Here is a 69,628-nt window from a genome sequence, read left to right as displayed (position 1 = left end):
CGTTGGGGGAGTTAATCATATCTGGGTGTTTTTTCAAGTTTCACTTTTGAATTTCTTTCTCGCTTATATCTAGAACACTGTCAAAAACTTTGATATAGAAGAAAGAATATAAACTGTGAAATCAGCGTTATCCTGTCTCACTAGCTCTATGATCTTATGCACATTGTTAGTTTCCTCATCTCTAAAACAGGATAGTAATGTATATGTGATAGGGATGTTGTGTGGACTGAAAGAGATAAGCGAAAAAGGGCCCCATCAGAATACCTGGCAGTTAGCAACTGCTCAGTGTTGACTTCTTTCTGGCTTTCTCCTTTGTTCTCAGCTTCCTTGGATGCCATGGAAACAAGGTCCTCTCTGTTTTGTTTTGTATCTTACTCTGAAGTGGGCCCTCTCCACCACTCCCACCCAAAGACTGCTCTCTGAACTAGCCTCTCAATCCCAAGCTGCCTCCACAGTTGCTCATCATTCTTTCCTGCACTCCATTTTTTTTCTCCTGGCCAAATCATTGGCTAAATCACAATGGGACTCTGCAGGATCTATTTGAGAGGCCAAAGCTAGTGGTGGAAGATCATGATACGGGGGCTCAGCTTGAGGGGCAGGAGATGGACTCAAGAACAGCAAATCAGTGGTTTGGGTTACTGTGGTTGGAATGAGGTCCATAACAGGATACAGAATTTTAAGGGGAAGTCTAAGCACAGATTCATGGCCAGTCTCAACACCAGGTCATTGATCAGACCCTAGGGAACTGGGGACCACAAAATAAGTTTCTTAGGGAAGGCAGTGGGTGCAACCAGAACCCCGATACAGGAACCCTAGGGGACTGGGCAGTGCTGCTCTTTCTCAAATCAAAAACCGTGGATCTAGAAGAACAACCATCATTCTCCTTCCCATCAAAGAGCACTTCGATTCACTCTGATAGGGACGAGGACTTCCTGGCCATTTGTAATGATCACTCTGTTAGTAACTTTCAGCTTTTATTTCTTGGGGTTACTTAAAGTTAAAATTATACCAAAAAAAAAACCAAACAGAAAAAAAACTTAGAAAACCGGGAAAGCTGCTTTTTTTTAAGAAAGTGAGAGAAAGAGAGAAGCAACAAATGAGGAAACTCTAAAACTCTCTCCTTTTTTGCAGTAACTCTGGCTGAAAAATACAGACTTAGACGGAAGAACAGGTAATAGCTATTTTCAGAAGAACTCTCAGTGTCTCTAAACACTGCCTTTATGGGAAGCCAGTCCCGATATAAACATTGCAGGTACAGAAAAGGAGGATGTATTTATCGATTGACCCATTCTCATACCTCAGGAATTACAATAGCAACAGCCTCTTGGAGGGCGGACAGTTGCAGCTGATACAGGATCACTTTAGAAACACTCTTTTTTCAAATGAACACCTGAAAACAATTCTTATCCCTGGAGAATCTCTTTTCTTCTCCAACCTCAAATCAAACATTAGCTTAACTGACAAGATTTGCAAGGTCCCCATTTGGCAAACACATGTGAGAAATATTTTGTATAAATATTTACTTATTATATAAGAACCCCCAAATACATGAAATTTGGCAAGGATGATTGGTTCCTCTGACTTGCACAAGGAGCTATTCTTATCTCGGCCACCGTAGGTTGAGGCGACAGGCCTGGTCCTCAGGGAGGGCAGTCAGTCTACTGGCAAGGGGGGTCCGTGGGGCAGGGTGTGAGGGAGGACGGTGGTTGATGGCCCCCTGAGAAAACGTGGCACAGCAGGAAGGTGCGGACTTAGGAACAAATGATTTAGGCCAAGTTAATACACCTTTATGAGGCTCTGTTTTCTTTTCTATTAAGTGGGTGAAACAATCTAATGACCAGGAATTGGATATGTTGAGAATCATGAGATGATGTATGCACAGTGGCAAAACAGGGCCTAGAATGTGATAAATGCCTAGTGTATGTTAGCTCTCACCATCTCCCTACATGGCCAAAATGATGACATCGCCTATTCATGAGGTGACCACTCATCCCAATTTTCCTTGGAAAGTGCCTCAGCACCTGGCAAACCAGAGAGAGCTGGTTACCCTATGGTTAGCATACCTTGATGATGTAGGTGTCTAAATCTCAGCTCTTGGACCTTCAGCAGGGCTGGGGCAGGGCTAGTGAGCCTCCTATTGGAGTCTGTGCTGGGGTCCCTGGATGAATACAAATGCCAAGAGGTGGTGTAACCATCATCTATGCTTATTTAAACTGCGTCCCAGGCACTGGGAGGATTAAGGCTATAAAGAACAAGACACAATCCCTACCTCAAAAGGGAGGTGTAGGAGACATGTATACATAAGGGGGCAAAATTAAGAAGGAAGGAAGTACTTAAGTGTAAACTGAAAATGGAAGGTCAGTCTGTTTGTTCATTGGGAGAGTCCTCCAAGGCTGATGAGCAGAAGAGCCTTGACAGGCCATGCTAATTCAGTGCAAGACAGTGCTGCTGGAGTCTGGAGACAGGAGAGTGGTTGAATGGAGAGGACCCTGTACAGTTAGCTCAGCAGGGTCCCTTGGAAGGGGTGTGTCTGTGTGTCAGGGGATAAAAGGACAGTTAGAAAAGTCTTTATAGTGGAGGTAACAAGTTGGTTTTAGAGACTCTGTAGGATTTACTGATGGGAGAAAGAGGACATTCTGGGCAGAACAAACAGCACGTACCAAATCCCAGTGGCAGTAAGCAACGTGGGAGAATCTGAGAAGGCCCCTTTTTACTCTGAGTTGAGCACAGAGTTCAAGTAAGGGTGAATGAAAGGCATAATCTTGCAGAGGGAAAAAGGCTATGCAGAGGTCTTGTAGACCTTGCAAAGGACTTTAAACTTTAAGGGTAATAAGCAACATGATCAGATAGACTTATTTTCTAAAGAATCTCTCTGGCAATGTGGGGAATAGATTAATCAGGTGGAAATGAGACAGTGGATAGACTCGGTAGAAGACAGTCATGACAGTGCAGCCTGATGGGGGCGCTGGCAGGAAAGAAGTGACAGAGGAAGGCTGAACAGGAGTGATGGGTGAACAGGGAGGGACTATACAGCAAGGGGCAGAAATTCGGGCAGATCACTAGCCTCTGGTTCAAATCACTGGAAGAATAATGATGCATTAATAGTCCTGGCTCTGCTACCACTTAGGTTATGATGAAATTCTTACTGAATATCTCTGAGCCTCAATTTCCTCATCTGTGAAGGGTAGTGACTACCTCATGGAATTATTGTAAGGACTTAAAACTGTGAAGGTTCTCATAAGTGTCTGGCACATTAGCGAGTTCTGTATGAGTGCTTCTTACATAAAGAGAGAAGTCACAGAGGGAATCTGTGAGACATTGCCATCAGGCACCTGAAAAAGACTTGGAACTTTGGAGCAAGGCCTGAACAGAGACAGATGTTATGGATCAGAGTTGCCTCCAGAGGAATGGGTAGAATTGCTTAAAGACGTGTGCAAAATAAGGAGAAGGGGACCAAAGAAGCTAACACAGGGAAAGCAACATCTGGTGGAAGGCCGAGGCTGGCTTTTGAGGAGTCGACCAGGAGGGGCTGTCTGGAAAGTAGGAGGGTGAAGTGGCTTCACAGGACCAGGGGAAGCACAGGAGGTGCTGCAGGGGTCACAGGAGATGAGGCCTCTGCACTGTAACAGTAAAGCTCATGTTTCAAAAGTTGAAGTGCAGGCAAGTAAGGAGAGAACCTAGAGATGGGAGGGTGGGCACAAAAATATCTACAGATTCAAGAAGTCATGAATAACATGCTCACCAGGCGACTCCAAAGAAAGACCCCTTGTGGCAGTCCTATCGACAAGTGTCTCAGAGCCAGCCTTTTCTGCTAGCCTTGTTGGAGTTTCACTCACACCTGCCAGTCAGCCAGATGGCTCTCATTTAGTCAACAAAGTATCAGATTTCCACTCCTGCAAAGCTCCGGGCCTCTCTGTGTCTCCTTATCTACGATGCTGCCTCCCCATCCCAAACCACTTCCCTTACTTGCTGGGTCCAAGGGCAGCAACTGCTTTCTAAATGATCACTCCAGGGCTGGGAATATAAGACAGAAAACTGTACTTGAACAAGAATTAAATACAAATACAAATACAAATAAATTATCACTCCATCCATTCCTGATAGCCTACAAGCCTATAATTCTCTCTGCTGCAGTTTCTTCAAAGCATGTGTTTGCTAGCTGCCCACCAGCTCACAGTATTGGGATTCTAATGTACTAGCTCCTGGAGACAGATTGCTGGGTTCAGTTCTCCCCCCGAGTACTAACTGGCTATTGTGACTTTGGACAACTGACCTCTCGAACCTCTCTCTGTGCCTCACTGCCTCATTCGTTAAATGGAGATAAGTAAGACCTAACCTCACAGAGCTATGAGGATAAAATGAGTTTACGACTTCTTTCTTTCTTCATTCTTTCTCTCTTTCTCTTTCTTTTAGTACAGTGCTTGGAATAGTAAATACTCAATAAATGTGAGCTATTGTTAATGTCCTTGGGATAAAAAATCAAGTCCTTATCATGGCTCATCCAACTTTCTGGCCTTTTCTGAAAGCACCCTTTCATTCTTGCAGCTTCAGCACCACCTGCATTCAGGCAGTTTACCTTCACAGATCTCAGTTTAAAATTAAAAAATAAACAAACAAATAAGCCTGCAGTTGCTTAATGTTGCCTGTTTCCTCACTCCCAGCATACAAATTATGGGGCAGCAAGCTGTCCATTTGGGACTGGAGAGCAGCTAGTGGGAATCTGGAAAACAGCTTGAACCAAGGTTATCCAGGGAAGGGGAAAGATGGAAAGATGGAAAGATGTGAAATCATAAAAAAAATCAGATCATTTCCCTTCTACCATTCCCACATCTCCATCCCAGCACCCAGGGAGACCTCCCTCAAGTTTATTTTGGGCAGGTCCAAAAGAATCTCAGGTCCTTGTCCTGGGAACCAATCATGCTGGTCCCTCAGGGAAGCAGGGCTTTCCAATAAGGATAGTCCCGAGCAGACCTAAGAGCAAAGTTTGCAGAGCTGGGACTGGGGTCCACACAGTGGGGTTTAAGAAAGTTGAATAGTCTGGGAAGACAAAGTCATGCCTTTATCTTGAAAGTCAATACAACCACTGGCACCATAATTGGACTGTTGATAGAACAAGCTTCTATCTTCATCCGTACAGCTTGACATAGCAGAGCTTGCTGAAAAATAAAAAGCAGACTTCCAGCCAAGATGAAGGTGTAGGTAGATACACTTTGCACAAGCAAAAGAAGAGCAAGAACAAATTTAAAAACAAAAACCAACCAGAACTGCCAGAAAATCAAACTATGTGGAAGTCCAACAACCAAGGAGTTAGAGAAGGAATATCATCCACAGTGGTAGGAAAGGTGGAGACAGGCAGTTGGGGCAGAGACAGTGAGTGGCAAGGCAGTGGCTGGAGGTCCCACATTCGTGTGTGGATAAATGATGAGGAATAATTGGGAAGTGAGACAGACCATACAACCCAAGGTTCCAATGTGGGAAAATAAAGCCTCAAAACCTCTGGCTATAAAAATCTGTAGGGGTTGCAGAGGTGAGAGAAACTCTCAGCCTAACAGGAGAGTTTGTTGGAGAGACCCACAGGGTCATAGAATGTACACAAACCCACGCACCTGGGAATCAGCACCAAAAAGGTCCAATTTTCTTGTGGGTAGCAGGGGAAGGGACTGAATGGTGGTGGAGAGCTGATCAAGCAGTATTGTTCCCTCTCTGATTGCTTCTCCACATAGAGTGCCCCAATGCAGTGATGTGGGTTGCCCTGTTCTGGTGAATACCTGGCTCTACTCCTTACAATGAAACAAGTGTGCCCAGACAAAGAAATATGTCCCAAATGAAATAATAGATCAAAACTCTAGAAAAAATACAACTAAGTAGCAGATAGCCAACCTATCAGATGCAGAGTTCAAAACACTGGTCATCAGAACATTGTCATTTCTGCTCACAGAAATGGTTGAGTATGGTCACAAAATAGAGAAAAAAAAAGTGAAGGCTATCCAAGGTGAAATAAAGAAAAATACAGAGGAGACCAACAGTGTTGGGAAGGAAACTGAGACTCAAATCAACAGTTTGGAAGAGAAGGAAGAAGTAAATATTCAACTAGAAGACAATGAAGAAATAAGAATTCAAAAAACTGAGGAGAGACTTAGGAACCTCTGAGACAACTTTGAATAATCCAACACCCAAATTATAGGGGTGCCAGAAGAAGAAGAGCAAGGTATTGAAAACTTCTTGGAATAAATAATGAAGAACTTCCTCAATTTGTCAAAGGAAATAGACTTCCAGAAAGTCCAGGAAGCTCAGAGAATCCCAAAGAAGTTGGACCCAAGGAAGTACACATCAAGGCACATCATCATTACATCACCCAATATCAAAGATAAGGAGAGAATCTTAAAAGCACAAGAGAAAAGGAGACAGTTACCTACAAAGGAGTTCCCATAAGACTACCTATCAGCTGATTTCTAAAAAGAAACCTTACAGGCAAGAAGGGGCTGGAAAGAAGTATTCCAAGTCATGAAAGGCAAGGACCTACATCCAAGATTGCTCTATCCAATAAAGCTATCATTTAGAATGGAAGGGTAGATGAAGTGCTTCCCAGATAAGGTCAAGTTAAAAGAGTTCATTGTCACCAAACCCTTATTATATGAAATGTTAAAGGTACTTATGTAAGAAAAAGATTAAAAATATGAACAGGAAAATGACAACAAACTCACAACGATCAGCAACCAAATCTAAAAACAAAAACAAAAACTAAGCAAACAAGTACAAGAGGAACAGAATCACAGAAATGGAGATCACATGGAGGGTTATCAGCAGGGGAGGTAGAGGGGAAGAAAAGGGAAAGGGTACAGGGAATAAGTAACATAAGTGGTAATTAGAAAATAGGCAGGGGAAGGTTAAGGATAATATAGGAGATGTAGAGGCCAAAGAACTTATATACAGGACCCATGGACATGAACTAAAGGTGGGGAGAAGGTGAGTGGGAGGGGGCAGTGCAAAACGGAGGGCAATAAAGGGGGGGGTGAATAATGGGAAAAATTGTAATAAAATAATCAATAAAATATATTTAAAAACAAAAGAAAAAAGAAGCATGATTTGTAGGTACAAAATAGTCAGGGAGAGCTTTAGAGTAGTAGAGGAAATGGAGAAGCCAAAGACTTGTATGTACAACCTATGGACATGAGCTAAGGGGAGCTGAATGCTGGTGGGAGGTGGGGTGCAGGGCAGAGTGGGGATAAAAGGGAGAAAAAAATGAGATTAATTGTAATAGTACAATCAATAAAATATACTTTAAATAAAAGAAAAAGCAGTCAAGGGAATTCAATAAAATATTTGACTGAATAAATACTCCATATGGAAACATTCAAGACAAGCAATTGGCATGTGGAAGAGAAAAAAAAAGCAGAGGCATTGGAACACGATTTCAAGAGCTTGGAAGAGCATGGAGGGAAATACCCACAGCGTTAGCTGTGTTGGAGATCAGTTACTGTGGAAGGCAGTAGTCCCAACCAAGACAGCACTCAATTTGACTCCTGAAACTATTACAATGTCAGAAGGGGATGGGACAGCGTAGAGCTGGGAGTTGGACTAAAGGAGAAAGTTAAATCAAAGGACCAACTGGCTCAAACAAACCCTCAGGGAAGAGGGCAGGAACTTTCCCAAAAGGTTCATGGCCAGGAAATCCACTTACTGTGTACGCTGCCTAGTAACAGGGCAGGGTGGGAGGTTTAATGCATGTCCAGGGTTACTCTCCCAGTCTCAGCCAGTTCTGCAGCCAAGCGGATGAGGCAGGCCTCCTTCTCTTACAGCACTTAGGGTTATTTTCAAGTTGGTTATAGAAAACTCAGGTACAACATCACAAACACACCTTTATTTTTCCTGATTTAATTTTTATTGAATTTTCCCCATTACTGTTTAACCTTCTTATATCCCCTTCCCTCAGCAACAACCACTCTTTCCATATCTGAATCCTTTTTCTTTTGTTCAATCCCTCTACCCCCTCACCTCCCCATAACCCCAGTCCTCAACCTCCTCTCCTAGTCTGTCCCCTTTTCCGTTATTCATTAGATTCCACATGAGTGAAATAGTATTCATCTTTCTGACTGCCTTATTTCATTTAGCATAATGTTCTCCAGGTTATTCATGCTGTTGCAAAGGGTAAAATTTTATTTTCTTAACAGCCAACTAGTATTCATTGTGTAAATGTCCCATAGTTGTTTTATCCACTCATCTACTGATGGGCATTTGGGCTACTTCTGTATCTTGGCAATTGTAAACAATGGTGCAATGAACATAGGGGTATTTATGTTCTTTTGAATTAATGTTTTGAGCTCCTTCAGATATATTCCCAGTAATGGGATAGCTGGATTGAAAGGCAGATGTTTTTAATTTTTTGAGCTATCTCCATTGCTTTCCACAGTGGCTGAACCAATCTGCCTTCCCATCAGCAGTGCAAAATGGTTCCCATCTCCACATCCTTGCCAGCACTTGAGAAACATACCTTTTGATAGTTGAAATTTTTTACTTTCCCAAACTAAAGTTAAAAACCCTGGCTGGGTAGATAGGTTAGTTAGTGTTGTCCTTATACACCAAGGTTAGGTTTGAACTCTGGTCAGGGCACATACAATAAGCAACCAAACTTGCTTTTCTCTTAAGATTAAAAAGAAACACTAACACAAAACCAAAAATGGCTCTGTAACTAGCCTCCTCCTCCAACTGATCCAACTTAAACCCGATGCCTGGCAGCCCTGTGAACAATGTCCACACTGTCCTCTACAGCCCTGATCAGTTCCTATATACTCAGGCCTATGGCTTCCTTCATGGGAGTCAACCCATCTCATACTTGATCTTTTCCTGCTGCCTTTTCCCCCAAAGAACCTTGCTTGTCATGATGTGCCTGTAGTCCCAGACATGCATCTTAAACTTTAACCTCAACATTTATTCCTAGGACTTTGATTCCTATCCCACTAATGAAACACAACTCTACCTAGTACCTCTAGTTTTCAAAATCTTTGCTACCACTTGAGCACCAGAACTCCGAAGGGAATCGAGGTTACTCAGAGTTCTATATTTGAGTTGGACAAAATGCCCAAGCATTTCTTCCCCTTAACCGGGGTTGAGTCTTCTCAATCCTGGCTGCATTATCACCATTTCCTGAGCTTTTGAAAATTGTTGCCCAGGCTTCAATTTGCTCAGAACTCATTTAACCATTGAATCCAGAAATAACTTTTTAGTTCTCCAGAATTCTAGTTATGTAATGAGGGTTGAAGAATCACTGCTTTCAGAGTCTTCACTACCATCTCCACCACACTCCACCCTGTATCTTGTTTCTTTCATAATAAACCATTTACTTTACATTCCCAATTCACAGCCGTAATTTCAGAATTCAGATTTCCTACTATGGCCCATTATATACTAGGCTAAACATCTTTTTGTCTGTAGAACCCAATTCCAACAACCACGTCCCAGCTCCCTAAACTATATGGCCCTTCTTCCCTTGGAGGAAGACAAGGGTTTAGATTTATGGAGTGTTTTGATTTGAACTCGAGGATTACTGTTAATGTTCTGAGTGGCATACTAATAAACTATGCAGGGCTCTATCAGTCTACAATTGGAAACCAAAGCAACCAATTACGAAAGCAGGCACAACTGCCTTCCCAACCCAGATGCCCAATGTCTAAAGTACCTGCTATTTGGCTACCTCCCATCTTTACCTTCTGTATGTATATTCAGGAGTCAATCCACACACCCATTCAGCATGGTGGAAAATCTGAGCCTTCCCCAGGTCTTGAGCTCAAAGATTGTGATCAAAAGATATGTGTGCCAGGCTTGCTTTTCTTCATCTAAACCACAGCAAATCATGAACCTAAGTTATTTTGAAGGACTCACTTTACAAGGAGCAGATATATTTACTTTTACATCAACAGCCTATGTGTTTGTATTAAAAATTAAGACAATCCAGCCCTGGCTGGTATAGCTCAGTGGACTGACCACAGGCCTGTGAAGCAGAGGGTCGCTGGTTTGATTCCCAGTCAGGGAATATGCCTGGGTTGCAGGCCAGGTCCCTGGTTGCGGACACATGAAAGGCAACTACACATTGATGTTTCTTTCCCATGCTTTCTCCTTCCCTTCCCCTCGCTCTAAAAATAAATAAATAAAATATTTTTTTAAAATTAAGGCAATCCAACTACAGGATGGCTCTGCCTTTTTCTCCCCTCAAAAATTTCAAACAGTTCCACCATGTTTTTTTAAAAGCACCACAAAAACAAATGTTAAGGTAACTCAAAACTTGAATAATACTTTCTTTATTTACAAGTTAGAATCAACAGACAATCCTGGGGGCCAAATGGGGAGATGACAGAAACCCCCAGGGGCCCCAAATTGAGAAAAAGGAAAAACAGAGTAGAAAAATGTCAACGTAAAAAATGAGCTCCACCTTCTTCCCTCTCCATAGAGGCCGAGAATGATCAAGTCTCCACAACCCTCAGCCTTACCTAGCTTAAAATAAATTAGTATCAACCAACCTCAAAACTGGGCCTTTACAAATGAACAGGGCAGTGATGGCCTCAGGTTACCCCTCATCAGGGTCTGCCCACTAATACCATCCACCTGCCTTGTCCCAGACATTTTGAATGGGTTTTATGCCCAAGAGGTCACTCTCTATGGGGCTGGGAACTCAATCTTGTTTTGTCCATTATGTCCCTCCTTCAATAAATGACCCTACATCCCTCCCCCGCACAGAGCCAGCTCTCCTACAGTGGGGGGAGGGGTGAGATGAGGAAGCCTCCTACAATGGGGAGAGGGGGTGAGATGAGGAAGTGGCACAGCAAAGGGAGAAGGGGTGGGGCAGGGTGGTCTAAGGGTCCGGTCCTGCGGAGCCTCCTGCCCGATCTGGCCTGGCCGCTTAGCCCGCTTAGCCCGAGTCTGAATCACTGGTGTCTGAAGAGGAGGAAGATGAAGAGGAGGAGCTGGAGTCTGAACTGGAGCTGGAAGCGCTGAGTCGTGATACTGCAACTTGTTGAGCAGACAAGGACTCCGTTTTTTCACTAGCTGCAGAACAGAGTTAAAGGTTAAAGGTGTAGAGTGTGATCTCTACTTAACACAAGGCAGTCAGCAAATGCAGTGAACTCGCAGTGGTATACATGATACTCACCTTTCTTGGGGGGCTTTTTGGTGGAATTGAGCTGCCCACTAACATCTTGTAACCGCTTTTCTAGTTCACGCTTCTTCTCCAAAGCAAGTTCCTCCTTTGTCTTTCCCACAGGTTTTTTAATGGCTAAAGAAAAGAATTGTAACAGGACTAAGATTCCTGTAAATGTCATAGTTTTATTACACCTGGGTCTTGCCAAGTTCCTTTCTTGAACTTGAATGCCACCCTGGAAGCTGACAGTCACATGAGCACTGCATACCCTACTATCCCCTTTCTAAATTGTCCTCAGAATCTCACAAAGATCGGTGGACCTCATTTATACTCACTGTAGGGCTTCCGAGGTTTCTTTCGAAGACAGGAAAGGACGTAGCGCTCAAGCTCTCTAAGTGTGGATGGCTTCAGAGTTTCAAAATCAATCTCAATCTCTTCTGGGTTTGAGTCACGTAAAGAGGGCTCTCTGGCTTGGATTATGTGCACAACTCGACCTAGCTTCTCCCCAGGTAATTTGTTGATGTCCAGGCTCAATTGCCGCTTCTCATCGTAACTCATGGGCCTACTTTCTTCCTCCTCCTCTGAATCATAGCCTGTAGGCAGGGTAGGGGGGGCCATCTTTGTGGTCTTTTTGGGCAATCTATGGACAAAAAAAACCTCTCAATTAAAGAAGCATCCTTAACCTCTCCCAACATGTTCCCACTGTTCAATAATTTGGATTTCCTGCTGGGCGTGCAGTTTGTTTTCCATTAAGAAAAATTAGTGAGCCAGAGCCAGGATACTACAGTAGGGGATGCCAAACATTTAACTTTATTTTGGGCTTTGAGAACTGGATATAGACATGAGTACATCTTTTTGTTCCCCAAAGCACTGTTAACCCACCCCACCATGGAAAACAGGAAAAAACAAGTATGTACTCTTTGGTTTATAAAAGGGGGTGATCCAACTATGGTCCTTGGGCCAAAATCTGACCTGCCACTTGTTTTTATAAATGTAGTTTTATTGGAATGCGTATTCATGCTCACATCTTTATTGCCCAGAGCTACTTTCTGAACTGTACTGTCAAAGTTGAGTAGCTTAGAGACCCTTGTGGTCTTCAGACTCAGTGTCTGTCACCTGGCCACTTAAAACATTTGCTGACTCTTGAGCTTAAGAGAAAGTGTTGCAAGGAATGAGAGAAACCATCCTCCCACTACAACTCACTTGGTGCCACTCCCTCCAGAAGGTCCAAAGCCAGGGGGTGCTAATGTGGCGCCACTGCCACCTCCGCTGCCACTTGCTTTCTTGGACTTCTTGGGCTGAGGGAGGCGGGGTGCCCTAGGACACTTGTCATCTTCATCTGCTCCAGCTCGGCCTCGATGCTTCTCAGCCTTCCGTTTTTTCTTTTTCTCTTTTTTTTCTCTCTTCCGCTTGGGCTTGGATATTGGGCCTTGGGACAGGGCAGCCAGTTGCTCATGTACAGCCCGAAGCTGGGGAGGAAAAAGAACCAAGATGTGAAATGGGAAAAACACGTAAAATAGAATAATTTAAAATGACTGAGGAGCCCTGGCTGGGGTAGCTCAGTGGATTGAGCGCGGGTCTGCGAACCAGATGATTGCAGTTCGATTCCCAGTCAGGGCACATGCCTGGGTTGCAGGCCAGTTCCCAGCAGGGGACTCACGAGAGGCAACCATACATTGATATTTCTCTCCTTCTCTCCTTCCCTTCCCCTCTAAAGATAAATAAATAAAATATTTTTTAAAAAATGACTGAGGAAAAAGGGGGGGCAGGTAAGGACAGGGCATGAATGTCTTAGTAAACTAAATTGTGACAAGTACCTGTTCCTGTAGTTCAGCCAAACGATGAGCCCTCTCTTCCTCAGAGTCAGAGCTTTCACTCTCCTCTTCTTCATCTTCTTCATCTTCCTCTTCCTCCGAAGAGCTCTCACTGCTACTTTCCTCACTAGAAGACTCTGAAGACGATTTGGCTAAGCCAGCAGGCAAGGCAGTAGAGACTGGTAGCGGCCCTGGTTCCAGTGGTTCATCTGGCATCTTGGCATAACGAAACTCAAATACATCCTAGAAAGAAAGGCAGACTCAAAACCATGCTGGGGGGGGTGGGGGGTGGGTGGGTAATGCCCTGATTACACCCAGCCACCTGGTAATATGACTCCATTTTACAACTATAAAGATCAAGAGATCCTCATGTTGAAATAATGCAGTGCAGGTGACAAAAATCTCCCCAGATACTTCTTTTCCAAACTCCAACCATGATACTCACCTGTAGCTTTCGTGCCATGGCCACAACATCGTGGTCTGGGGGATTGTATTTGTAGCAGTTGGAGAACATAAGCCGCACATCAGCAGCAAACTCCTGGGCATCCCGGTAATCACGATTCTCCATCTTCCGCTGCAGAAGGAGGCAGCATCAGAAGCTATGTAGGTACGGAGACTCACCATTCCCTGCCAACCCCAGACAGAGCAAGTGCAGCCCTCTCAAAAGCACAGTGGGGATGACTTTAAGGATCTGTGCCCCGAGGTTCAAGTTTGAAGTCAAAGGAATTTGGGTGGGTTGAAGAAAAATCTATGTCTAGAAAAAAAAAATTATTTCTAAGTGATGAGAGGGTCAGCAGCCTCTGTCCTTCACCTCTTAACTCCCTTAACTGAACATTCCCAAACTACATGTAAGTGGTGTTGCTCTGAATACAAAACCCACCATATAGTTTCAAACTCCAGAAATTAGCTGTTAACAAATAGTTGCTCAATTGCCACATTACTATTTTGTAAAAAGAAAATACTAAGAACCAAAGATTGCTGTGTGCCCCTAAGGAGAAGTGACTGATAGCTTTTTTATTGACCCTAAGCTCCAAAACTACCTGAGCACCCCACACACCCCATGCAGTGGATACCTTGACAGTGCTGAGGTCCATGGGGTGCTTAATGATGTCATGATAATCATGCAGGCCAAGAGCAGAAGCATCCACTGGTTTATAGAATGGCCAGGCATAGGCAGCATGCTTCTTAGAAAGTAACTCCTTCAAAATGCCATTGCAATGTTTCAACTGTTCAGATAACTTTCCTTTCTTGGAGCTCTGGTGTTGTTGCTGAGAGTCAGGCAAGTCTTTGCGTGGGGGCTTAATGGGTCGACCACTTTCTCTACGAATAGGGGGAAGCCGTGCTGCCTTAGGCTCAAGGCCCCCAGGGGGGCTAGCTGGGGAACCAGGAGCCAGGATGGCTGTAGGTGTAGGGGTGGTAGTATCTGCTTTCCGCTTTACCCCCTTTTTCTGCAAGACAAGACAGAAAAACCTTTTACCTCAGGTCTACTTCATTCAAGCTTGTCCTCCCCACTGTCCAAAAGAAATCCACAGATCTATACCTTGGCAAGGGGCTGGGCTGGGGGAGCTGCAGAGACAGCAAGGAGCGGGGGTCCGGCAGAATGTAAGGACTTCAGAAGGGGAGAAGAGATGACCGATGGGTGGGGAATGTTGAGAACGGTGGTAGGTATCTCAGGAGGTGGAGTATACAGGGCTGTGTGAGATACAGAAGAGACAGCAGGCACCTGATGGGCACTGGTGATACTGCCTTGGAGTGCTAAAAGAGAAAAAAAAGGTCAGTTTGTCATCTTTTCGTGTCTTTTGGTCTCTATTAGCAAAACTCCCAGTCTTCCTACCTGCCAATTTGGCCCCCTTCTTGTGGCTGTTCTTAGGGACAGTCACCACAAGCTCTTGTTCTTCTTGTGGCATTGATGCCACTTTTTGTAAGAATATCTTTTCCAGAGTTTGTGCCATCAGGACGATATCATCAGTGGGCTACAAAGAAAAAGGTTCAAACACCAGCAAAGGATAAATGATTGTTCTCAAAGGAATTCCTAGCAGGCATCATCACCACTCCCTTAGATGTTTGTCATTGAGTACTAAAAATTACCCTCACTGGGATACTAATTCCCACTTTTCTTTCCCAATTTTATCCCTCAAAATACAACGAAGAAAAAAAATTCAGAAATAGGGGGAGAGAGCTGACAAGGAAAATAGATCCTGCCCTATTCAGATCTCTGGAAATTTCTGACAAACAGGGCCACCATCCTCAAGTATGAAAAGTACTCTACTTAAAATATCTTTAACTCTGGGTTTCTGAAGCCGCTTCATTGAGTATAGTGGTACCCCTTGGAACTCAGATTTTGTAGATCCTAAGTACTGAGAACATCTCCTATAGCAAAAGACTTGGACTTCGTGTAGCCAAAACACATCTTGCAATAAAAGCAGTCTCTCCCCATCTAATGAACAGAGGAAAAACTCACTTTGTTGTAGATGTAACAGTTGGTAAACATGGTATTAAAATCCTGCATGCACTCTGAAGCAGCCCAATAGTAGTTATTTTCAAGTCTCCTCTTAATAGTACCCATGTCCATAGGCTGCTTTATGATTTTGTGATAATCCTAAAAACAAACAAAGCTAAGTCAGAGCCATTGAAATATGCATGCCTGTTTTCCTAGACAATTACTGACCCCAACACACACGCACATATACACCCTGTATTAAAGGGATACGTAAGCCCCCTAAACTGCGGCCCCAGTTAAACTACAGGACAGAAAAAATGGAATAGGATTCTTAACACCCAGCAGGTGGGTGTTTGTCTTTCTCTAACCACCCAACTCCCACCCCACTCTGGAAGGTTTCCCATCCTGTAACATTACCTCTGGGGCTGGCTATCCATAGGCTGCATGAGGGAGAGGAAGAAGCTAAGAATTTTGGCCACCGTGGTCCTCTCCCAACCTGGGGTGGGAATCTGTAAAATGGAGCCAGGGCACAAAAGTTAAGGAAGGACACATGGAGGGCACAACGAGAGATGCCAAGATAGCAAAAGGATGGATCAATCATAAAGGACCATGAATCCAGAAATCTGGTGGTTATCTGCCCTATGGAGAAGGGAGATGGGAAATCCCTAGGGGCCGCAGCACCTATACTAAACAGCCTACCCCCACTCACACACATTCTTGTTTATTCCCACACCTCCCCACTCCAACTTCTCAACTCACCGGCAGACCCAGTTTGACGGCATCCACAGGCTGCCGGAAGGGCCATGCAAACTGATGTTTCCACAGAGCCTTCATCACTACCTTGTGCAGGTATTGCAGCTGGTTGGTAACCCGTCCTGGTTTTTTGGGATTGGATACCTCCGGGGGTGGCGGGTTGGCAGGAGTCAGTTGTAAGGCTGGCACTGAAGCCATCGTAGGACTTTCGAATCCCTCATACAACAAGGACGGCTTTCGAATCCTTTTCCCAGGCGCTGCAGCCTCTGGACCTAGCCCCAGTAACCCTGCATTCCCCTCCCCAGGGAGTCTGTGAAAATAGGGAACAAAATTAAATGTGGGTAACCTTACAAAAAAATAGGGAGAGCACAATTTACACTATACACCCAATAAATCCAGGATTGGGACCTAATCACCAGAGATTTTGTTTTTGTCCCCACTCCCACATTTTAGCACAATTTTCAGAGTCTGAGGGGCTCTGTCATCTTTTTTTTACGTAAGGGGGAAAAAAGCCCCCAAATGGTTTTGTCCCCACTCCCACATTTTTTGTTTCCTTATTTTTACAAAATAGTTTAGACCTATTTAGGTCTCATCCTCTAAAATGTCTGATGGACTCTATTATCTTATCTTTTTATATAGGAAAAAACAGGACATACACTGGTTTTCTTACAGGACATATACTGATGGTTTCTTACAGGACATGTACTGAGAACAGACTTATGAGTACAAGACTTAAGCAAAATGGGGTGGAGCTTAGAAACTCAAGCCCCAAGCTTTTGGAGGACCGCATTTACTAGGGGTTTGGTGATTGCCCATGGTGGTTGGGCCTGAAGAAGAGGAAGCAAAATAGGGAGAATTTCATAAAGTGCTGATGAGACAGCTAGAAATCTATTCGGGCAGAAAAGATCAGCATCCTCCACAAGCTCTGCACAGTTAACTTCAAAGCAGAAAGTGAAATGAAAGTGTAACACACCACCACACCAACTCAAAAATAAAAATAAAATAATTTGACAACCAGCGTTTTTGTGGGACTTCACAGCCTGGAATAACCCAGTTGTCAGCTCCCATACATTTTTTGCCAATCCAGTCGTCTTCCTCCAAGGGACTCAAAAAATAGTTGCTCAGTCAAGGTCATCAAGTTCCCTCCCTAAGAAAAAACTGACACCCCGCCCCTTGCCAAAAAACAACATTCCAACAATAATTGCCCCTGTAGCATCAACTCTGAAGATCAGAGGCCACCAGTGGTTTACATTCTCTACCGCGCTCCTCAGGACCAGGTGTTTCCCAGGTCCGAAAATTAAAATCACTACCCTGATTATCTCATTGTTTACACCTGAAGACAAACAGACTCGAGAATCCTTAGTTCCACTCTCCTGCCTTGCAAGAAACTCGAGGCTCTTAAAAAACGTACCCCCCCCCCCAAACAAAACGCACACCCTGACACAAAACCATTCCAATCACTGACAGAAAGCAGGCGTTTAATGACCTACACACCAGGAACCCACAGGCTAAAACAATAATCCCTCTATCCTACCCTGGGAATTCCCATTGCCAGTCCCTGAAACTGTCACCATGGTGACCCGGTGAGACACTAGATGTGGCCACGAACACCCCAACAAACCGTCGCTCAACACCAGACCCCCTACCGGCAAGACCTGCTGCCCAATCAATGTCGCCTGCCACAGTACATCCTGCCAACCTAGGCCCGACCGACTAGGTGAAGAGTGGGCCGCCGAGGGGAAAATAACGGAGACACTGACCACCCCGTACTCCTTGCTTCCGCAGCATCTGGGAGAGTACCACGATTCCCAAACCGTCGCTCTATCCCCTCCGCCCCACGCCAGAAGTCAACAGCCCAGTACTGAATAGCAACGGCCCAGTGGGTTCTGAATTCCCTCCGAACCCGACGTCCTACACCCCCGTGCCGCAGACCAGCAACGTTCCCTTCCCGCTAGCAGCGACGTACTTGCTGTGGGAAGTCACGTTTTGCAGCATCTTGACGGCGGGGGAACCGGCGCTGCACTCAGCCGCGTAAAGTCCGGGTGGCCTCGGTTCCCCTTATCTCCCCGTCCAGCATAACCCGAGTAATAGGGGGGGCCGCTGCCCTGCCTTCCAGGCGACAACCCCCCCTTCCCACAGGACAGGCACGAAAGCAGTCTCCTCTGCTGCTTCACGGAGAACTCCCGGCAGCTTGGCGCGCTCCACGAGAAGCGGACAGCGAGAAAATGGCGGCGGCCCCAGCAAAGGTGGGCGAGCGAGACGGACTCTTCAAACCCTAGGAAGGACCCCGATCCCAGACACCGTCGACAATATCGCCCGATGTTGGTCTGCAAGGATCCCCTCTTCCTGTGGGGACCATCCGGGGTGGACGAGGTCCCGTTTCGATCTCGATGGAGGCGGATGAACACGGAAAAGTGGTTTAGGGAGCCGCCGCCTCCATCTTTGAAATCCTCTTGAGGGCGGAGTAGAGGGGGTGGACAGATTCCGAGGACTGGGCGGGGCCCGAAAAAGGGGAGCTTCAGGGACTTCTATGGGGTCTGTACTGTCCCCCAGGACCAGTCATAGGCCGAGAGGAAGGCCATTTCCAAGAGGATGGACGTGGATTGTAATGGCGGTCCCGACGACTTGCGAGCTGTCTGTCGGTAAGCAGAATCCTCTCACTCGTCCTAGAGCTTGCTCCACTCCAGCGCGAAATGGCGCCGCCGAGCCCCGCGCTGGTCCTTTATATATTGGCAGGGGGGGAGGAGCTTCGCCGCTCATGCGCTCCACCTTGCTCGAGATTTCCCCCACCCCCTCCATGCGTAAGCTCCCTCGCTCACGCGCTTGAAGTCCAGAGGCAGCAGAGGGAACGCCTCTCCGCGGGAGCATTTTCTATTGGTCGGTTGAAGCCATTATGTCATAAACTTCATTTCCAAAGCGTCAGTCACCAGGCAGAAGAGTGCCGCATTGACCCATAGGGAAGCGACAATCCGCCATTATCACTGAGCCAATTGGCTGCGCTGTGGTTCGGCGACTCCAAGGAAAGAGGGAGGTTGGCAGGTTGCAACACCTTCTCTCCATCTTCCTTTGCAACATAGTCTTCCCAGGCGTGCAGGCCTGGTGCCACTGGCGACTGCCAAATTCGGACAGGTCATGCCATTCGTAGCTCTTCTGCAGGTCAGACTAGCAGGACGGGTGGGGACCGCGTGGGAGTAGCCAACCTCGGCCCGCCAGGGTGTGGCCGTAGGTCGACTGGCGAGTGGTTGTTCTCCACGGCGAGGACGCTGTAGTGAAGAATCTGAAAAGAGGAAGAAGACGCCATCTTAAAAACCACGGCCTGGCACTCGGGCAACAGCTAAGGGATCCAGAACGTTGCAAAGACAGGATCTAACGTCCCTATGTTCCACAATTAAAACCCCCCACAGGCTTTAACGCCTCTAAAATCGTTCCTGTCCTTCTCTAGGTGGAACGACCAAGCGAAAGGCAAAAGCACTCCTCTGAATCTACCTTTGAACCCCCCAAAGCTTCTATCAAGATTACCAAACCTAGAAAACGTTTCAAAAACTTACTCCCCCCAAAGCACATCTCCAACCCCTACCCACTCATGCCTCCTTGTCAATACAAATACCTGCCTTCTCGACAAAATCTCGGCAGTCCTGAAGTGGCAGCAAAATCCGCAAACATACCTATGAAACCCACCTCCCCAAATTTCATTCCGGTGTCTGCCTCAGCTGGAAAAAACAAATCCTGCCAATCAGCGTGAACATCCTCCCCTGCGGAGAGTTCCTACTTTTCCCCACGTTGCCCGTCTCCCCCATCCCAAGGGCATGCCAGCACCCCCCCTTAGGGTCCCTCCACTGTGGGGGCAAAGGGGGCCCCATCCCCCCACCAGGGGCCGGAGTCCTTCCCACCGAGCGGCTGCTCCATCGGTCAGCACCAGGGAGGAGGGCAGGCGGAGGAGGCGGCGGCTGCCGCTCACTAGCCCTCCCCCTCCTTCTATCCCCTTCTCCCCTCCCCCCGCCGCCCCAGGCCGTCCGCCTCCGAGGAGGGGCAGGAGCCATTTTGGGAGCTCAGTTTCGCCCCCTTCCCCCATTCTGGTTATCTGAATACGGTTAGACTACGCTTGAATAAAGAGCCAGAGCCAAGTTCAGCATCTCTAAAGCTATCTCTGGGGCTTCCAGTCCCCTTGAGGGAGCGTAAGTGCCTCCCTCCCATTTCCCTTTTTCTGGATACCAAAGAAAAATACAGTGCAAAACCAGAAAGGAAATTAAAGCAAGCCAACGGATATAAGGGTTCCCTCGCCTCGAAAGGGCTTCTGATAGACCTAGACACTTGAGCTCCTACCACGTCACTCTCCTCTGCAGGAGTTCTTGAGCCCCCCAGCCTCGTTACTCCGTCTAAAATGGCTGTCAATCTCCTCTCTTCACGACCTTCCGAGTTAGGCAAACCCTGGGGTGGGGAGAAATGCGCCCCGGGAAAGCAGATTCACCGCCCCCCTGCCCTCCGCCAGGTAACAGGCCTAAGCTGCGAAAGTATAGGTGGGCCCACTGCTGCAGCAGGGAGGTCAATGACACAGCAACTTTGCAGCAGCCTCCCCCTTCCTCAGTGGCCCAGCCTCCCAAATCTGCTTTTCTCCACTCGGGGCTATACAAGTCTGCACAAAGACCAGCCAAGAAATAAAAATTTAGGGGTCGCGAAAATAATAGGCCTTAGAAAAAGCGAAAGGGCAGCCAGACATTACTCTGGCTTGTTTCCCTGAATTCTGGAAAATCACTGCTCTCCGCTCTCAACCCTCCCTTCCCCCACATGAGTCACACAGGAGGCTACGGCTACTCAGTAATTTGGAAAAGTAACTCTTTCCTCCTTTCCGTTTCCACCCCCGCTGTACACAGGAGAAAACTGGTAGGAATGGGGGAAGGGGAAATGGAGGCCAAACACATCACCCTGGAAAAACTCGAAACCCTGTGAGCCGTGAAATTCTCCTAGGTCCTACGCCTCACTCCTTCCAGTTACAGATGCCCTCCCTGCACCCACCTTGGGCCTGATATCTGCTCCCAAGCAGACCCCGAGTTTTCTGCCTAAGATCCCAACAGGACAACGAAGGCTTATGCAGAAAGGTCAATAGGCCCTGTTCATGTGAATGCACACAATTTCGATAAGTAATTTGAAGCGTAACATCCAACATGCGAGCTCCCTACCGCTGACACAAAGGAAGCACTGAAATGCTTTCTAGAGTCTGTAGAGAAAGGGAGTGGGCACCTGGGAACAATCTCAGTTCGTATCCTAGGCTGCCCACTTTTAACCACTCACACCCACGAGTAGGAACTAGACACCACTTGACCTCACCGCCCCCCCACCATCGGCCGCCAAAATGCCAAAGTGAAACCCTACCTAGCTCCGGGCTTCCGCACCCACCAGCGGATGAAGGGAATTGGCAGGGGTGAGAGCACGCCGCCCCAGTCCCCTTTGCCCTCCTATTGGTATGGAGGACTGAAGTTGGCCATTCCCCTCCCCCATCAGAGGTGTCCTCTCCCGCTTGCTCCTCTTCACGCTCCCATTCACTGGTTGTTAAATACTTGAAGGACAAACCCACCCTCAGGATTTTACTGTGAACCCCAAGAATCTCCCTCCCGGACTCCCCACCACTGGTTAAGCACGTAAATGACTGGCAACATCCCCCACGAAAGGCCCCTTCTTACCTGAGTCCTGGAACCTTCCAAAGGGGATCCAATGTTCCCCTAGGCTTGGTGCGGGGGGAGGGGAGAACGTAATCCGGGGTGTCACCCCCCCACCCCGGAAACTGAAGCAGTTGGGGGAGGGGGCCTAGCCCCCAGCCCCTCCCTTCCCAATGGGGGGGTGGGGAAATCATTTGGGCCGCGCGGCCACGTCAGCAACACCCAGATTGGCTAAATCGGATCACGTGCTAGCTGCTTCTCTCCTCCCCCTCCACGGGGTCTGCACCATTTTCCGAAGATCCTGGGGGGGTCGTACACGCGGGCCAAGGGAACTGCAAGGCCCAAGTCCATTTCCAGAGGCTCAGAGCTCGCTATTACCGCTGCTTCTCTAACCTACGGCTACCTATCCAGACGTCGCCGACCTTGTCCCCGCCCCCCAACGCCTCTCCTCGTGGGTTCTGCGAGGCTGCCGCAGACCGGAAACGTTGCACTGCGCCGACGCAAGGATGCGACCAGCTAGGAGAAGGGGAAAGGAGCGCTGGAGGCTGCGGGAAGAGGAGCAGAGCGCAGGCGTCGGGGCTGGTGCCGCAGCTTCCCCGGCGCCTTCTGGAAGCTCTGGAGGGGTGGGGCGGAAGCGGGCGCGGCGCACTGACCTCCAGTCTCTCTGGCCCCTTCCGCACCTTCCCCAGTGTCCGAGACTTGTCCGGGCGGCCTCAGTCGATTCCTTTTTCCGCAGGTATTAAGTGCACCTGGACCTGTTCTGACTGAGTCCAGCGAAAATGCGAGCCACAGAGCTGTAGTCAGTGAAAGACAATGGGGCCTGGATCTGGAGATGTGAGAGTTTGCAGCGTGAGAGGGACTCGGTCAGTCATGGTACCTGCCGCGAGGAGATGAAGTGCCAATGCAAGGTGTGGGCTTTTTGTTCCACATGTTTGCATTAGGCAGGCTTACAGTCTCTCGTTTCCTCTGAACGTAACTAAACTTCCTTACTTCATTAAAACCTGCTAGTCCTTGGATTCCTCTGCCTTCTACAAAACTTACCGGCCTTCTTATCACTTTTACTTCTTTACTTATCTGTAAAGATAAGTGCTCAACCATTGAAAGTAAAACTCTTAATAGTTTTTCCTAAGGCTTTGCCCATAACTTTCGATCTTGAGTCAATCCCATAAAAATCTAATGTAAGGATGTTACTGTGATTGCTTTGCCGCTCAAAGCAGACCTTTTGCTTGTTCATAGACAGCAATCTCTCCCATTGACCCTGAGTGTAGTTAAAATTTTTAGTCTATATTCCGTAACGCCTTCACTGCCCACTAGTAACAACAGAAATGGGGCATGCCTGTTAACTAGAAATCCTCTCTTATGATTAAGGAAATTCTTTTCTTTTGACCTGGTTGACCTTATCCATTACTCTGAAATTCTTTCATTTTCTACCAATTGGCATTTTTAACTTCTTCATTCTACAAGTTTCCCAGTCAAAAAAAAAAAGGGGAAAGAAAAAAAATACATTGCTTTATCACTATTGTATCCCCATATAGACTCTTATTTACTTCTCAGCTCTCCTGCACAGCCAACACCTTAAATTACCTAAATTTTCACCTCTGCCCCTTTCTTCTACCACTGAAACTGTTCTGCAGATGTCACCAAGGACCTCCTAATTGGCAAGGGCAGGAAGCACTTTTCAGTTCTTACCTTACTTGACCTCTTTGAAGCGTTTGACACTTGATCATGCTTCCTTCCTGAAATTCTCTGCACCCTTGATTTCTGTGACCAGGCTCAGTTTTTTCTCTCCCTGCTTGTCCAGTTGTTCCTTTCTCATCTCCTCGTGGACTCCTTGTTATTCCTACGTGTTGAAGTTTGCCAGGATTTTGCTTCGGTTTACTTGTAGTTTTGTTCATCTTCCCTAAGTAATTTCACTCAATGACTCAAGGCTTCTCAAATATGTACCTTTAGTTCACACAACTCTCCAGAGCTTAACTTGCTACTAAATACTGCCACTTGGATAATCCCCAGATGTTTCAGCCTGTTCAGAATTGATGCAATCTGTATGCATGCAAGACTCACTCGTATATTATCCTGGCTCTTTGTGAATAGCAGCTGTTCAATGACAAAGCCTGGAACCTGGGAGCCTGCTCTTGATTTCTTTTTCTTACAGCTTTATATTTACTAGACTTACCATTTTGTCTCTAAAATATCCACTGACACACTCAGTCCTTATCCTATCACCTGAACTACATCAAGAGCTTCCTGATTTTTCTTCCTGCTAAAGCCGCACTGTTTAATACAGTAGCCAGTAGCCACATGTCACTATTTAAGTTATCATTAAATGCAATTTTAAATTTAGTTCTTCAATTGCAATGGCCACATTTCAAATTCTCACTGCCACATGTAGCTAATGGCTGTCTCATTGGACAGCACACATTATAAAATGTTTACATTACAGAAAGTTTTTTGAACATTGCTGCTCTAGATTTTGTTCTCTGCCTCTGCCGCAGTACTGTTAGGAGTGAGGTTTCCAAAATACAACTCTGGCCTCATGTTACTGTTTAAACCCTGTATTAATTCCTCATTGCCTGGGAGATAAAGTCCAAATTCCTGCACCTGACAGAAAGGTCTGCCTACCTCTTCAGCCTTGATGCTGGCCACTTCATCTCATGCCCTATACTCCAGCTATAATGAACTGTTTCTTAGACACTGTTATACCTTTGTGTTTTATACATACTGCAGTCTAATTGGTTTTCCCCCATCCATTTAAGTCCCCAAAGCATCTGAAACACCTACTCTTGCTTCTGAAATTGAGCTGACTGTGCCTTCCTTGGTGTCCTTATGATTGCACCTTGCACAGTGAATGGAAATTATATGATTGCATGTTTCCTATGAGACTTTGATCTTGAAAATAGGGTCATCTTGGTTTTTTGTTTGTTTGTTTGTTTTTCAGTATATATTCCCAGCTCCTGGCATAGTACCTGGCCGGTATGAGGTACTTGCAAAGTGAACAAAATGTTGAAGGAAATTGATGCTTAAGTAAGTATGTGACTTATGTAGGATCGTAATGTATATGTTTATGGTGTACTGTGCATAGTATTGGGGAAATAATCATAGTAAGACAGTCATTGCTTTCAAATACATATTTGAGACCATTAGGACGGTATGAGGAAAGATAGAAGCAGTACAGCAAAGGTCATTTTTGCAGAGAGCAGTGCAGTCCAGTCTGGCCAGAAGAGAATACAAGCTACAAGAAATAAAGCAGTAGTAGAGGAGACTGGGAGGTAAATTTATTTGAGGCAGTGTGAAGGATTGCTAATGCTATTAAGTTTGGACTCAGTGGGGAGCCACTTGAAGTTTTTGAGCAGTGACTTACTCAAGATTATTTTGTAGGATAGGAACTCTATATTCAAATCCGTAGTAGGTAGCACTATATCTGATAATAAACAAAACGTGAAGAGGGTAAAGGGGGAATAAATGATGAGGGAAGGGGACTTGACTTTGGGTGGCGAACACACAATACAATATACAGATGGTGTATAGAAATGTACACCTGAAACATATAATTTTATTAAACCTTTTCCACCCCAGTAAATTCAGTAAAAAATTTTAAAAACCCACAAAAATGAAAATGTGGGGTTGGAGGGAGATGAGACTGGTGATAGCTAACATTGTTGAGGACTTGAAATTGTTGAGTCAGGCCCTATTGTAAGTCCTTTACATGTATTCACTCTCTTTAATTATAATAACCCTATGATGTAGGTTCTGTCGTTATTACCCTACTTTTCAAATGAAGCAACTGAAGCAAGAGATGTGAAATAATTTGCCCATGGTCATACTATTAGTAAGTGACCAAAGCTGGGCTTCGAACCCAGGCTGTGTGCCCCTGGATGGTATGTTATTTTGGTTGTTAAGCACAACAGGTAGTTTAAGATCTAGGACTGAAGTTGGAGGAAAAAAAGGAGAGGTAGATTTTGGAGTCATCTTTGAGGCACTGTTTGAAGTAGTTGTGCAGGTAAGTGAGATTTATAAGGGAGGAAGTATGGAACAGAATTTAGTTTTGAGTCAAGGATTGGGCTTTGGGTTAGCTCCCCAGGGAGTGAGTATAGGAAGTGGGTGCCCTGGCTGGTGTAGCTTCATGGATTGAGCACCAGCCTGTGAACCAAAGGGTCACTGGTTTGATTCCCAGTCAGGGCACATGCCTGGGTTGTGGGCCAGGTCCCCAGTTGGGGGGTGTGCGAGAGGCAACCACACATCCACATTTCTCTCCCTTTCTTCCTCTTTCCCCCTTTCTCTAAAAATAAATAAATAAAATCTTTTGAAAAAAAAAATAGGAAGTAGAACCAACGAAAGAGCATCAAACAGGAAGGAAAAGCAGAACCACACAATATGAGTAAGGCAGAAAGAGCGGGGTCTAGTGAGGACTTCATGTTTGTTGAATGACTTTTTAAGCTTGTTTGTGCCGTGGATGTCTTTGGCAGTTGGTGGCACCTTTGGGATGTGTCCAACAATGATACTTACAAATGCACAAATAAAATACACAGTTATCAAAATAAATAGTATACTAGAAATGTGTAATAATATACTAATACTATCACACTAGAAATGAGTGATAGTATACTAATGTGTTTTCTTATTAATACAATACATGTGTTTCTCAACTCACATATGAAAATGGTTTACTGTCAGGTCTAACAACTTGCATAATTGTAGAAATATTTTGAGCTGTCTGTATATGTGTTATGAAAATATTGGTGATTTTTATTGATGACGACATAACATTAATACTACAAAGATGTATTTTCTGCATTTATAAAACTAAATTTTAGTTGGTTAGTTGTTATTGAAAATAAGGTGACTTTTTTATTCCATCCATGTTCATGGATTCCTGAATTGTATGGCATGTGGACCGCAGGATAAGAACCCCTGTTCTGACTGGTGAGGAGGTGGGACCCCTGCCCCCCACAGATAGCTGTGGGAGAATGAAGAAAGTGAACAATCAGTAGTTGGTGTGGGGCTCACTCACTGATATTAGCAGTTTCTGTCATCTGGGAGCAGAACTCAAGAGTATAGGGGATCCACACCAAGTAATTCAGACTGAATATAGTAGAAAGGAAGAGGATATTTTGAAGTTTCTTGATTGGGGAAGTGAGAGCTACCTTTGTAGGAATATTTACTTGCAAAGTGAACAAAACACTTTGCAGTGTATACCATGGATTGGCTTTGTAGACACTGGAGGTTGGTCAGCTAGCAACCTTAGCACACATTCATGCATGAGACGAGGAGGAATAAAGTAGTTGCAGCATCAGAACTAACTGCATTCAGAAGAGAACCTAATACTCTGTGGTCCACAAGGTCCCACATGACTTTGCTTTTGCTTGTCTCCATCCTCATCTGCTGTCCTCTCCTACTCACTAATTATGCTCTAGCCGCATTGGTCCTCCCTCACTTCCTGGAAGAAGCCAGTCCGTTTCCTACCTCTTGGTCTGCACGAGCTGCTCCCTCTGTTGGTGTACTCTTCCCACTCTGCCTGACTAACTCCTACTTGCCCTTCAGGTCCCATCTCAATATCAGGAGCTTCCCAACTCCAGCTAGTCTCTTAGGAAATCATATTTTTCCTTCATAGTACCTTTTACAATTTGCTTTAAAAATATTTTATTTATATTTAGAGAGGGGAAGGGAGGAGGAAAGAGAAACATCAATTAGTTACCTCTTGTTCATGCTCCAACCAGGACCAAAGCTGCAACCCACCATGTGCCCTGACCTGGAATTGAACTGGCGACCTTACACTTTGCAGGATGACACCCAACCAACTGAGCCACACTGTTCAGGGCTAAAATGTGCTTTTATAGATTTGCATGTTTACTTGTTTAATGTCTCTTTATTTTCACTAGATTACAAGTTTCACTGTAAGTGGTGTCTGGTGACCAGTATACTTCCAGGTACATAGAAAGTGGTCAATAAATATTTGCTAAATAAATGAATGAACCTTTTTGAGTCGCAGTTCTTGTTTATCTAGTGAGGATAATAAATGCCACTTTTGTAGATCAGTTAAGAGGATTGCTACTCATCGTAATGTAGCTTAAAGGGGAGGATGGTGTGGATATGTAGAGATACCGAGCTAGGAGTGGAGGTAAGTGTGAGGGCTGGGTGACTAGGTTTGATCTCTAAAGTAGGAGGTGGCCGGCACTAGGAAGAAAGTGACAGTTGGACCTACAATGGAATGGGAAGAGTGGTGGTGTGCACAGGGAAGGCAGTAGAGGAGGGAGTTTGTAGAGGAGCTCAGAAACATTCCTGGTAAGATTTACTGTTGAAATCTCTGTTCAAAGGGTCTATCTGTTCTTCTAAGCAGGGGTGTCCAACCTTTTGGCATCTCTGGGCCACACATTAAATACATTGTGACACATAACCACAAAAACTCATGTTTTAAGTAAATTTACAATTTTGTGTTGGGCCACACTCAGCCATCCTGAGCCACATGTGGTCCTTGGGCCGCAGATAAGACACCCCTGCAAAAACTTGAAGGCTTCCAGCCTCTGCTTCAACCCGTTCAGTAAGTAGCAGCCTATTTATTCATCCAATGAGCAGTCACCTGGTGGGCTGCCTTGGTGGATGCTGAGAATATGAAAAAATATGAAGTGATCCCCTTAAGGACTTTGCAGTAGAGGTGAGGTGATTGAAGCAGACATAAATAAAAGGGTATAATAAATTATGGTAATGGCAAGCCAGGGTGCTGTGTTAGCATAATGAAGACATTACTTACTGATCTCTCTATTCAGTCCCGGGAAGGCTTGAGGAGATAAGATTCTGTCTCAAAGAAATACAGAATAGGTTAAATAGGATCCAGATCAAAAGTAAGATAGGGCCAAATATGCATAATAAAAATACCCCTTTAGAAGCACTGGAAAATAAGATTGGAGACAGAGAAACCAGTTATAAGAAAGTTGCTGTAATTCAGGGAACAAACCACTGAGTGAACCATTGGGAATGGAAAGAAAAGGGAGGACAGAATTAAGATCTATTGAAGAGGTAGAATTGATAGGATTTGGTAAACAGTGGGATGAAAAGTTTTGAGAAAGGTGAAGTTATCATGGTTGACTCATTTGTAGCTCAGATAATTGGCTGGACAGTTACTAAATTCTTGAAAATAAGAGTTGGAACATGTTGGGAAGGGAATGTGATGAATTTTGTAAATTTTGAGATGGGAGTTGCATTCAGAGTCATATTCACTAAACTTAAATTTGTCTATTGGAATTTCTTGAACTATCAAGAGGATTTATGAGACAATATAAAATAGAGAACTCAACCAATTTTTCTAAAAAGTGAGAGCACAGTTTGAGAACCATAAGACAATTGCTTTTCATTTAAAACATCTTTTAGGCGTTTTTGAGATAACTGGGGAAAAAACACATTGTGTTAAATGAAGTTAAGCAATTGTTTTTAATGTTTTTGGTGATAGTATAGTTACTGCAAAGAAAAGTTATGTATTATCGGTATCCTTAGAAATATATTTCCACCCTGGCTGGAGTAGCTCAGTAGATTGAGTGCAGGCCTGTGAACCAAACAACCGCAGTTCGATTCCCAATCAGGGCACATGCCTGGGTTGCAGGCCAGTTCCCAGCAGGGGATGCACGAGAGGCAACTGTACATTGATATTTCTCTCCCTCTCTCTTTCCCTTCTTCCCCTCTAAAGATAAATAAATAAAATTAAAGAATTAAAAATAAAATTAGAAGTATATTTCCTTGTGGAATATAATGATAGCATTTGCTTAAAATACTACAGAAAAAGAAGTGTGTACAACAGAATAGTGAAATGGGAAGACTTTCAGAATCTTGAAAATTGTTGAAACTTAAGAGAGTACATAGATGTTTGTTAGGTTCTTCTGTGTATGTTTGAAATTTTTTATAGTAGAATTTTTTAAAATCTCTTAGTCATAAATTGAAAGAAAATCAGTTAGTAGAATATAAGTATTTCTATGCATAAATCAACATTGAATTGTATCATAAGTATATTTGGAGTTTGTGGCAAGATTTGTCACTGACCACAGATCATCAAGTAGGTGACATCACCCAGGCGGTTACTTGGTAAATGCCGCCTGAGTATTAATGCGGATTTTACCCCCTTTTTCTGCCTCAGGTGATCTCATGTAATTGGGATGCCATAAGTTCAGGAGAGCTGTGTTGAGGTGGTTGTTTGGTTTGTGGTGATTCTCCTGTCTCTGTAAGTAGCTCTAATGCACAGAGGTGATATTGTGCCTGGTCACAGCTAACTGATCTGGAGGTACACACCTAATACAAGGTGAGGCATATTAATGGCAACTAACCCCTGGTGCTAGGGCCTTCCTGAGGCTAGCTTATTCCCCTGTAGTTTTGATTTCTTGAGCTCACTCAGTTTTCTTCTAATAAATTGCCATTTTAAAATTTAAGTTAGCCAGAATTGGTTTCTATTGCTTACAACTAAAGTAGCCTTATTAAATATGATAAATTATTGCCGTTATGTAAATGTATTTTATGTTGAAATAAATTAAAAAATAAAAAATAAAATTTTTAAAAAGATTTTATTTATCTTTAGAGGGGAAGGGAAGGACAGAAGGAGAGAAACATCAATATATGGTTGCCTCCTGTGGGAACTGGCCTGCAACCCAGGCATGTGCCCTGACTGGGAATCGAATCGCGATCCTTTGGTTCGCAGGCTCAAGCTCAATCCACTGGGCTACACCAGCCAGGGTGGGATTTTACATTTTTAAATGTTTCAAAAAATTATATTTTGTATCTAAGTTATATGAATTTTAAATGTTAGTGTCCAGAGGTAAAAAGAAGGTTAAGAACAAAACTCCAGGAACACCAATATTTTAAAAAATAGCTGAAAGAAAGTAGTCCAGGAAGGAGACCTAAGGAGAGGCTCAAGAAATGGGAGGAGCAGGAGGACACAGCAGTCTGCTCTTTCATTGGCGCGCTGCCTGGGGCTGCTTTCCAGCCAGGCTGAGTAATGACCAAGACCGAGAGGCCCACGAAGCCTAAACTGTTTACTGTCAGGTCCTTCTCAGAAGAAGTTTGCTGACACCATGTGTGGCTGTGTGCCATATATCTCCTCCCAGCCCAGTGCTTTCACAGATTTTCTACTTTCCTAGGGACCGGAATCTTCCTACCATAGCAACTGACATGGGTTAGTCCACAAAGGGGGGACATTGGGAAAATGTTCTGGCTTTTGGAGTGCAATACAGTGGTTTCCAAACCCTACTCCTGCTCTGGCACCCTGCCTGCCACACACCACCTGCCCCTAACCCCCACTGACACCTCAGAATATCCAGGAGTTCATGAGGTTGCTTTTGTTTGGGGCTGTTACTGCTGTTACTTGCTTTTCTAGAGGGGGTGTGGATTTTGAAAGTCAGAAATAAGGACGGATCATATCAACAGATCAATTTCTAAGATTACTTAATGGCCACACCAGTTCTTTTCTTCGCCCACCCCTTCTGTCTCTCTTTTCTGCTCTGTCAAACTCGCAGCAGTACCCTGACAGTTTCTTTCTCGCCTCCCACTTCTCAGCCCACCGCCATCTGGAGTCACGCCTACTATGACACTGAAACTGCTCTCCATAAATTTGTCGACCATCTCATAATTGCCAAATCAAAGGACACTTTTCAGTCCTTGATTTCTGAGTAGCAATTGATAATGCTGACCTTGCCCTTCATGGAATAGCTCTACTTCTCTTCATCCGCTTCCTCCGTGTTCTAGCTCTTTAGATGCTCCCGCTGCCACCAGATTCTCACAAGTTAGAGCATTTCAGTGTATGGTTATGCAGTGACAGTGTGTGCCTACTCCATGCTCTGGAATGCTAAGCCCAGGAGTGTGAGGTGTGTACTTCGAACCTTCGTAGCCATTTGGCTTCCTCTTACATTCTCAGTAGGAGAAAGCTCAGAAAGCAGGAGAAACCGAGAAGCTTCCTGCTTTGTTGTCTCAAACAGACTGGAGTAGCAGGTAGTTGCAGCAGCAGCAGGAACAGGTAATTCTGGACTCCAGCCTGCTGGGCAGAGCAGGCGTCTTCTCAGTGATACCCAGTCTTGCTGGAGATGACACCGTGTTAGTAGATCAAGGACGTACTGTGACTGCCCTAGGGCAGCAGCAGGTGTGCACATGGATTCCAGCTCAGCAACGTCAGCTTCAGGTTTCCAGATGTTCCTCTCTCCTACGTGCACATCCAGCCACTCTCCTTTTCCCTTTTGTACGTGTTGCCTTTGTAACGAATTCTCTTCATTAAATCTCTCAGTTTGAAATAACCAGTGTGGTTACATACTCCTTACTGGATCCTAGATCCTGGTGGGTGAGGTTTGGGGTTTGAACTCGTGCAGACTGTGCAGTGTCACTCCCCGCTGACCTCTGCACAGTTCACTTGGGTGATCTCATCCACCGCCTCTGCTTCAACATTTGTATTGATGAATCTCAAATGAAGGTTCTTCAGCCCAAAGCAGAAATTCATACTCATGTACCTCATATCCTCTGTGTGGCTGTTCCATGGGCATCTCAGATTTGTCATGCATAAAACTTGAGTTCATTCTCTTCACCAAATCTGCTTCTATGGCATTTTTTTCTATTTCAATTCAGTCCATCACTGACCACTCACCCTGCTACCCAATCTAGAAACCTGGGTGTCACTCCTGACTCTCCATCTCACCTTCCCACATCTAGTCAGTAGCCAGACCCTTTACATTCTGGTTCCAAATTATCTGAATATTTGGTTCCCCCATCTGTCTTCATAACTTTGTTACCACCACTGTTTAGCAAGATATTGGTAAAGGGGACTAGACATTCAGCTTAATACAATGGGAAGCATGAGGCTGTTTGCTTCACCAGGAAGCTGCAGTTTCTCACCCTGGAGATTACAGCATAGTTCGCCACAGGGATTAACAGCCTCCCGCCTCGATCCAGCACCAGATTGTTGGGGGATGCATGGAGAGACGCTGGACCATAGAGGCCTATCAGTCTAACTAGGGGGTATAAACCCACAAACACTTGGGAAGTTGATTGTTTTTTTTGTGTGTGTGTTGTTTTTTTTTTTTGAGAAAGTACCTGGCCCATCCCAAACCCAAACTAATATAGTCCCAGGGGAACAAAGAAATGTGAGCACTCTCTTCCTTCCTCTCTTTTCTCTTGGTTGTGACCCACACTCAGGTGGTGCGTGCACCTGTGCTCTCCATGGCCATGAAGCCTTAGCCACACGCTGTGGCCTCCAGGAGGAAGCCTGAATACTGCAGCGCAGCAATGGGCTGCAGCTGGAAACACCAGCTTAGCTGGGTGCTGGCTGGGACTGTACTTTGCTCTGGAGCAGAAACTCTGGGCAGCAGCCTTCATCTTGGCCCTACTGAAGACAATATTAGACTGACTTCTTCCATGGTGAGACAGACAGAGATGGGACATTGGGAAGTCAGGGGGGGAATCCCCTTAATTGTATGTCATCAATAAATCATACTATAGAGCCACATCCTCCCGTAAGGGTCTCAGGAAATCCTTTGCCTTTGGACACCAAAAGAGCCCCACTTCCACTGATACCTTAACTCAGGATCTTAACATTTGTCATCTGCATCACTGCTATGTTGCTACATGAGGGCAGTGCGTGTGCGGAACCTTTTATTTTGGTTTCATATACTGCAGACTTGTGACCAACAGTTTTGCTTCAATTCTTTCTAGGCTCCATTGTTTAAAATATTGGAACATTCTTTTAAATTTTGAAATGATTGTTCACTCTTCAGTTTTAATATTTCCATTATCTGAGTGTGAAGTTTAAGTAAGAAAAGGCTTGGAAGCGGAGTCCATCAGTGGCTGAGACAAAAGTGGGCTCAGCACCTTCCACAGGGGCCAAATCTGCTAAGTACAAGCCAGACCTTCCTGTGCTGAAACAGGGCTAATGGGATCTCGTTCTAGCTTATCCTGACACTGCCTGCTCCCTCCCTGTGACCGAACAGGGACAGATAAGCAGTCTGCACAACATTCACATCTGACCTCACGGGGAAGCGCCTCACGGAAGGCGTTCTGAATGACTTTGCCTTTTACCTGTTTGCCTGTCCCTTGATTCAGAATTCTTTTCTCTTCCTTATATTCTTTTAGTCAATTTGTTTTTTCTTCAGGACTATTAGAAGCCTTCCTGATGTGCCTCACTTATTCAACTTCCTAAAATTTTTTTAAAAATATATTTTATTGATTATACCATTACAGTTGTTCTATTCCCCCCCTTCATTCCCCTCCCCCCGCACACTCCCTCCCCCACCATTCTCCCCCCTTAGTTTATAACCACGTGTCTCAAGTTCTTTAGATTCTATATTTCCCCTACCATTCTTGCCCTCCCCCTATCTAGTTTCTACCTACTGTCTATGCTATTTTCTGTACCTTCTCCCCCCTTCTCCTCCTCCCACTCCCCTGTTGCTAACCCTCCATGTGTTCTTCATTTCTATGGTTCCACTCCTGATCTAGCTGTCCTCTTGGTTTGCTTTTGTTTTAGGTGTGGTTGTTAATAACTGTGTGTTTGCTGTCCTTTCACTGTTCATATTTTTCATCTTCTTTTTCTTATATAAGTCCCTTTAGCATTTCATATAATAAGGGCTTGGTGATGATGAACTCCTTGAACTTGACCTTATCTGAGAAGCACTTTATCTGTCCTTCCATTCTAAATGAAAGTTTTGCTGGATAAAGCAATCTTGGCTGTAGGTCTTTGGATTTCATGACTTGGAATACTTCTTTCCAGCCCCTTCTTGCCTGTAAGGTCTCTTTTGAGAAATCCGCTGACAGTCTGATGGGTACTCCTTTGTAGGTGACTGTCCCCTTATCCCTTGCTGCTTCTAGGATTCTCTCCTTCATTTTAGTCTTGGCTAATGTAATTATGATGTGCCTTGGTGTGTTCCTTCTTGGGTCCAACTTCTTTGGGACTCTCTGAGCTTCCTGGATTTCCTGGAAGTCTATTTCCTTTGCCAGACTGGGGAAGTTCTCCTTTATTATTTGTTCAAATAAGTTTTCCACTCGTGGCTGTTTCTTTCCCCCTTCTGGTACCCCTATAATCCGGATGTTGGAACGTTTAAAGATGTCCTGGAGGTTCCTAAGCCTCTCCTCATTGTTTTGAATTCTCATTTCTTCCTTCCTTTCTGGTTGGATGTTTTGTTCTTCCTTCTGGTCCATTCCATTGATTTGAGTCCCAGTTTCCTTTCCATCGCTATTGGATTCCTGGACATCTCCCTTCATTTCAATTAGTTTAGCCTTCATATGTTCCTCTAATTTGTGACTATAATCAACCAGTTCTGTGAGCATCCTGATAAACAGTGTCCTGAACTGTGCTTCTGAGAGGCTGGCAATTTCTCAGTCGCTGAGAGTTATAGACTCTGGGACTTTGAGTTCTTCTTGCGCCATCTTTTGGGCTGTTCCTGCCTGTTCCATAGCAGGATTGGAGCCCTAAGGTGTTCACCAGAGCAGGGCAACTCATTCGCTGGGTTGTGAGGCTGTATGTAGGGGCGGGATCAAAGAGGGACTATGGCGACCCGTCTGCCGCCTGCCAGTGCGGCCCTCACCGGTGCTGCAACTGCTGCCGTCACCGCTGTCAGCCCTCGCCCCCTGGGGCATGCGTGGTCCATCTCACTGTGCTCGAATGTGTGACCACGGTCAGTCTGCCCCACACCCCAACTGGTTCTGGGATGCCTGCGCGTCTAGGTCAGGGGGACCTGTCCTGCCCGACCCTGCTCGCTGTTGGCTCCGCCCCTCTTACCGTCCCCGTTGAACGGTTAGATGTAGTCGGACTTCCATATAATTCAATTTTCTGTCCTTTGGTTGTGTCTTTGTTTCTCCAAACCTTTGTTGTATTCAAACTTGGTTGTGGGAGAAGGCACAGTGTTTCCACCTATGCCTCTATCTTGGCGGAAGTCCTCAACTTCATAAAATTACTACTTCCAAAACACTTGACACATTCTTAACTAAATACATTACATTGTTGTGTATTTATTATAAACACGCATACTAGACTTTAAGCTTTTGAAGGCAGGAATATGCCTTATTCACCAATGTATTTTCTAGCACTGCTGAACACACTTGAGCTGATGATGGAAGGAGAATATTCTCTGAGAAAGAGGAGGAGGCCTGGGGGTGTCCCACAGGGTAGGGAGAAAGCAGAGTCTGAAGAGTCCTGGGGGTGTGCTGTGGGAAGAGTAGCTTGCTTCACTGGCAGGGCACAAGGTTAAGATTCCAGGCTGAGGCTGTAGCCAGCATTGCGGGAACGCCACCAGGAGGCAGACATTCCTGCACGCCTACCCAGCCCGTTTACATACGCCATTCTGGCCCGTGAACGAGCAGTTTCAGGAGGTTACTGGCCCAGGGCCTCTCTCCCCAGAGACTGGTGATGTAAAAGCATTCACTTCTGTGATTGGTTTAGCCAAAATGACAAGGACACAATTGGAAGTGAGCTGGTGGAACGTAATCTGGGGACTGAGTCTGGGGGAGCTGGTGGGCCACTCCCAGCCTAGTGTAGGTGAAGTGATGGGTCATGAGTGGCAGCCCGGACCTGCGCTGCTGCAGCTCCTGCACCTTCTGTGGCTGCTGCCCCAATCCTGGGCCGCCTCTCAAGGTAAGACAACACCTCCCCTTTGCTTCAATCCTGTTGGAGCTCGAGCCTAGGGAGCCAACCCAGAGCCCTGGAAGAAGAGCCCTGTGCTTAGTAAGTGGTTGGAAGAACTGTTGTATACTAGAGACTAACAGAATTGGGGAAAAACTATTATGGATGGGTGGCTGGCAGTATCAGGGGTACTTTACATACTTCATTTAAGAGCCTCTTGAAGCACAGATTATAATATCCATTTTTCAGATGAAGAAAATGAGACTCAGAATTTAAGTAACTCATGCAAATTCATACACTGGGAAGTGGTAGAGCTGAGATTTGAAGCAAGTGTTATTTCCACTCAAGAGTCACTCCATTGCCGGTTATCAACTTATCCAGCAATTTGGGGAAAGTCTTTTTTTAATGTTTTATTTATTTCTTTTTAGAGATAGGGGAAGGGAGGGAAAATGGGAGGGAAACATCAATATGTGGGTTGCCTCTCAAGCACCCCCTACTGAGGACCTGGGCTGCAGCCTAGGCATGTGCCCTGACTGGGAATCAAACAGGCGACACTTCTGTTTGCATGACTTCATTCAATCCACTGAGCCACACCAGCCAAGTCAGGGAAAAGTCTTTATTGGTCCTTAATTTCATTAGCTGGTAAGGATGGGACAGAATGGAAGAATATTCTGGAAGATCCCTCTTACTCTAAATGTCTTTTATTTTAGGTATAGGATATTGGGTAGGTTTTTGCCAGCTGGAGGGATTCCTGATAGAAGTTTCATAGATTAGGGATTATTTCTGGCAGATGTGGAGTCATTTCCCCCAGTCCTGTCATTGCAAGAGCTGGACAGTTGAGCAAGGAGGGGGAAATGTTTTCCGAGAGGCCTGGTGCCCAGGAAGTGGCTGAAAAGAAACCTGGAGGTGTTTTTTTCAGTTTATCACGTGTATCCGAGTGAAGGAGGGACAGTGTCATCTATAGCTTGGGAAGGCCATGACCATTCCTTCGCCCTCCCTTCGAAGACTAGGGAACCCATCCAGGACCTCCACAAGTGACTGTGTGGCCTGTGCATTAGGCAGACATCTCTCCTTTGGGAGGATACAGCCCTGTGCCAGAACTCGTGGCTTGGTGAGCAGAGTGCAGGCTGGATTTCAGCCTCCAGCTATCTCCTTAGCTGGTGCCTTTGTACAGTGCACAAACACACAACCAATGCTGTGACACTTTAGACAGTAGACCACTTTTACTTTTTACAGCTTTAGACAGTTGGCCTTTTATTTATGGGTGAGGTAGTTTGGAGAGATCCCAATAATTTTTTTTCACCCCCAGTAGGTGGAAGAGACCAAATAAAAGACACTATAGGGGGTTATACCCAACCACTGCCCCTCTGGTTGCAGCAGGCCTGGCTGTTTTCTCTCTTTTTAAAAAGATTTTATTTATTTATTTTTAGAGAGGGGGGAAGGGAGGGAGGGAGAAAGAGAGGGAGAGAAACAATGTGTGGTTGCCTCTCCCACACTCCCTACTGGAGACCTGACTCACAGCCCAGGCTTGTGCCCTGACTGGGAATCGAACCAGTGACCCTTTGGTTTGCAGGCCAGTGCTCAATCCACTGAGCCACACTAGTCAGGGCCAGGCCTAGCTGTTTTCTAAGCTAAAGAGGAGAAGGAGGAGGTCCACCTACCTGAACCCTACCCTGTCTCCTTTGCACCCCTGCTGCAGGGTGGCGAGATAACCTGCAGAACCACACGTTCCAGCACACAATGTACTGTCAAAGCTGGAGTCCCAGCGTGGGACTGTCTGAGGCCTACGACGATGACCTGCTTTTCTCCTTCGACTTTTCCCAGAACACCCGAGTGCCTCGCCTGCCTGAATTTGCTGACTGGGCTCAGAAGTCCGGAGATAATTCCACGATTTTCTTTGACAAAGGATTCTGCCAAGCCATGATCCGTAAAATAGGCTCAGAACTTGAAGGGGAAATCCCAGAGTGTAGAGGTCAGGGGCTTTTCCGGGTGGGGTAGGGGCTGCGTTCTTAACTTCATTAATCTATAATCTGAAGAGCTCCCCTTTACACTGCCCCCCCCCTTTGGTTCCTGTTTTCATTGTGGGTCAGACAGAAGTGCCTAGATGTACAGGCATTCAAAGGTATTGTATTTATTACACTTGATGAAGTCAGCAGGGAGCAGCTGAAGCCTAGGAAATGAGTGCTTGTGTTACTACGCTCAGCAAGATGGAAGAGGAGAGTACATGATGTGCCCAAGTTTTAATAAGAAGACAGCTTGTGATTAGATGCCATTGTGAGGTCTGACAGGAAGTGCCGCAGGAAGTCAGGGTGGATGTCTAGAGTGGCCTGGATCTGGCTCTGCCTCTAAGTCCAGCTCTGGTTCTCAATTAGAAGAAGACCCCGTCAGAGCCCCAACACCTCCCTCATCTCTCCCCACAAAGCTTGTCCCCATTGACTCTGTCTCTGCTCACCCCTCCAGACACTGGGGCACCATCTAAACTGTCCCTTCTTTCCCTCATACCTCAATTCCCCCAGGAATTCCTGTCGCTGAGGTGTTCACGCTGAAGCCCCTGGAGTTTGGCAAACCCAACACGCTGGTCTGTTTTGTCAGTAATCTCTTCCCACCCACATTGACGGTGACCTGGCAGCATCATATGGCCCCTGTGGAAGATGCTGGGCCCACTTTTGTCTCAGCCGTTGATGGACTCAGCTTCCAAGCCTTTTCTTACTTGAACTTCACACCGGCACCCTCTGACCTTTTCTCCTGTATCGTGACTCATGAGATTGATGGTCAAACAGCAGTTGCCTATTGGGGTGAGGCTCTCCTCCCTGGAAGCCTGGTTCATTTGGGGATAGAAAGGGATAGACCCATGGGAGGGCCTTCTTTCTTTCCTTGGACTTTGTTTAGTCCATTCTCACTCTGAGCTAACCTCAGTCTTCCATGCCTCAGTTTCTCCCTTGTCATCCCAGACACATCATTCCCCTGGGTGGGCGGCTCCCCAACAAGGTCTTGAGGCCCATCCGCTCCCTTTTGTCTCCAGTGCCCAACAATGCACTGCCCTCAGATCTTCTGGAGAATGTGCTGTGTGGCGTGGCCTTCGGCCTGGGTGTGCTGGGCATCATTGTCGGCTTGGTCCTCATCATCTACTTCCGGAAGCCTTGCTCAGGTGGTACATCAGGGGATCTGGAGGGGCTGGCGGGCTGAGGAAGCCATACAGTGGTGCGTGGGCAGGTGTGCCAGGATTTTCTCGGGCGTGGGGAGGACTTAGAGTAACCCTCAAGCCCTTTGGTGGGGAGGCTATATTGGGCACCATGGGCATCATCCACCTTGTTGCAGTCCTGGTTACACACACAATTATGGGTGACAGAGATGGCTGTGAGTGACAAGAGAAGTGGTATGGAGAGGTGTAAAAAGCGTGGTTGGAGATGATTTGGGCCCAAGGAGAGATCAGCCTCTGTAGGGTATGCTGCAGGCAGGGAGGGGCCCTTGGGGAGGACTGGGATCCCCCTGATGGCTTTTCTCCATTCTTTTCTCTCCTCAGACTGATTCTTCCTGATCAGAGTCTGAGGTCAACACCTGCGGCCATCCAAGCAGGGGATGCTCAGGTTTCTCACATGCTGCCTGGGATTGTTCCTTCTCAGAACAGAAGGCCTGGGACTCCCCCGGCTGTGTGTGTGGGTGTACCGGTTGCATCCAGGGGAATCCAGAGTGGCCTTTCTATCATGACCACAATCCTTCCCACTTCAAGGCAATAAATCTTTATAACTCAAGATGTTTTTTTTTCTGGATATCTTGTTCTGAAATGAGAACTTGAGTGAGTTCTCATTTCAAATTCAAAACGTTTTAACCTGAACACAGCTTGTCTTCCTTAGGGAGGGAAATGGGAACGCCCTAACTCCTCAGCTGCTTCTGTTCCCTGGTCTTAGCGCCTCACAATGGCTTCCACTCCCATCAGTGTGGGAAGCTATGTGAGAAATGAAGGCAGAACTATTTTTGATCATCAGCTCACAAAATGGAGTTTTTGCTTCTGGGTATTTTTGTACTTCACTGCCTTGAGAAGAATGTAACTCCCTTCTACCTTCACCACAGTCAAAGAAACAGGAGTGCAGGAATGGGAAAAATGGACCTTCAGATACTATTCTAACTTCGTCATATGGGTTCTGTGAAACCAGTATAATCCGACTCTGGAAGTGACATTTGAGTGGCCTAGAAGGGCCTAGAAGTCACGTGTCCTTTCAAAGGGTCTGTTCTTTGGCCCAAGTGGCTCCTCCTGCTGTCCTGGGGGGTAGTGGAGCCAGGGGCACATGACTACTGGGACTAAATTACTTTGCATACACTTGGCTTCTTGCCCTCTGTAGGGTCTGGGATTTGCTTTCTTATTAATTAGAAATTAATTACTTTCTTATTAATTTGCATTAATAAGAAGGACATTATTTGGGTTTTGGTGGGGGAGTCTCTGTTCTTTGCATTGTGCCAGAATCTAAAAGAAAACACAGATTCTTTCCAGGAGCTGGAACCTCTCTGAACCACTTCATTTCTAAGAGCAGCACCACGTGTGCATGTTAAGAGTGTGGGCTGTGGAACCAGACTGCTGGGAATTCAATCTAGACTGCAAATTTTAGCTGTGTACCCTTGGGCAAGTTACTTAACCTCTCTGTGCCTGGATGTCATATTCTGTAAAAGGATGATGATTACAGTAGTGCCCATTAATAAGACTGTTGTGAAGCTTAAATAAGTTACTACCTGTCAGATGCTTAGAACAGTGTTTGACACATAGTGAAGGTGCTCAATAACTTTGCAAAGATTCTCACAGGGGAACTTAGCATCATTGACTTCTTTCTCTTTTTTCGGAACCTATTTTGAATCTACCTTCAAGTATTATATGTTTTCCCTTTGAGATGTTTTTCTTTTTTGCTTTAGCATTCTACATCTGTCTCATTGCTTTCTATGTCTTCCTGATTTCTGCTTATTTTCCAACTTATCCAGAAATTCCTGCCAGTCAAGCCTTAGAGCTGCTTTTGTTATGCTGTGTAACCTTAGATAATTCCCATCCCCTCTCTGGGCATCAGATTCCTCATCTGTAAAATGATGGGTTTAGATGTTTTCTGATCGAGCATTCTTTTCGAATGTCACTTACAATATGCAAGAAGCATTCAAGACCCTCTCTATTCTGAGTCTCCTTTTTTTCTTTTCCTTAAAAAATTATCATCTTAACCATTAAAAATATGTATATATTTATTGATTCTAGAGAGAGAGGAGAAGAGTTAGGGAGGAGGGGGGAGAAACATCAATGTGATCAGTTGCTTCAGTTGCCTCCTGTACGTGTCCTGACTGGGGATCAAACCTGTGACCTTTCCGTATATGGGATGATGCTCCAACTGACCCTCATTGGCTAGGGCTGGGTCCCCTTCTAATAAAGAATATTATCCACTCTTCCCAGCTGGAGTCCTGTTCTTCAATGAATATGTTTTCTCCCTCTTTCTTGACAGTATCATGTCTGCTTTATTTAAGTGCATTTCTCCAGGCTTTTTCCTCTCACCAGAGTACCTTTCTTGTTCGGTTCTGCTTGTTCTTATTAACCAGCGCTATAGATCCAACCCAGGTTTGACCTATTCTGTGAACCTCTGCCTAGTCCTGCAGCCCTAATTGGTCTTTACTGAACTCTTCCAAGACTCAGGGCTGGAGTCTTGGAAGCACTCAGTTCAGGCCTTACTCTCAAGGATATCCTGCCTTGTTTCATATGTTAATTTTATTCACTCAACTAGTATGCAATTTGTAGAATTCAGGGATCATAAATAGTTTATGCTCCCACAAACAGAGCAAAGTAGCTCTTATTTTCCTTGATCACCGCTAACACTTTCAAATGTTGGCAATATGGTGGGTGTAAAGTGGTATCTCATTTTAATTTGCCTTTCATTACTAGTGAGGCTAGGCATATTTTTACAGAGTCCTCTCTGTGTGAGTTGCCAATTCATGTCTTTGTCTATTTAAAAAATTGCATTTGCTTGTCTTGTGAATTTGTGGGGATTCCTAATGTAGTCGATATAGTAATCTTATGTCAGTATAAATATTACATTTGCCTTCTTCTGCTTTGCTGCTCATCAGTTAAATTTATACACAGTTTTTTCCCTGAGTAGATTTAATGTTGACCTTCAAAACCCATATGGTTTGTGCTTTATGATCTTAAAATACGCTTTCTAACCGTAAGACAGTAAAGTCACAATTTTTCCTGGACTATAAAGTGAAAAGGTAATACACCATTTTCTCAATAAGAATATTTTTAAAGTTTTTTGACAAATTTTAATATATGAAATGTTAGTGATATAGAAGGTATAGGGAAGTAGTCAAATTACATTTATTTAAAATTTAAATTTAAAATTACATTTAATAATGTAATATATTAATGTAGGCATATTGCTGTTTCCACACTCACATTTTATAAAACAATTTAATTCTTCTCATGGATGTAATAACTGATATTATTTTAGGACAACGTCTTCTCCAAATAGCTTTGAGAGAGTGGCCTTAATTTGAAAGAAAAAGCCCTAGGGACCTATGTATAAGGTAATTCCTTCTTTTCTGATGAATATTTTTGGTAAAAAATTTGTCCTCATATTTATGTGGCTGTATATGTTATTGTACTGTGCTGTTATTAGTGTTATTGCTTTCCTTTCACATTGAGACCTTTACTGATCTAGAATTCTTTATGCGGTATAAGGATAAAACTTTCTTTTTTTCTAAATAGTAAATTGATCTTTTTAATACCATTTACCAAGTATTCCATTTACTCCTGGGGATTTTACATCAAGTTCCTCTACATGCATGGATTTGTCTATGAATTATTCAGTTCCTGTGTCAGTGTCATATTGTTTTAATCTTCAAAGGTGTTTAATATGCTCTTTTTTAATCAAAATTGTCCAAGATATTCATGGGCTTTATTTCCATGTATATTTTAGAATCAGTTTATTGAGTTTTCCCAAAATCCTGCTGTGATTTTGGTTGGGACATCATTTTGGTTAGAGATATGGGGAAATTGGCTTTTTCATTATTTTAGGATGCCCAATCCATGAAAATGATATGTCTGTTATTTCTTGAGGTTTCACGTTATATAATTTAACAGTTTCTTTCCTATTAAGTTCTTATATGTTGATTCCTAAATTTTTTATGGTTTGTTGTTGGCCATTTTCAACTATTTTTAATTGATTCTGAGGAGCATAGGATTTAAAATCAGAAACCCTGAGTTCAAGTTATGGTTTATTAGTTCATATCTGGGTAAGGGCAATTACTTCTCTCTGCCTCCATTTTCTCATAGTGAAAATGGAGATAACATTCTTTAAGAGTTTTTGTGGCAAATCATGTAGAATGTCCTCTAGTAGTTCAAGTAATTTGGCTGCAGGATGGAAGGATGATGAACTAGTTACAACAACTGTAACCCAAAGGTCAGAGTCTAGACTCTAGAGCATGAATCCTGAGAGGGAAGAGGAAGTGGGAGGAGGGGCGGAGCAAGGTTGGCATACTACAGAGTAGTGCAATCCTGGTAGGTGCAAGTGTGTGTAATTTTGAAAAGACATTGAAAGAAGTCACAAAAGTGGCCTCATACTATTGGTTTTAGATTAAAGATAATTCGTAGGTTGAGCAATTTTTGAGTTTGTAAAGTGGAGGCTTGAGTTAAAGCCATCTGTCCAGAAGAAGAACCCGAGAATTTAAAGGGAGCGACATTAGGAAGTACCTGGAAGAGATTTATTATTATGGCTATATTCTCAGGAAAAGCATGAGACCACATTTATGACCTCCTTCAAAGTGCAGTGCCAGTGACATTATTGTAGTTCATTTTTGGTTTAGCCAGCTCAGCTCCTGGTAGACTTGGGATAGCACCTCATAACATGGCCAGGCTTGTGGAGCTTCATGCCACGACTGAGAACCAACTGCCTTCCTCTTCTCTGACACAAATCCTGCCCCATATTCAAGGCTCACCTCAGGGCCACTTCGATGGAGAGGACCCCCTGTCCACCATGTCCATGATGATTTCTCTTTTTTCTTTTAAGTCTACTGGACTTATTGCTTACTCACCTCAACATAAATGCTTCTCTTTATAGATTTTTATCCTCACTCCCCAACTGACCTCTAAGTGAATGACAAGTGATAGGGGATAGAGTCCATATCTCCTAACTCTGGATATTCTCTGTAGTGGTTTGCCCATAAACACCTTGGTTAGTACACTTTTGGCACACGGGAAAGGGAGGACTCACTCTGGGGTCCTTGCATATTGGCAGTGACATTGGGACAGCATGTGGAAAGCGGCTGGGGTTCCCTAACCTCTGTGGTCCTGATACTACATAAATAGTTATCAAATCACCAGCAGTGGACAGGACAGTTGAAATATTCTTTTGGGTTGACTAGAGCTGGGGAACAGAGCTATGCCTGTAAAAACAAACAAAAGAAATGTAGCGTTAAGGGGAAGGAAGAAACTGCTTTGCTGAGCACAGGTCTCTGGGTTTTTCTGTCCTTCCTTATTCTAAAAATCACCCTTAAGTCTTCTCATTAACAAAGAAGTGAAATCTACATTCCCTGCTGCTGCCTTACAGGTTTCACATCTCCTTTAGCTGCCAGAGCAGAGTCCTAGGCAAGGGAGGGAACCCCTCTTAGCATCACTGTGTTGGCCGAGGGCTGTACGAAAGCCCGCCGCACTGTGGCTGAGAAGTCCTGTGCTAGGCCAGGCTTTATAAACATTGAAAAGGATCCTAAGATCCAATTCTTGCAAGATTAGGCTTCCTCCTACCTAGGACATATGGGGGGAAGTGTGTGTGTGTGTGTGTGTGTGTGTGTGTGTGTAGGAGATTGTGCCAATTTGAAAACTTTGAAAGAGAAAGTGGAAGAGACAGAATTTCAACAAGCAGAAGGAATTCTGGAGGACATCACTAGCTGCAATGTTATCTTATTCCCAGGAGATACCGAGCATGCAGGCACACTCAAGTGTATGTGTGTGTACCTCTAGACCTTCAGTGTGTATCTTTGGACCTATTTCTAAAACTCTAAAGTGAGGACAATTAACAGGTCTTTTAAGATTAAATGAGATGGCTTCTAAAAGGCCTGCCTAGTATAGAATCTGTCACAAAGTAGAAGCTCAACAAATTTTGGACTCCAAACCCATTTTCTGCCTATTCCAACATACTCCCCCCCTACAGGGGAGTTAAGAGTCTAGAACAATCTTATCTCTAGGGTGAGGTTGAGAGTGCAGGTGGCCAGGAAACATGGGCACACCTTCAGTTAAGCTCAGTTATATGAAACAAGTCTTTTGTTTCTGATATTCATTCATTTCAGTATTCCCTTGGGCCATGTTTTTTTTTCCTTCCATTTTCTTCATAAAGATCAGAAATTTCTTGGGATCAGGGACTTTGGTGGAGGACAGACAAGTGTAGTGGTGGGGGCTTCCTCCTAATCCTCTTTTGTTTAACTGGCTATTAAATAAAATCCAAGAGCTTTCAGAAACCAAGACAAGAAGAGGCAGCCATGAAGTCTGCTGGGAAACAGAGAGAAACCAGCTTAGGGTTGTAAATTTGTGATGGAAAAAGTCACGTGATATAGTTCACAATGAGATAGGAGGATGAATTGCCATTCAAAAATCCATCTTTTCCAACCCTGGCTGGTGTGGCTCAGTGGACTGAGTGCTGGTCTGCGAACCAAAGGGTCACCAGTTCAATTCCCAGTCAGGGCACATGCCTGGGTTGTGTGTGGGTCAGGTCCCCATGACGAGGAACATGAGAAGCAACCACATATTGATATTTCTCCCCCTCTCTCTCCCCCTTCCTTCCCCTCTGTCTAAAAATAAAATAAATAAAATCTTTTAAAAAATTAATTTTTCCAGGGTAATGGAAAGATACTCCATGTTCATGGATTAGAAGAATTAAGAGTTAAAATGGCCATATCATGCAAAACAATATACAGATTTAATGCAATCCCCATCAAAATCCCAATGTTGTTTTTAAAAAGATTTTATTTATTTTCTTTTAGAGAGAGGAGGAGGGAGGGAGAAAGAGAGGAAGAGAAACATCAATGTGTGGTTGCCTCTTGAGTGTCCCCTCCTGGAGACCCAATCCACAACCTAGGCCTGTGCCCTAACTGGGAATCAAACCAGTGACCACACTCAATCCACTGAGCCATACCAGCCAGGTCCCAATGTCATTTTTTAAAGAAATAGAATAAAAAATCATCAGATTTGTATGGAATCACAAAAGGTCCCACATAGACAAAATGATCCTGAGAAAAAAACAAAGCTGGAGATATCACACTACCTGACTTAAAATTATACTACAGAGTTATGATAATCAAAACAGCATGATATTTGCAGAAAAACAGACACACAGACCAATGGAACAGAATTGAGAGCCCAGATATAAAACCACAAGTATATGAGCAAATAATTTTTGACAAAAGAGCCAAAAACACACAAAAGAGAAAAGAAAGCCTCTTCAATAAGTGGTGGTGAAAAAACTGGAAAGCCAGATGCAAAAGAATAAAACTAGATTACAGTATGTCCCCATATACAAAAATTAATTCAAAATGGATCTAAGATGTAAATATAAGATGTGAAACAATAAATTACATAAAAGAAAACATAGGTACTAAAATTATGGATCTTGGTTGTAAAGAACATTTTATGAATTTGATCCCCCAAATGCAAAGGAAGTAAAGGCAAAAATAAGTGAATGGGACCATATCAAATTAAAAAGTTTCTGCACAGCAAAAGAACTGACAACAAAATATTGATTAATAGGCATTTGACTGAATGGGAGATGATATTTGCAAATAACAGCTCCTACATGGGGCTAATATAAAAAATACATAAAGAATTCATACAGTTCAATACCAAACAAACAGACAATCTAATTAAAAAATGGGCAGAGGACCTGTACAGATACTTCTCCCAAGAAGACATACAAACAGCCAACAGATACATGAAAAGATGCTCAACTTCACTAGCTATTAGGGAAATACAAATCAAGACTACAATGAGATGATAGATAACACCTCACACCTGTTAGAATAGCTATTTTCAATAAGACAAGTAATAACAAATGTTGGAGAAGTTGTGGAGAAAGAGCAATCCTCATTCACTGCTGGTGGGAATGTAAACTGGTACAGCCACTATAGAAACCAGTACAGAAGTTTCTCAAAAAATTAAGAACAGAGTTATGATATGACCCGGCAATCCCTCTTCTGGGTATCTACTCCAAAAACTTGAAAACATTTATTTGCAAGATATATGCATGCCATACCCCTCATGTTTACTGCAGCATATTTACAGTGGCCAAGGCATAGAAACAACTAAAGTTGTTCAACAGATGATTGGATGAAGAATATGTGGTACATATGAGGGGGGACCCCCAAAACAGGAATTTATTGATAAAAATTGTGTATTTACTTTTACATGTTTAAATTTCAGTCACTTTCAAAGTACTCTCCATTTGATGCAATATACCTATTTTTTCCACTGCGGAGAACAGTTTTTGAACTTGTCAATTTTGATGCCCTTTAGTGCTTCTACTATTTTTTGTTTCTCCTCTTCCACATTGGCTAAATGTTTCCCTTTGAGGAATTTTTTCAACCAGAGGAAACAAAGTAAGTCATTTGGGGCAAGATTGGGTGACTAGGGAAGGTGGGGCATGGGGGTCATACTGTTTTTGGTCAAAAACTACTCAACACTCAGTGCAGTGTGGGCAGGTGCACTTGTAAATCACTCACCATGAAATGGGCAAACATATTGAAGGAGTCTTCAAAAAAATTCACTGTAGCTGATTGCAGCCTCTCATGACAATGCCATCTGGTACACTGATACAGAAGGGTTCCTAGATACTTGCTTAGCGCGGGAAGCCTGCAATACAACGGGTGCTCTCCAGAAGATAATTCCAGTTTATTCTGGCCACCCCCCCAAAATGAAATACTACTCAGCCATAAGAAAATATGGCCCTGGCTGGTGTAGCTCAGTGGATTGAGCTCGGGCCTGCGAATCACGCGATCGCAGTTCGATTCCCAGTCAGGGCACATGCCTGGGTTGCAGGCCAGTTCCCAGCGGGGGACTCACAAGAGGCAACCATACATTGATATTTCTCTCCTCCTCTCCTTCCCTTCCCCTCTAAAGATAAATAAATAAAATCTTAAAAAAAGAAAGAAAAGAAAATATGAAATATTTCCCTTTGCAACAACAGGGATGGACCTTCAGAATATTATGCCAAGCAAAGTAAGTTAGTCAGAAAACACTGAGAACCATATGATTTCACTTATATGTGGGGTATAAAACTGAAAGATGTAAATTAACAAATAAGAAAAACATCGACACAAACAACACTATGGTGGTGACTGCAGGGAAGAGGGGCAGGGGCTGGTAAAAAGTATAGGGGGCCACATATGGTGATGGAGGATGATTTGACTTTGAGTGGTGGGCATACTGTGCAATGTACAGATTGCGTGGCATAGAAATATACACTTGAAGCCTATATGATCCTATTGGCCAACATCAACCCAATACATTTGATTTATAAATAAATAAATAAGTAAATAAATCTGCCTTTTCCAGGGGAAGAACAGTAGAGAAGCTTTATCTTATTTTTCTCATGGCTTCATAATGCAGGGACCTGCCCTGGCTCAGATGGGACCAGAGGGGGAAACACACAGGGAGTTTCAAGTTTGAGGAAGACAGGTGAGCTTCAGGTTCAAGCCCATCAGCAGTATTTATCAAGGGGTTTAAGTGGAGTTTAACTGCGGTCTGTCCTGAGGTGGCTCGGAGTGTAGGAGGATAGGGTCTCCTGCTCCAGAAAGCAGAAAGGAGGAAATGAAACTCCACTGGCTGGACGAAAGGAGACTGGGCCAGGCAGGGATTTTCAGGCCCGTGTCCCTGACCCTGGGTGGACTGGCCTTCCTTATTCTGCTGTATTGCTTTGAGACCAGAGAGAACCCTCACTCTCCCATGCCTCCTTCCTTCTCCGCAATCCTGCCTCTGCCACCTGCCCCAGAAGGGATCTTGTGCTCCATCTGCTGGGTGACAGGACAGACCAAGGGTAATGGAATATCTTCCCAAGTAACCCCCCATTAAGGAACAAAGGAGGTTACCTAGTCCATCTTTGGGGAGGACATCAAAAGGAAACAGTTCAACCAGTGGGCAGGACAGGCTACGTGTATCCTGGGAATACTGGATGTATTCTCTCCACCGACTCAGGGAAATCTACCCACAGACAGGTTGTTCCACAGAAAGAGTTAAGAAAGACCTAGAGTTGTTCAGCGCCCAGGGCAGGATGAGATTTACCTAGCAACTGATGACACTAGGCTGAGGCACTCACCGATTTGTCTCTACGTTTAATAGCCAATTTGACAACCCTGTTAGATCAGGAACAAGTTAATGTCTAGGGGTTGTGTGGCTCCAAACCACTTGTTTAGTGGGGATCAAGGGGCCCAGGCAATACCATATTCCACTCAGAGTCGAGATCATTCACCTGGGCTGCTGTTTCTGGAGCAGGTGAGAATTCAAGGCCCCTGGAAGAGGTGGTCCAGGGGACCACGTTCCCTGTGTCTCCTCAGAGCTGATCATGACCACACTCCTGCAGCTGCTGCTGGGCCTCAGCCTGGGCTGCACCGGAGCAGGTAAGGACATTCCTTCCTGGGACCTGCCTTCCTCTGCCCCTTTTTCTGGGTAAGGGAATTCAGTTTTGTTACTGGATTTGGATGCCCCAGACTAGTTTGTCTCCCTATTATATACTTTGACAGCACTTGCACTGTACCTTTGTAGCAATTTTAATAGTAATTAAGCTGTGTAATTATTTGTATAATGCAGATCTCTTGCTGGAATGTAGGCAGGGACCACATCTGTCTTGTTTGTTGCATCCCAGCTCCTCACACAGTGCCTGGCACACAGAGATACTTTATGAATATGTATGGAGTGAATATTTAATAACACGTCCAGCACAGAACAAGACTGACTCTTTCCCTTGATCCCTTTTCTCACTCAACAATGTGGTTTATTGAAGGTCTTGTCTGGGGTAAATCATCATTTTTACACAAGCAAATAGTATTGGGCTGCTCCTTAGTCTCACATGAGGAGGAAACAGGTTCTAAAAACACCTTTGCCACTACTATCAAGTTCCTTAGTCAGGACTCCTTGGGGACTCCAGTTAATGAGCTTGGTCAGTAGATGCTGCCTGAGGTAGGAAACGTGTGCCCAGCTCCCTGGGTGTCACTGAGCCTGGTTTCTTTTTTTTTTAAAGATTTTATTTATTTATCTTTAGAGGGGAAGGGAAGGAGAGAGGGAGAGAAATATCAATGTATGGTTGCCTCTTGTGAGTACCCTGCTGGGAACTGGCCTGCAACCCAGGCATTTGCCCTGACTGGGAATCGAACTGCAGTTGTTTGGTTCGCAGGCCCACACTCAATCCACTGAGCCACATCTGGCTGAGCCTGATTTCTGACCTGCCCTCTTCTCTGACTCCTGCAGGTGGCTTTGTGGCCCATGTGGAAAGCACCTGTGTGTTGGATGATGATGGGACTCCACAGGATTTTACATATTGTATCTCCTTCAACAAAGATTTGCTGACCTGCTGGGATCCACAGGAGAGAGCAATGGTCCCTTGTGAATTTGGGGTGCTGAATCCTTTGGCCATTTATCTCTCCAATTACCTCAACAACCAGGAAAACCTGCTCCAGCGCTTATCTGAGGGGCTCCAGAACTGTGCCACATACACACAGCCCTTTTGGGGATCACTGACCCAAAGGACACGTAAGGAGAGAGGGGTGCCAAGGGGCTATTAGGAAGCAAAGTTAAGAGAGGGGAAGCCAAGGAGGATCCCTCAGCAGGTGAGGGTTTTGAGATTTGGGCAGAGAAGAAGCAGCAAATGTGTAGACCTGGATGTCAAAAGAGGGAGGGTTGACACTGAAGGGGGCACAAGGTGGTTGGTAGGGTTAGGGAGGGAATACAAGAGGAGAGGTGATGTTGGAGCCCACAAGGAGCTCTTGAGTGGGGAGTCCACAAGCTTTCCTCCTAGGCAGGCATCTCAGGAGGCAGCCCCCAGTTCTTCCAGGGGTGTGTCAGAATAGCCAGAATGGCCTTCCATAATTGTTCATGCCTTTCTGTCCCAAGACCTGATGTTCTAGGTCTTGGATGGACCCCGGCATGGGAGTATTTATAAAGCTTCTGACCATGTATGCTCTCTTCCCTTACTCCCATGCATTGAGAATGACTTGAGACTGGTAAAAGGAAACGATCTCCACAGAATGGAGTATTGTGTTTTGAGGTGTGGCTTCTGACCCACCTTTCTCAGAATTGCCCAGGGAAGGTATTTGTTAAAAATGCAGCCCCTGAGAGCCCTGCAGACCCTTGCAATGAAAGTATCTGGGGTTGTGGGCTGCGGAATCTGAGCTTCAAGACAGTTTTTAAAATTTTGTTGAAAAGTACCAAGACGAAGACAAGCAGATGAGTCTCCTAGGAGAATAAACTAGTAAAAAAATGTATACATTAACAATCTTATTAATTTGAACTACATTTATCCAAATTTAAGAGAGTCCTGAGTCAGGCTTGTTTCCTTTAACTATCTGGGGAAAAAGCACTTTATTTAGCAAATTGATTTGTTAAATGAGGTTTGATGACAAAAGTCTTTTTCTGCTTTTACATAAACCCCAATTTACAACCCTGGACAACTGTTAGCTTGTGTGCTTGAGGTAAGTACAGTCATGTCTGAAACAGCTTGCAATTCAGACCTGGTGTGCACTGACTGTGATCAAACATAATTTTAGAGACAGAAAAAGGGAGGTGCAGTGAAGGAATGGGGGGGACAGCGAAGCAGGAGTAAATTCTGGTTCCTTATTTTTAAAGGGACATGTGGTGGCCTGGGATGGGGATGAGGACAGTAGTCTGGTGAAATCCATGCAGAATTAAAGAAGGAAAGAAGCCGGAGTGGAGAAAAGGCCACCCCTCCTTCATGACCATGTTTTCCTCTCTGCAGGGCCTCCATCTGTGCAAGTAGCCAAAACCACTCCTTTTAACACGAGGGAGTCCGTGATGCTGGCCTGCTACGTGTGGGGCTTCTACCCGGCAGATGTGACCATCACATGGAGGAAGAACGGGCAGCTTGTCCCTCCTCATGGCAGGGCCCATAAGGTTGCCCAGCCCAATGGAGACTGGACGTACCAGACCCTCTCCCATTTAGCCACAACCCCCTCTTTTGGGGACACCTACATCTGTGTGGTGGAGCACATTGGGGCTCCTGAGCCCATCCTTGTGTACTGGAGTAAGTGCACGGCAGGAGGGAAGTAGGGTTAAAGCAGAAAGCTATTGCAAGCGGGAGGTCGAAAATGAGCACAAATGTTTTGGCAGAGGGAGTGAGATGTGAAGAAGTCTGTGGTATATTGTAGAGAGGGAGATGCCAAGCATGAGAATGAGGCCTGGAGAAACTTATGGAGGGTTTATGACTGAAGATGGGCCAATGGGATATAAGAAAGGAAAGTTAGTTATTTTTGTGGTTGCTATGGTGTTGGTGTTGATGTCATGTGCTTGTCTGAGGGTGGGAAGGGAACAGGACTGTCTTGAAAAGGGGATGTAGATTCCAGAACCAAAAAGTGTGATGTAATATTCTAGGATCCTTAGATTTCAATTATTCTGTTGTCAGATCAGTAATGAGAATGGGAGAAATAAAGAAGGTTGCAGAAGAAAAGGGACTGTCTCCTGACATGGGATAGTACTGCATTTGGGCTGCTCAGTCAGAGGAAAAGCCATGGCTGGTAAACACTTGGATGTGCATGTTTGGGAGCTAATCAACAAGGAACCAGTCATGATTGCTCAAACCCCAGGATCGGAAGTAGTTAAGGGAATGGAGGGAAGTTACACTCAGGTTTGGGAATTCTTGGGAAAGAGAAGGGGAAGAAATGAGAAAGAGGAAGGGTGTTCACAAAGGGCCAGGGAAGAGGATCCCAGATTGGCTGCTGAGACCCTCCCCCCACCCTGGCTGTGGGGAGAGTGTGTCTTGTTGGGCAGCATGACAAGCAGAGGGCGGAACCAACCGGCTCTCTTGGAAAAGGCTCCCTCACGGCCTGTGCAAGGAGTTCTCTTTGGTTGTGGGATGTTCATTTTAGCAAGGGCAAGGAATCTAGGTGGGACAGGATTTAAGGCAGGATCAGCTCTGGGACTGTGAAGTGGGGTGGAGGCAGGTTCTGGAAGAACACACGGAAAATCTGGTTGTGGACAGGAAGAGACACATAACTTACAGAATAGAACCATTGGAGGTTGGGAGAGGTGGCAATACATTTTAACAGGAAAAACTCAGAAAACGTAATGGAACAAACATTGTCACCATAGGGTAAATAGAGAGGTAATGAGGAATGCTTTATTCTTTGGGGTGAAGGAAGAAAGAAGGATGCCTTGAGAGGACCACCATATTAGAGAGGAACTGGAAGCTAAGCTGCTGCCTCTAGGGGTCCCCCAGGGTTATGCTAGGAATAGCGATTCACAGGGTGGGAGTTTTGAGGAATGAGTTGGCGTGAGCTAGACCCTTGAGGTTGTGATAAAGCACCTTTGACTCTGCTATGTGGAGGTCGAAATAAAGTTGCTCTGGGAATGAACAACAGAAATTGGTTCTAGTAAGTTTCTGTTTTTGTAGCACCTGGACTGTCGCTGATACAGATAGTGAAGGTTTCTGTGTCTGTAGCAACTCTGGGCCTGGGACTCCTCATCTTCTCACTTGGTTTGCTCCGCTGGCGGAGAGCTGGCTCCTCTGGTGAGTAACCTTCCTGATCTCACTCCCAGTCTCTACTCACTTTCTGTCTATGACTGGTTCTCCCATTGCTATCTCATTTGCTGTGAATAATGCCAGATATTTTATCCACAAAGACTGTCCTCTAATCAAATATTTTCCTCTCCTAGGCTATACTGCCCTCCCTGGCTCCAGTTTTCCAGAAGGTAACATTTGTGTTGGTCCGTTTGCCTACTGCTCCTTTAGAAGGGGTGAAGTTTGGGGGGTCAGTGTTGGGTTCAACTGAGGTGCTTATAATAGGGTGAGCTTCCAGCAGGATCAGGCCACCAACAGGATTTAAGCCACCGTTGTTGGAATTAGGAGCAGGAAAGAGGAGAGCCTGCCCTCCCCTTCTGCCCTGTGGAGTGTCCACAGGGAGGAGGTGGAAGGTTATTCTGGAAGTTTCTGTCACTGCGGTGGGGGCTCTGGCATGGCGGTTATAGAGACAAACGACGGAGCCAAGTTGGTCAGAAGCCTTATTATCTCCTTTTTACTTCTGCAGGTCAGCACATTTCTTAGAGGCAGGATTCTACAACTTTCACTCCAAGTGACAAGGAGATTCAAACTCTTAGTGATGCTGCCGTGCCCTCTAACATCCTCAAGCCCTCCAATTTCTTGGATCTCATGGTTTCTCCACACAGTTCTTTGTGTTTCCCAGTCTCCTCCCCATGTACACCTTAGAAACTTGGAGAAACTCATTTCAGGGAATATCCTGTAATCAAGTAATTGTCCAAGGCTGTATTTCTGGAATGAATATAATCTGGGGAGGAGAGCTAAAGGCCTTCCTGGGAGCTGCACTGGGACACAGAGGGCAATGAGTCACTGGGGATATCTCCGGAATAAACTCTGGTGGAAGTACTGCTTTTCCCTGCCTTTTCCTGACGCACTGGGGAGGGACTGTGGGCAGAGTTGGGGACTAGGGTTGATTCTCTCCTACTTGAGTAGAGGAGTCCTCCCCACATTTCTCCATCTAGAAAGACAGAATTTAGGGCAGTTTTAAAATTTATAATTCATAAGAAGAAATTAAACTGTGGTGGGATGGAGTCACAGAATCAATCAGGTAGAGGAAGGGATTACCAGTTTATTTCACTTACTTCAGAAAAGGTTTTATGAGGATTAAATGAGCTCATACTTGAATATGACTAAGAACATTGACTGACACAAAGTGAGCCCAAAATAGTGACTCAACTTTCTGGGCCAGGCATTGCCCTGGGTGCTTTACACGCATTATTTCATTTGATCTTCATCATAGCCCTGACACAGATCTTCAGATAGTCAGGATTCAAGGGACAGAGCTTAACTTTAGATCTGAGTTCTGGTGGGTATTTCTTCTATATCGTAAGTGGGGAAGAGACTATAGCTTGAGTGCTGATCATGACCTAGCACTGGGTTAAGAGCTTTATGTTTGTACCATATCTGACCGCAGCCCCACAAAGAAAAAATTGTCTCCCTGTACATCACACACGAAGAAAGTGAGTTTCAGAGAGGTTAAATAACTTGCCTGAGGTATAAGAACAAATTTTTTACAGGATGTTTGTCTACCCCAACTGGAAGTAAGTGGGCTGTTTTATTCTGAGGCCCCTTGTACTGGTGGGCGCACCTCTGAGAGCCAGACCCCATTCCCTCCCAACTCAAACCCAAAGGGCAGCCACTGTGGGTACTGGATTTCAAATTGCAAAAGCCAGGTATTGTGTGTGTCCAGAGAAGGGTGACTCTTCCTGGACACAGAAAGCTGGGCTGTGCCACTGTTTTTAGAATCACAGTTGGATACTGGACTTGAGGCAAATCCTCAGCCCACCAGAAATAAAGAGAAGTGCTTCATGAACAGCCTAACAGAGGATTGTCGAGGGAGAACCAGGAGTTACAGAGGTGTGTTTCAGTGGGTGTATCTGTGGAGGCAACTTTGCCCACAAAGTGCCTCCGTCCACCATGGATGAAAGTAAACACTACCAAGACATGATCTGCTTGGGGAGGAAAGGTGGCCAATCCCTCAAAGGGGAAGGGCCCAGAGCCCCCTGGTCAAGGGGCTTTTATTGGGTTCATTTTGCACAAGAATATAGGTAAGGATCAAACAATAGATAGCATTCAAAGAACCATGAGGGCTTACTCTCAGTCAGGGTCAGATAGCTAAGGAGTCATAAAACTTTGAGGAATAAACTTCTTGCTGGGATCTTTATTATTTAAATGAGAGCATTCTAAACAAAGCAGGTTTCACTGGATTTTTATATATTCTTTTTTTTTTTAAATTAATTTATTTATTTTTAGAGGGGAAGGGAAGGAGAGAGGGAGAGAAATATCAGTGTAAGGTTGCCTCTGCTGGGGACACACAATGTATCGTGTGTCCCCTGCCAGGAATTGGTCTGCAACCCAGGCATGTGCCCTGACTGGGAATCAAACTACAATCCTCTGGTTCGCAGGCCCGCACTCAATCCACTGAGTTACACCAACCAGGGCTATATATTCTTTGTTATGCCTGATTTACCCCAGACCTTTCTAGCACAGGGCTGCACCGCCTTGCCCATCATAGGTTATTAGGCTTAAGTGGATTAGAGCCAGAAAGCGCTTCTCCCAGACAGAAATGGGGACTCTGGCTATGTCACAATAGCCAGGGACAAGGGCCCATTGCTCCCTCTTTGTCACAGCGCCCCAAGTCCTTCCATGATGGCCTCCCAAGTGATCATGTCTGGCCTAGGTTGCCCCTCTCTGAGGGGTCATATCTGCCATGGACATCGACCATGCCTTGGGGCCAGGGGAAGAAGCAGAAGTAGCGCTTGCTGCCAGAGACAAGCTTTGTCTCATGTGGCTCACATTCTGGATGTTACAGAAAACAACTCAGCTGCTTTCGGGTGTACGGAGTGGAACTTTATGTGCGCAGACCCAAGGAGGCAGTCTCCAAATTCTGGGCTCAGATCAGTGGGGAACAATTGCTTATGTAAGGTGAGGGGTGGTCTGTCACTCAGACTGTTACTTCTGGCACGAAAGCAGGAAGCAGCTTACAGAAGCAAGAAAGCGGAACTGCTGATAGGAGTTAATACGAAATTCTTTGTTCTCTCTTCCCGGTTATTTAGTTACTTGCTCTCCCTGATCTTGTCGACTCAGCTGTGAGGCCCCTCCTGGACAGGCTATTAGCCATTACATTCATCCTATTGATTCAGCAGCTAGCCCCCGACCTGGGCAGGCCACTACACGGAGGTCGCTCAACTAGCCATGGGAGGCGGTTACAATTCATAAAACCAGCCAGGGTGGTTCCCAACAGGTATCTATACAGGAACACATGCGACCAGAATCTGATGAGCTGTGAGGTTCAGGTGACCGTGTGGAATCTTCCTGTATGCTGATGTCCGTGGTTGTGGGTGGGTGGGAGGGCTGGTCACAGAGACGAGGTCCCTTGATCCTTGGACAGTTTCTATGCTGAAGGGGGCCTATATCAGAGTGGGAGTAGCACTGTTCATACAGACTTGATGTCCAAAGTAGGTGCTCAGTGTTTGTCCACCCCACGCACCAATCTCCTCCACACCCATGCTTTCCTCAGAAGGATCCTTGTGACCAGGGCACCTCTTCCGGGAGAAGTTTACTGAGAAGTCAATGGGAGGAGAAAGTGCTCATGAATTCAAAATGGTTATTCTCTGAGCAAGGCCATGAAGGTAGGAAGAGAAAGGGTGCTGTGCTACTCAGTAAGTGTAGGCTCAGAAATTAATCTCCATAATTTTTATCAGTTTTGTGTTTCATTTTAAGTTTTTATATAGTGTTCAATTAATTAGCTTGGGTGTCATGTAAGTAATCCTCAACTTCTACTTGACCATGTTTTCTTTAATAACTTCCTATTTGAAGTCTTGTCATGTTTTGTTTTCATTTTTCCATTCATTGTTTCTGTTTGCTTCACAAAGCAAATTCCATTTGAAATTCTAGTCCAGTCTGGGGGTAGGGCTTTGCCTGTGCCTAGATGCTTTTGAGGACATTGCACATCTGAAGGTCTGGGTCTGATCACAGTAGTGGGAAGCAAAGTGACAAGATCCCCAGAGGAAAGTAAAGGGTCAACTAATTGGATAGATTCCAGTTCTCCTCTGGAGACTCCCATGCAGTCTTTTCTCTGCCTTAACCTTGTATGTTCCTATCTAGATGGGGAGCAGAAAGTGCTATGTATGTCTCCTGGGATCCAGCATGCCAGGTTACAATAGGGAGGAAAAGGAAGATGTATATGTCATTACACAGGGGAGTGACTGCTGCCTGGAAGGGAGGTAGAGGAAGGGGTTACAGGGGCCAGCCCCAGGACTGCATGAGGACAGTAGCATGTGGAACATAATGAAATGCCAAAGGGGGTGCATGTGCACATGGGTGTGTGTGTGTGAGAGAGAGAGAGAGAGAGAGAGAGAGAGAAAGTTGGGGTTTGGGTTATCTAATCCAAGTGGCATAACAAATAATTCTTTCCCTTCAATGTCTTGTTTGTTTTAAAAGTTGAAATTGGCCTTGGCTGTGGCTCAGTGGACTGAGCACCAGCTTGTGAACCAAAGGGTTGCTGGTTTGATTCCTAGTCATGGCACATGCCTCAGTTGTGGGCCAGGTCCCCAGTGGGAAGTTCACAAGAGGCAATCACACATTGTTTTTCTCCTTCTCTTTCTCCTTCTCTTCCCCTATCTTTAAAAATAAATAATTTTTTTTTTAAAGCTGAACTTGGAGCTGGAATTGACTTTGAAGTTCATGTAGCCTTACCCTCCAACCACAAAAGAGCTGGCTCTGTGTCCAGGAGAGCATGCACACTGCAGGGAGAATCTTCAACCATCAGTGAAGATAACACTACTTTAGAGAACTGTTGACTTCAAGTTTGAGTTTTTTCTTTTGACCATTAAAGACAATGGGAATAAAACCCAAATATACAGCAGTGGGTGTTGGGTATCCTCAGTGTTGTTTCCTGAGGGAGAGCATGCTCCTGTGTTTCAGGTGCTCTCTGTTTCCTTACTCATGCACACATTCATGTGGAAGGAACAGACAAGCACTGGTATGTAATCTCGGTGTCTATTTAGGAAAATTATATTTAGATCATCTTCTCAAGTTTGCAAAGTGAAGCTGGGGAAATTGAATGACAGAGGAGGGTGGAGTCTAACCTCATCCCCGCTTTGGTTTTGCACAGAGGGCCTGACATTCATTCCCAAGACCTCACGCCCCCTTGGTGCTTCCTCCTACCCCTTAGCCAGACCAGTCCCCAGGAGCTGCAGAGAATGGAGAGGCCCCAAACCCACAGAGGTTGTTCCCAGACAGGGGCTTACTGGTTCTCCCAACCTTTCCTCTCCCACTTTTTTTTGCCATTTAATTTTGAAATATTTATCTTTAAAGTATTTTTGATTATGTGATTACAGTTTCCCTAATTTCTCCCTTTATCCTCCACCTCTGCCCTGTACCCTCCAACCCTCCAGCATTTCCTCCACTTAGTTCATGTCCATGAGTTGTACATTTAAGTTCTTTGAGTTCTCTGTTTCCTATACCATGTTTTTATCTCTCCCTGTCTATTTTATGCCTACTAATTACACTTCTTCTTCCCTATACCTTTCTCCCCATTCCTCCCTTCCCCCTCCCCACTGAAATCCCTCCATGTGACATCTATTTCTCTGATTCTGTTCCTGTTCTATTGTTTGCTTAGTTTTTGTTTTCATTGTTTTTCTTTTCTTTTAGGTTCCTTTGTTGACAGTTGTGAGTTTGTTGTCATTTTACTGTTCACATTTTTTATCTTCTTTTTCTTAGATAAGTCTCTAACATTTCATAGGATAAGGGCTTGGTGATGATGAACTCCTTGAACTTGATCTTATCTGAGAAGCACTTTATCTTCTCTTCCATTCTAAATGAAAGCTTTGCTGGAAGAGTAATCTTGAATATAGGGCCTTGCCTTTCATGACTTGGAATACTTCTTTCCAGCCCCTTCTTGCCTGTAAGGTCTCTTTTGAGAAATCAGCTGACAGTCTGATGGGAACTCCTTGTAGGTAACAGTGTCCTTTTCTCTTGCTGCTTTTAAGATGCTTTCTTATCTTTTTAAAATTTTATTTATTTTTATTTTTATAGAGCAGGGAAGGAAAGAAGAGAGGGAGAGAAATATCAATATGTAGTTGTGTCTCACACATCCCCTACTGGGGCCCTGGCCCACAACCCGGGCATGTGCCCTGATTGCCAATCAAACCAGCAACCCTTTGTTTTGCAGGCCCGTGCTCAGTCCACTGAGCTACACCTGCCAGGGCCTCTCTCCTATCTTTAATCTTGGGTATCTTGATGATGTGCCTTGATGTGTTCCTCTTTGGGTCCAACTTCTTTGGAACTCTCTGGGCTTCCTGGACTTCCTGGAAATCTATTTCCTTCACCAGATTGGGGATTTTTTCCTTCATTATTTGTTCAAATAAGTCTTCCATTTCTTGCTCTTGTTCTTCTCCTTCAGGTACCCCTATAATTTGGATATTGGAATGTTTCAGGTTGTCCCAGAGATTTGTAAGGTCTCTTCACTTTTTTTAATTCTTGTTTCTTCATTCTGTTCCAGTTGGATGTTTATTTTTCCCTTATTTTCCAAATCATTGCTCTGAGTCCTGGTTTCCTTCCTGTCACTGTTGGTTCCCTGAATATTTTGCTTTATTTCATTTTGGGTATTTTTCATTTTTCAACCAAGTTCAATCAGTTCCGTGAGCATTCTGATCACCAGGGCTTTAAATTCTCCATCAGATAGGTTGGCTATCTCCGTATCACTTAGCTCTCTTTCTGAAGTTTTGCTCTGTTTTTCACTGGGGCCATATTTCTTTGTCTTGGTGTACCTGTTATGTTGGAAGGGGGCAGTGCAACCCTCTTTGCTGCACTACAGTGCTGTCTGTGGGGGAGAAGCCAGAGAGGGAACACTGCAGCTCACCTGCTCATCCCTAGTGCACTTCCCAATGAACTCTTGTGTGAGACTGGGAGTTTCTCCCACCGTGGCAACTGCTGTAGTCCACGGTCAACTCTGAGTCTCAGTTTCCTGTTCAGCCAGCTCTGCCCACGTGTTCCAAGCCTACTGATGTTTTTCTCAGCTGGCCCCACCTGCACAGTCTGCTGCCTTGCTGCGGGTTCTTACCAATCTGGTTGTTCTGGTCGACTTTTTCTTTAATTCCTTAGTTGTTGAAGTTTGATGCAGTTTGATTTTCTGGTGTTTCTGGTTATTTATTGATTTTAGATTGGTTGTGATCCTATTTTCGTTATGCGAGGAAGTGAATGGTTTGTACCTACACCTCCATCTTGGCCAGAACTCCCCACCTTTTCACTGTAAATGAGGCTTCCAAGAGTAGTCCCCTGGCCAGAGTAGTCTGGGGCAGCAATTGAAGAAATAAGTGACTTTCACTGTATCAGAACCACAACGGACAACAGGGAACGCTCAAAGTAGGATAGCTCAAGGAGAGTCTATTTACAAGGAAATGTTTACAAAGAAGCGGATGACAGATGGTAACTGACACAGTAGCTGAGCTGTCACTACCACAAGGCCTGAAAAGAGAAGGAATTGAAGGGGTTATCAATCAGGAGGATGGCAAACTGTATAGAGTCTATAGAGTCACGACCTTGCCAGCAGCAGTTTCCTCAGTCAAGGGGCACAGCCAGCCCAAGGTAACCTTGCAGGGAGGAGCCAAGGGAACAAAATCTCTGACCTCACCCTCCTCCTTCAGCTTTTTGGACAAAGTTGAAAGCAAGGAGTTTGAAGCAAGGAGCTTGGGAGTCTGTGATGTTGTACAGACCAGTGCCTCAGGCAATAACCAGGGTGGAGGAGTGTGGATTGAGAAGAACAGATAAAGAAATGTTGGTACATTTGTAATATGAATGAAATAACCCAAGTCTGGGGGAAAAGATATGAAACTCGGGTTTCCTTTGGTCTTGGACAAGGTCAAGACCTTGTAACAAGACCATAGTAACAAGAAAAGACCAAGTTTTTTGTTTCCTGCTGGGGGCTCTGGGAGGACACACATTTCTGGTTCTCCCCACCCCCAAGGTTTGTGTGCCTCTTAGTAGATTTTTATTTTATCATACATACTTCACAGTGAGTTTACTGAGTTCCTCAAAATTAAACTTGAATTTTGATTGAAGTTATATTGAATTTATAGAACCATTTGGGAATAATTTTTTAATATTAAGTCATTCCTGGCAAAAGCAAAGGGTATTTCCCTATTTATTCAAATCATCTTGTTTGCTATTCATAATGCTTTTTTAAATTCACTTTTTCACAGAGGTTCCATATATTTTTGGTTATTTCTTAGACATTTTATAGCTCTTACTGCTATTGCGATTGGTATTTTATTGTATTTTTACTTTTGAATCAGTTATTTCTGATGTATAGAAATATAACTGAATTTAAAAATGTAACTAATGTTATAAAAATTATGGCAAAGCTTTCCTGAGCCTACCCAGCTCAGCTGGCTCACTTGTTGCAAATCAGGCTTACTATAGTCTAGAGTGACAGGATACCAGATAAACCCATGCCGGACCACCTCACAGACTTGGATGCATGTTAGGTGCCAACAGGGGCCCATTGTGCCCCACTGGCTCCTCATTTTGCGTTGGGTGAAGTTGCATGAGTTCCCTTGGAATTCCGGACTTCCTTTGTTTTAAGCACCTGCATAGCAGCTCAAATGCCATAGTTGAGGTTGAGCCTCAGCCAACCAGCCTGAGGGCCAATCCCATGCGGGAACAGGCAAACAGGAATCAAGACTCAATTAAACAGGAGGGACATTCCCAGAGCACCCAGCTCAGGAGATCAAGGAGACTGCACCATGGGGCCCCACAGGTCACCTACTATATAAGGCCACCCCATAAATATTGGAAGCCGTAGCATAACTATTAAATACATGGAAACAGATACAAAAAGAGAGCCAAAATTGAGAGACAGAAGAACAGGACCTAAATGAAAGGACAGAAGAGATATCAAGAAAAAGAGCTAAATGAAATGGAGGCAAGAAATCTATCAGATAAACAGTTCAAAGTAATGTTTTTAAGGTTGCTCAAGGAACTTAGTGAGGACTACAACAGCATTAAAAAAACATAGAAACCATGACAAAGAACTAGTCGGAAATGAAGAATACAGTATCTGACATCAGGAATACACTGGAAGGAATAAAAAGTAGTTTGGATGAAACAGAGGATCAAATCAACATTTTGGCAGACAAGATAAAAAAAAACACCTAATCACACCAGCAAAAAAAAAAAAAAGAAGGAACGAAAGAAAAAAGATAAGATAAGAATGAAAAAGAATGAAGATAGTTTAAAGGAATCTTGGGACAACATGAAGCATCAAAATATCGACATCATAGGGGGTACATGCTAAAAAAAAAAAAAAAAAGACACACATGTCCAGAAAGTACAGAGTTCCAAACAAGATGAACTCAAAAAGGTCACATCAGGACACATCATAATTAAAATGGTAATAGTTAGCCCTGGCTGGTGTAGCTCAGTGAATTGAGCACGGGCCTATGAACCACACGATCGCGGTTTGATTCCCAGTCAGGGCACATGCCTGGGTTGCATGCCAGGTCCCAGCAGGGAACTCACGAGAGGCAACCATACATTGATATTTCTCTCCTTCCCTTCCTCTCTAAAGATAAATAAATAAAATCTTTTAAAAAATGGTAATAGTTAAAGACAAAGAGAGAATCTTTTTTAAAAAAGATTTTTATTTATCTTTAGAGGGGAAAGGAAGGAGAGAAGGAGAGAAATATCAATGTATGGTTGCCTCTCGTGAGTCCCCTGCTGGAAACTGGCCTGCAACCAAGGCATGTGCCCTGACTGGGAATCGAACCATGATCGTATGGTTTGCAGGCCCATGCTCAATTCACTGAGCTACACCAGCCAGGGCCAAAGACAGAATCTTAAAAGCAGGAAGAGAAAAGCAGATATTTACCTACAAGGAGCTCCCAAAAGACTGTCAGCTGATCTCTCAACAGAAATATTTCAGACCAGAGGGGACTGGCATGAAATATTCAAAGTGATAAAAATCAAGAACCTAGAATCAAGACTACTTTACTCAGCAAGGTTATTATTTAAAATTGAAGGAGAAACAAAGAGTTTCCCTAACAAGAAAAGGCTAAAGTAGTTTGTTACCACAAAATCAGTACTACAAGAAATGTTAAAGAGCCTACTTTAAGAAGTAGAAGAGGGGAAAAAAACCTGAACTAAGTTAAAAGAGTCAAATAACAATAAATATATAACTATCATAATCACTTTAAATGTAAATGTCTTAAGTGCTCCAATAAAAATACATAGGGTAGCTGAATGAACAAGAAAGCAAGACACATATATATGCTATCTACAAGAGACCCACCTCAGAACAAAAGATACAGACTAAAAGTAAAGGGATGGAAAAATATTTCATGCAAATGGAAATTATAAAAAGCTGGGGTAGAAATACTTATATATGACAAAATAGTCTTTAAAACAAAGGCTATAGTAAGAGACAAAGAAAGACACTACATAATGGTAATCCAACAAGAGGATATAACTTTGGTAAACATTTATGTAACCAACATTGGAGCACCTAAATATGTAAAGCTAATCTCGGTAGACATAAAGAGAGAGATTGAGACATCAATGGATAGATTTTCCAGACAGAAAATCAACAAGGAAATGGTGGCCTTAAATGACATGCTAAATCAGATGGATTTAATTGATATCTTCAGAGTAATTCACCCAAAGTAGCAAAATATACACTCTTTTCAAGCCCAAATGGAACATTAGGACATAAAACAAGCCTCAGTAAATTTAAGAAGGCTGAAATAATATCGAGCATCTTCTCTGACCATAATGATAGGAAACTAAAAATCAACCACTGGGGGGGAGGGGCAGAGAACTGAAAGCCACACAAAGTTTTGATGGCTAAATAATGTTACTAAACAGTGAATGGGTTACCTATGAGATCAAGGAAGAAATCAAAAGTTAATTTGAAACAAATGAAACTGAGAATACAACAACCCAAAATCTATAACACAGCAAAAGCATTCCAAAGAAGGAAATCCATAGCATTACAGGCCTACCACAGGAAACAGGAAAAATACTCAAACAATCTAACTTTACATTTAAAGGAACTGGATAAAACAACAACAAACAAAGCCCAAAGTGANGGAGGGGTGGAGAACTGAAAGCCACACAAAGTTTTGATGGCTAAATAATGTTACTAAATAGTGAATGGGTTACCTATGAGATCAAGGAAGAAATCAAAAGTTAATTTGAAACAAATGAAACTGAGAATACAACAACCCAAAATCTATAACACAGCAAAAGCATTCCAAAGAAGGAAATCCATAGCATTACAGGCCTACCACAGGAAACAGGAAAAATACTCAAACAATCTAACTTTACATTTAAAGGAACTGGATAAAACAACAACAAACAAAGCCCAAAGTGAGTAGAATGAAGGAACTAATAAAGACCTCCATAGAAATAAATACAATGGGGTCTTAAAAAAAAAAACCCACAAAATATCAATGAAACCAAGAGCTGGCTATTTGCAAGGACAAACAAAATTGACAAACCTTTAACCAGACTCATCAAGAATAAAAGAGAGAGGACTCAAATAAACATAATCAGAAATGAAAGAGGAGAAATAACAAGTGACATCAAAGAAATACAAAGGATTGTAAGAGAAGATTATGAACAACTAAACACCAGCAAATTGGACAATCTGGAAGAAATAGATGAATTCCTAGAAACATTCAATTTTCAAACTGAATCAGGAAGAGTCAGATTATCTGAATAGACAGATCACGACTAGTGAAATTGAAGAAATAATTTTAAAAACTCCCATCAAATAAAAGTCATGGACCAAATGGCTTCACAGGGGAATTTTACCAAACATTCAAAGAAGAACTAACACCAATCCCTCTTAAGCTATTTCAAAAAATTCAAGAGGAAGGAAAAACCCAAGCTTATTTTATGAGGCTAGAGTTATTTTAATTCCAAAACCATATAAAGACACTATAAAGAAAGAAAATTATAAGCCAATATTCCTGATAAACATAGGTGCTAAACTGCTCAACAAAATACTAGCAAACCAAACCCAGCAATACATTAGAAAGATAATATACACAAGAATCAAATGGGATTTGTTCTGGGAGTGCAAGTTTGGTACAATATCTGAAAATCAATGAATGTTAAAAAGACATTTAAAAAAAGATAAAACACCACATGATAATATCAATAGACGGAGAAAAAGAATTTGATAAAAATCCAACCCTCATTCATGCTAATAACTCTCAGCAAAGTGGAAATAGACTGAACATAACTCAACAGAATGAAGGCTATATATAACAAACCCACTGCTAACTCATACTCAATGGGCAAAAACTAAAAGTATTTTCCTTAAGATCAGGAACAAGATAGCAATGTATGCTTTCACCACTCTTATTCAACATAGTACTGGAAATCCTAGCCACATCAATCAGACAAGAAAAAGAAATAAAAGGCATCCAAATTGGAAAGAAGGAAGTAAACCTGTTATCCAAAAATGACATGATATTGTACAAAGAAAACCCTAAAGATTCCACCAAAAAGCTACTAGAGCTAATAAATGAATTTATCAAAGTATCAGGATACAAAATTAATATTCAGAAATCAGTGGCATTTAATGCACCAATAATGAACTATCAGAAAGAGAAACTAAGAAAATAAATAATTCCAGACTTCCAGCCAAGATGTAGGTGTAGGTCAACACACTGTGCCTTCTTGCACAACCAAATGAAGGACAAGAAGACATTTAAAAACAAAAAAACAACCAGAACTGACAGAAAATTGAACTGTATGAAAGTCTGACAACCAAAGAGTTAAAGAAGAAACATTCACCCAGACCGGTAGGAGGGGTGGAGACCATCAGGCAGGTGGAGAGGACTCACAATGAGGCGGTGGCTGGAGGGCTAGGGCTGACAAGGTGGCAGCTAGCAGAGTGGGCAGTCCCATATTCCCATACGGATAAACAGGGAAGAACAACTGAGAAGCAAGACAGACCACACAACCCAGGGTTCCAGTGTGGAGAAATAAAGCCTCAAAATCTCTGACTGAAAAAAACAGTGTGGAGGGTTGCAGGGGCAGGAGAAACTCCTAGTCTCACAGGAGAGATTGTTGGAGAGACCCATGGGGTCCTAGAATGTACACAAACCCACCCACCTGGGAATGAGCACCAGAAGGGCCCAACTTGCTTGTGGGTAGTGGAGGAAGTGACTGGAAGCTTACAGAGAGCTAAGCAAGCTGCACTGCTCCATATCAGACCCCTCCCCCACTGACAGCATCACAGCACATCAACTTGGGTTGCCTCGCCCTGGTGAATATCTAAGACTCCCCCTTACAAAGTAACAGGTGTGGCAAGGCAAAAAAAAGAAAAGGCCCAAATGAAAGAACCAATCAAAGCTCCAGAAAAAATACTACTAAGTGACGAAGAGATAGTCAATCTATCAGATGCACAGTTCAAAAGACTGATAATCAGGATGCTCAGAGAATGGTAGAGTACAGATGCAAAATAGAGGAAGACGTAAAGGCTATGAAAAGTGAAATTTAAAAAAATGTACAGGGAACCAACAGTGACAGGAAGGAAACCAAGAGTCAAATCAACAATTTGGAACAGAAGGAAGAAATAAACATTCAACCAAAACAGAATGAAGAAAGAAGAATTAAAAAAAAAAGAGAGGTGTAGGGACCTCCAGGACAATTTTTGAATCATAGGGGGAAAAGGAGAAGAGGAAGAGCAAGAAATTGAAAACTTATCTGAAAAAATACTGAAGGAGAATTTCCTTAATCTGGCAAAGGAAATAGACTTCCATGAAGTCCAGGAAGCTCAGAGAGTCCCAAGGAAGTTAGATCCAAAGAAGCACACACCAAGGCACATCATGATTACATTTCCCAAGATCAAAGATGAGGAGAGAATCTTAAAAGCAGCAAGAGAAGAAGAGACAGTTATCTATAAAGGAGTTCCCATAAGACTGTCAGCTGATTTCTCAAAAGAGACCTTGCAGGCAAGAAGGGGCTGGAAAGAAGTATTCAAAGTCATGAAAGGCAAGGACCTACATCCAAGATTACTCTATCCAGCAAAGCTATCATTAGAATGGAAGGGCAGATAAAGTGCTTCCCAGACAAGGTAAAGCTAAAGGAGTTCATCATCACCAAGCCCTTATTAGAGGAAAGGTTAAAGGGACTTATCTAAGAAAAGAAGATTAAAAATATGCTCAATAAAATGACACTGTATGGTAGAATACATTTGTCAAAGATATTTCTGATAAGTGGTTAATTTCAAAATATGTAAAGAACAATACAACACCTGAAAGACAAAAAAAATCCAATTAAATGATAGGCAAAGGACCCAACTAGACACATCTCCACTGAGGACATGCAAATGGCCAACAAACATATAAAAAGATGCTCAACATCACTAATTATCAGAGAGATGCAAATTAGCACTACAATGAGCTATCCCCTCACACCTGCCAGGATGGCTACCATCAATAAATCAACAAACAAGTGCTAGTGAGGATGTGGAGATAAAGGAACTCTAGTGAATTGCTGATGGGAATACAGACAGTTGCAGCCACTGTGGAAAAGAGTATGGAGTTGCCTCAAAAAATTAAAAAGGGAACTGCCTTTTGACCCAGTGATCCCACTGCTGGGATTATATCCTCTGAATCACGAAACCAATTCAAAAGTACTTGTGCACCGGTATGTTCACAGCAGCATTATTTACTATAGCCAAGATCTGAAAAACAGCCCAAGTGCCCATCAGCAGATGAGTGGATAAAAAGGTGTGGTACATTTACACAAAGGAATACTACACGGCCACAAAAACAAAGGAAATCTTACCTTTTGTGACAGCATGGATGGACCTAGAGATTATTATGCTAAGTGAAATAAGCCAGTCAGGAAGAGACAAATACCATATGATCTCACTTATATGTGGGATCTAATGAACAAAATAAACTGATGAACAATATAGAAACAGAAACATGGAAACATGGAACAGACTGACAGCTGTCAAATGGGAGAGGATGGGGTAGGGGGAACTGGATAAAAGAAAGTAAATGGAATAGCCAAAGAACATGCATAGTATGTTCTTAGTCTATGGGCTACATGCATAGCCCATAGACACAGACAACAGTGTGGTGATGGCCAGAGGGAAGAGAGGTGGGGGATGGTTGGAGGCAGCCAAAGTGGGGGCTGGGAAATGGGGACATCTGTAATAGTGTCAACAGTAGATATGAAAACAAAAACAAATTAAAAATTAAGTAAAAGTTGTGATAAACATCATGCAACATAAATTTACCATCCTAACCAGTTTTGAATGTACATTTAGTACAATTAAGTATATTCACATTGTTGTGCAACAATTCTCCAAAACTTTTTCTTCATGCAAAACTGATCCTCTGTACACATAAAACATTTCTCTGTTTCCCTTTCTCCTCAGCCCCTGGTAACTACCATGCTACTTTCTGTTTCTATGAATTTGATGACTTTATTTTCTTCACATAAGAGTGATCTTTTAAGAGAAGACAGTATTTGTGTTCTT

The 69,628-nt window shown here is 44.1% G+C and overlaps 3 protein-coding genes and 1 long non-coding RNA gene across 11 annotated transcripts; 3 read left to right on the top strand and 1 right to left on the bottom strand.

The window, feature by feature from the left end:
- Nucleotides 1-10,279: 10,279 nt before the first annotated feature.
- BRD2 (bromodomain containing 2) lies at nt 10,280-21,908 on the bottom strand. Of its 3 annotated transcripts, none has more exons than XM_037052703.1 (13): nt 21,817-21,908; nt 18,105-19,415; nt 16,145-16,448; nt 15,407-15,544; nt 14,780-14,918; nt 14,486-14,700; nt 14,019-14,393; nt 13,391-13,519; nt 12,949-13,188; nt 12,335-12,600; nt 11,467-11,771; nt 11,144-11,266; nt 10,280-11,040 (listed from the first exon to the last, which is right to left on the bottom strand). In XM_037052703.1, the coding sequence occupies exons 2-13, from the start codon at nt 18,131-18,133 to the stop codon at nt 10,904-10,906; spliced, it is 2,400 nt and encodes a 799-aa protein (XP_036908598.1). In that variant the 5' UTR covers nt 18,134-19,415; nt 21,817-21,908; the 3' UTR covers nt 10,280-10,903. The 3 variants fall into 3 exon arrangements, with proteins under 3 accessions (XP_036908598.1, XP_036908599.1, XP_036908600.1); XM_037052704.1 differs by lacking the exon at nt 21,817-21,908 and adding an exon at nt 21,509-21,581; XM_037052705.1 differs by lacking the exons at nt 18,105-19,415; nt 21,817-21,908 and adding an exon at nt 15,803-15,894 and having other exon boundaries at nt 16,145-16,237.
- A 161-nt stretch (nt 21,909-22,069) lies between these two features.
- Nucleotides 22,070-27,758, top strand: LOC118991473 (uncharacterized). 2 transcript variants are annotated; one of them, XR_005067422.1, is made up of 3 exons: nt 22,070-22,700; nt 24,728-24,813; nt 27,669-27,758. It is a non-coding gene; the product is annotated as an uncharacterized LOC118991473 (long non-coding RNA). The 2 variants fall into 2 exon arrangements; XR_005067421.1 differs by having other exon boundaries at nt 27,507-27,758.
- Nucleotides 27,759-33,018: 5,260 nt separating this feature from the next.
- LOC118991472 (HLA class II histocompatibility antigen, DM alpha chain) lies at nt 33,019-40,110 on the top strand. 4 transcript variants are annotated; one of them, XM_037052708.1, is made up of 5 exons: nt 33,019-33,165; nt 38,183-38,330; nt 38,875-39,153; nt 39,381-39,506; nt 39,882-40,110. In XM_037052708.1, exons 1-5 carry the CDS (start codon nt 33,034-33,036, stop codon nt 39,884-39,886), a joined length of 690 nt encoding a protein of 229 aa, XP_036908603.1. In that variant the 5' UTR covers nt 33,019-33,033; the 3' UTR covers nt 39,887-40,110. The 4 variants fall into 4 exon arrangements, with proteins under 4 accessions (XP_036908603.1, XP_036908604.1, XP_036908601.1 ...); XM_037052709.1 differs by lacking the exon at nt 33,019-33,165 and adding an exon at nt 36,244-36,370; XM_037052706.1 differs by lacking the exon at nt 33,019-33,165 and adding an exon at nt 36,244-36,370 and having other exon boundaries at nt 38,058-38,330.
- Nucleotides 40,111-49,709: 9,599 nt separating this feature from the next.
- Nucleotides 49,710-54,967, top strand: LOC118991469 (HLA class II histocompatibility antigen, DM beta chain). 2 transcript variants are annotated; one of them, XM_037052701.1, is made up of 6 exons: nt 49,710-49,975; nt 50,823-51,104; nt 52,327-52,611; nt 53,977-54,093; nt 54,240-54,275; nt 54,611-54,967. In XM_037052701.1, exons 1-6 carry the CDS (start codon nt 49,921-49,923, stop codon nt 54,625-54,627), a joined length of 792 nt encoding a protein of 263 aa, XP_036908596.1. In that variant the 5' UTR covers nt 49,710-49,920; the 3' UTR covers nt 54,628-54,967. The 2 variants fall into 2 exon arrangements, with proteins under 2 accessions (XP_036908596.1, XP_036908597.1); XM_037052702.1 differs by lacking the exon at nt 54,611-54,967 and having other exon boundaries at nt 49,858-49,975; nt 54,240-54,586.
- Nucleotides 54,968-69,628: the final 14,661 nt, after the last annotated feature.

This window comes from Sturnira hondurensis, unplaced genomic scaffold (genome assembly GCF_014824575.4).
Source record: "Sturnira hondurensis isolate 20B ecotype Veracruz unplaced genomic scaffold, ASM1482457v3 Scaffold0007578, whole genome shotgun sequence".
NCBI lineage: Eukaryota > Metazoa > Chordata > Mammalia > Chiroptera > Phyllostomidae > Sturnira > Sturnira hondurensis.
This window is presented reverse-complemented; position numbering and strand designations above follow the sequence as displayed.

What these genes read in the sequence shown, in the direction of transcription:
- BRD2 (XM_037052703.1), bottom strand. Translation starts at nt 18,133, where the DNA reads ATGCTGCAAAACGTGACTTCCCACAGCAA. An exon ending in CAGCCCAGCCCCTTGCCAAG is followed by an intron (nt 14,394 to 14,485) that starts GTATAGATCTGT and finishes CTTGTCTTGCAG; the next exon opens with AAAAAGGGGGTAAAGCGGAA. An exon ending in TCTGGAGGGAGTGGCACCAA is followed by an intron (nt 11,772 to 12,334) that starts GTGAGTTGTAGT and finishes TTTTGTCCATAG; the next exon opens with ATTGCCCAAAAAGACCACAA.
- LOC118991472 (XM_037052706.1), top strand. Translation starts at nt 36,283, where the DNA reads ATGGGTCATGAGTGGCAGCCCGGACCTGCGCTGCTGCAGCTCCTGCAC. An exon ending in GGAAATCCCAGAGTGTAGAG is followed by an intron (nt 38,331 to 38,874) that starts GTCAGGGGCTTT and finishes CAATTCCCCCAG; the next exon opens with GAATTCCTGTCGCTGAGGTG. An exon ending in AACAGCAGTTGCCTATTGGG is followed by an intron (nt 39,154 to 39,380) that starts GTGAGGCTCTCC and finishes TTTTGTCTCCAG; the next exon opens with TGCCCAACAATGCACTGCCC.
- LOC118991469 (XM_037052702.1), top strand. Translation starts at nt 49,921, where the DNA reads ATGACCACACTCCTGCAGCTGCTGCTGGGCCTCAGCCTGGGCTGCACC. An exon ending in ATCACTGACCCAAAGGACAC is followed by an intron (nt 51,105 to 52,326) that starts GTAAGGAGAGAG and finishes TCCTCTCTGCAG; the next exon opens with GGCCTCCATCTGTGCAAGTA. An exon ending in GCGGAGAGCTGGCTCCTCTG is followed by an intron (nt 54,094 to 54,239) that starts GTGAGTAACCTT and finishes TTCCTCTCCTAG; the next exon opens with GCTATACTGCCCTCCCTGGC.